Source organism: Haliotis rubra, unplaced genomic scaffold (genome assembly GCF_003918875.1).
Source record: "Haliotis rubra isolate DU_JTF1 unplaced genomic scaffold, ASM391887v1 Scf790, whole genome shotgun sequence".
Classification (NCBI taxonomy): domain Eukaryota; kingdom Metazoa; phylum Mollusca; class Gastropoda; order Lepetellida; family Haliotidae; genus Haliotis; species Haliotis rubra.
Genome location: NW_025767513.1, coordinates 224124 through 285071, shown reverse-complemented (window position 1 = coordinate 285071; position 60948 = coordinate 224124). Strand labels below are relative to the sequence as shown.

General features: G+C 41.1%; 1 protein-coding gene across 1 annotated transcript; it reads left to right on the top strand.

Moving 5' to 3' along the window:
* Positions 1-14954: 14954 nt before the first annotated feature.
* On the top strand, positions 14955-45636 carry LOC124261195. Its single transcript, XM_046695514.1, has 3 exons — positions 14955-15882; positions 42204-42459; positions 43108-45636. The coding sequence occupies exons 1-3, from the start codon at positions 15790-15792 to the stop codon at positions 43383-43385; spliced, it is 627 nt and encodes a 208-aa protein (XP_046551470.1). The 5' UTR covers positions 14955-15789; the 3' UTR covers positions 43386-45636.
* Positions 45637-60948: the final 15312 nt, after the last annotated feature.

Below are 60948 nucleotides of genomic sequence, written 5' to 3'. Positions count from 1 at the left end.
TGACATTGACGTGCACACCTGGTAATAGCTGTCATATCACCACAACTCTCTGGACAACAAGTGTCATTTATATATGATCGGTACTGTACTGGTTACATGGTCTACTAGTCTACTACTCAGCGAGTGGCTACGTGACATTGACGTGCACACCTGGTAATAGCTGTCATATCACCACAACTCTCTGGACAACAAGTGTCATTTATATATGATCGGTACTGTACTGGTTACATGGTCTACTACTCAGCGAGTGGCTACGTGATATTGACGTGCACACCTGGTAATAGCTGTCATATCACCACAACTCTCTGAACAACAAGTGTCATTTATATATGATCGGTACTGTACTGGTTACATGGTCTACTTCTCAGCGAGTGGCTACGTGACATTGACGTACACACCTGGTAATAGCTGTCATATCACCACAACTCTCTGAACAACGAGTGTCATTTATATATGATTGGTACTGTACAGGTTACATGGTCTACTTCTCAGCGAGTGGCTACGTGATTGACGTACACACCTGGTAATAGCTGTCATATCATCACAACTCTCTGGACAAGTGTCATTTATATATGATCGGTACTGTACTGGTTACATGGTCCACTACTCAGCGAGTGGCTACGTGACATTGACGTGCACACCTGGTAATAGCTGTCATATCACCACAACTCTCTGGACAACAAGTGTCATTTATATATGATCGGTACTGTACTGGTTACATGGTCTACTACTCAGCGAGTGGCTACGTGACATTGACGTGCACACCTGGTAATAGCTGTCATATCACCACAACTCTCTGGACAACAAGTGTCATTTATATATGATCGGTACTGTATTGGTTACATGGTCTACTACTCAGCGAGTGGCTACGTGACATTGACGTGCACACCTGGTAATAGCTGTCATATCACCACAACTCTCTGGACAACAAGTGTCATTTATATATGATCGGTACTGTACTGGTTACATGGTCTACTACTCAGCGAGTGGCTACGTGACATTGACGTGCACACCTGGTAATAGCTGTCATATCACCACAACTCTGGACAACAAGTGTCATTTATATATGATCGGTACTGTACTGGTTACATGGTCTACTACTCAGCGAGTGGCTACGTGACATTGACGTGCACACCTGGTAATAGCTGTCATATCACCACAACTCTCTGGACAACAAGTGTCATTTATATATGATCGGTACTGTACTGGTTACATGGTCTACTACTCAGCGAGCGGCTCGTGACATTGACGTGCACACCTGGTAATAGCTGTCATATCACCACAACTCTCTGGACAACAAGTGTCATTTTATATATGATCGGTACTGTACTGGTTACATGGTCTACTCTCAGCGACTACGTGACATTGACGTGCACAACACACCTGGTAATAGCTGTCATATCACCACAACTCTCTGGACAACAAGTGTCATTTATATATGATCGGTACTGTACTGGTTACATGGTCTGCGTGATATTGACTACTCAGCGTCATATGGCTACGTGACATTGACGTGCACACCTGGTAATAGCACACCTGGTCATATCATCCACAACTCTCTGGACAACAAGTGTCATTTATATATGATCGGTACGTGACTGTACTGGTTACATGGTCTACTACTCAGCAAGTGGCTACGTGACATTGACGTCAGCACCTGGTAATAGCTGTCATATCACCACAACTCTCTGGACAACAAGTGTCATTTATATATGGTCGGTACTGTACTGGTTACATGGTCTACTACTCAGCGAGTGGCTACGTGACATTGACGTGCACACCTGGTAATAGCTGTCATATCACCACAACTCTCTGGACAACAAGTGTCATTTATATATGATCGGTACTGTACTGGTTACATGGTCTACTACTCAGCAAGTGGCTACGTGACATTGACGTGCACACCTGGTAATAGCTGTCATATCACCACAACAGTCGATGACTGCTGGGTGTTTCCGTGTGCATCAATATGTCGCCCCGTCACACACTGGCTTGGTGACGCGCGAACCCTGCAAGCTGGGCGGGGCGCATTTAATACAATGTCTGCAATTCTAATCATTATATTTTTTACTTCTAGCGAAAATAGATGATTCAAATTGCTATGTGAAATAAGGCTCTTTCCACCAGTTACAATTTTATTATCACATACGTAAGAGATACGTAAATTTTGTGTTCATGCGGACACGTAGGAAGGTATGTGTATTAGTGCAAGATGTATGCTGTAGGGATGCATTATCACAGCGGATGTAATGTAGCATAAAGGAATATACATACAGAATACTGGTTCGTCCCATTTTTATTCTGGCTGGTTGGGAGAATCGTTCCAGGCGTTGGACATACAGCACTCTAAAGTATTTTATGGATGTCAACTTCTTTATTGTAATGACATCCATAAAATACTTGCCTTCGTATGTATCACTTCTAAATGCCATCCGAAGACTCTGTACTTCACCCTGACTATAAGTGGGTGAGTGAGTGAATCATAATCATAGTGAATAAGATGTTCGTACAGTGATATTAACTGATAATATGTTACGCCAAAGGGACGCTAATCTCCATAGACACCTTGGTTCTCGCACCTCCACGACTGCTAGAAAGGATCGCGTCGAATACTTTTAATAATCCGATAGTCTAGAGAGAGTCCAATGAAGTCTTGTAACAGAAGAAGCGATGATGCAGTTGAAGAAATTAATTTGGTAATCTTCATGGAATGAGTATCTAGAAACCGCAGCATAGCAATAATGACATCGACCTAACCCAATCACTACAAACAGTAATGCTGCTGAAACAAATATATGTTCATGATGTAGTTACAACTGTACAATCAACTCTGCTTTTATCATATTTCTTATGAATGTGGAAAGGGTTTGTCGCTTCTATTTACCAATATGATAGGGTACACTGAGTTTCCCTACGTTTTTAATGACGTTATAGACAGACAGAAAATTGTTTTGGCACAAGCCATAATAAATGGCCTCTGTCCATATACATAATATTTATACATGCTATCAAGATAGCGAGGACGTTTTATGGAAGGCAACCTAAGACAACAGACCTATGACTATGGGACTGACCGTTTCATTGCTTCTGGGACGTGGTAGTTAATGCATCATCACGTATCTACAGCCATGGGACTGTTAGATTTTGTTAGATTTATGATATGGAAGTTAACATACAACAAAACATGCAATATATTCGACATCAGTAGCCTATTGCAATGCAGGTGATATATGGGATAATAAAAACACAACTTTGATCATATTCTTTTTGTAAGTAAGTAAGTGAATTGTGCAACGTTGTTATTACGTTGTGACATAACGTTATAAAATGACGTAATACTAACGTTGTGACAACGTCGTGTCATGACGTTACCAATCTACAACCTTCCCACAGCGTTGTGTGTTAGCTGGACAATGGGCAACTAGGTTACTGGGTTACCACACTGGCGACCCACCCACACTGTATATAATGAACGTAATGAGCTAGATACGTATATAGGTATTTAACCTAGTTCATTTAGAACACACATACGTTAACCCAATATAATCCTTGGGGTCATATAAGTTCATTCCCCTTCAAAATATATCTATGTTCGCATTTCTTTCAAGGAATCCACTCAACCTTAAATCAATCGATTCTGTCTGTCATAGCAAAGTGATTCTTGATTGATCTGTAAGCTTAACTTGAGAACATAACCACACCTTAATATTCACCTGCCCTATACTGGTGTGAAGCTCACGATCTACTGGATTGTTCGTAGGGGGTAGCAGGTAGGAGGTGAAGTGGAGGGAAGGGGAGCAATTATAATAGGTCACATAAGTCACGAATAAACTGGCTAAGCAATCATATATGTAATATCCAGGCTATTCAGAACAAGGCATGTGGAAAAAAGATATAAAGAAACCGGTTTCACACTACCTTAAGAACGAGGCTTGCATTGAAGCTCGCACAATATTATCCATCGTATCCTCTGCTGAATGCTTTGTAAGAGGTGTAACGAATTGAGTTGAACGTATGTAATTTTGGGTGGAACGGATACAGAAGACGGTTGTAATGTTACAATATGAATCTTTGACGTATATGTGTAACTATGACAACCACTAAGGTAGAGCGGCGGAAAGAAAGGCCAGAATATGTATCACATCGTGATGCCTCTACAAATAAAGTCGTTTAATGGAGATGGGGCTGTTGCAGGTGATGGTTCTGTCAACGCTACAATCTAAACGATGGAAGACAGCAATAGAATAGGCTTCAATGAGCGACGTTTTGGTCTACAACTGATGTATTTATTTTCTTGAAAAAAACATGTCTTGAAAAAAAACATATGTTCGGTTTCGTTGTAGCTACGAAAAACTAGTAACGTACAGTGGCGAAAATAAAATTGAATTTCAGAGCGACGATGTCACATGACAACAAGTTACTGTTGGAGGGTAATTATTTTGATACAAATTATTTCTGACATCCGAACTTCCTATTTAGAAACTCGTCTTAGGAACTATTACATACTGTAATATAACATAGAGAACATCTGAAAAGTGATCTTTGGGAAATACGTACAGGAAATTATGCTTGTATTATAATACTATGTATTAGGTGATGGTCTTACGGTAACTGGGTCAGTGAGACACTTTTCGAATATACCACGACATGCTTCAGTCATAACTAACAGATAGACCGTTAGTCCTGAGTTGTCTACATGTACTCCCCGTTACCAGAGGATTGACATAATGACAAATGCAGACATTCGTCTTGTTTCAGAGCATCTATGAATTGATAAAACACTTCATAGTGTGTTTATATGAGGTGCTCTAATATAAAAATAGATTTACCAACATCAAACTATCTGCATGTGAACCTTTTGATGCACTCCTTTGAAAGAATGTACGGTATATGTTTTCAGACTTCCATTATGTAATAAATGTTTCTTAATGGGGTTTATGAGTACAGCTTTGTGACATTTAGTGTTATGCATTACACAAGGTAATGCAACCCCATTATAGGACTTAGCATTCCTTTGAACAATTTTATTTATGATTAGGAATTTTAAACGCTAACATTTGCCGTCTGATTCACACAAAGCACTATCTCTAGGAGTCTGTTATTAGGGATCACTATGCCTATAAGTAATAAATCAGGGGTTATCTCTCTTTCTTTTTCGATTGTGTTTTAACATGACTATTCTAAACAAGGCTATGGCAAAACATTTGATTGATGAAAACCGCCTGAACAAAAGCCATAGGATTCATACAAATAAATACAATTTTCTCATATTAAGACATACATTGATCAGAGTAAGACAAGTCACGGTTTCACATTATGATCCCAAATCTTACCTCTGGGCAGACTATTTACAATAACATCAAAGACAGAATTGTCGCCAAAGGTAATCAAAGCGTGCATCGCATGAAGAGTGGGATTACGGTTCTGATTTATGTCGGTGACAGACTAATTGTGATTTGTGAACACAGACATTCTGTGTCACCTGATTCTGAAATATCGGATTGATGAATGTTGGGTAATCTTAGCAATACAATTTGATAAATGATATATCGGGACACGAGGGGTTTAAAAAATCAATGAGTTTTTAGCCCCCTATAGAGTGAGATCGACATTCACGTTCTCCACGCCACTGTGCAAGGTCTCCCCCAACATGACCGGTATCCACCGTGACTGTTACAACTTGGCGTTCCCGACATTCCTAGCACTATTAAACGTTAATTTAAAATCATTTACAATATGCTTTAACAGACCTGGACGCTGTTGCCTTGTAACGATATCGTGTTTCTATTTTGTGTGGTATGTGACTAAATGTTCGATATTACTATATCGACATTTTGCTTTTACAAATTGTGTCTTATTCTTCATATTCGAACAAGTTTAAGATACTCTTCGAAAGAAATATGGGATACTCGTTAATAAATTATAATAGTGGCGTCATAACAACGACGAATAGGGAAGACATTACTTCCGATAGTGAAGCATGACTGTGCCTGATACTGTCATGATCATTAACGATCTTGAAGAATGATAGAGGTAAGATTGGAATTTTCAGAACTGACGTTTTTGGATAAGTAGTGAGTAATACAGTCACGATTAGTCAAACATGTATTCACTCGACGAGGCATACAGCCAATGGCGAATTGAGGGCGTCTAACCCACCCCTCTTACAGCGCCTGGCCAAGTTCACTCAACGTGGACGGCGGTCTATAACTTTGACGCACTGTATGTTTCCCTGTCGTGTCCCAGGCGTGTTCAGTTGCAAGAGAATGATCTGGGCTCATCTGATCTGGGCTTGTTTGGGTTTTGGGGTTTTTTTTGTTGTTGTTGGTTTTGTTTGTTTGTTGTTAGTTTTGTTTGTTGTTGTTGTTGTTGTTGTTGTTGTTGTTGTTGTTGTTGGTGGTGGTGGTGGTGGTGGTGGTGTGTGTGTGTGTGTGTGTGTGTGTGTGTGTGTGTGTGTGTGTGTGTGTTTATACATGTATAGGGTTTTCTTCCTTGTTTCTATTTTACTGCGGCTACTATTTTACAGACATTAACGTTCCTAAGATGTTTGTTGTCTGCGCGTGTATTTCTTCTTATACTTGGTATTAAAATATATGTTTCACGATCTCTGTATATTTCAGTAATACGGTTATACCTGGATGATTCAGGGTTAAGTTACAACAAAGCCCAATGTTTCGCAAGTCTAAAAAAGACAGAGTCCGAGACCGAGAACCACCACTATGTCCAGCAGCATAGTGGTACTGACATCGTTCCGCATGGGTGTAACTGGTGATGCGGGGCATAGTGAGTCTCCCGATGTTTCTTTTTTCAGTAACATTTGTGTTAACACGGAATAAACGTATGATAACAGACCTTCGACCATGGAACTGACTAATGGATTTGCATCATGAAAGTCGAAGCATCTCCACAACTCTATTTATAAAAATACATTGTACTTGTGATATTGAAGTTTATGAAATACCCATGCATTGTCTATATCGTTTAAACAGAGAAAACATACACAGATATAACATCAATTTGTGTAATTATTCAATGTTGCATGACAAAACTATTATAGCAAAAGACCACAACCATTTTTTCCATATTGCTCGTGCATCCCCTGATGGTACCATATCATGTAATGTGTTCACAATACCACGTGTGAGAGACCATTTTGTCAACCTACACGGTGTTCCTGTTTCCTCCCATTGTAGCCAAATCTAACCCCACTCCAGATTCTTGGAAATGAAGGAATCAGTTTCCTAAGATGACACTCAATCATTCTCTAAGGAAAAGTCAGACGGCAAAAAAATAGAACAAAACTTCTCACGCGAGAGACGCACACACCTGATCCGATGCTCATCCATCATTTCTGATTGTTATGATACATTATTACTTAAAAGCTTTCATTGTTTGTGTACAAATGTAGGCCAGTGGTTCAGTATATCAGGGACGTATCATGTATGCTAATGATTGACAAATGTGACCCCTATACTCGTAGGGCACCCAGGGCAAACTTTGCATTTCTTTCAGATGTTCCTCCTCTGTGTGGAAGTGTAGAAAACAATCGCCATTGCACGACTCCGGCTCAACACCGGAAATGACATCGCCTCCCGTCGTACGTTTCAGATGGAGAACAAATGTCGCAGACGACATTTGGAAAAGTTTCGTGACCTTATTCCCCTCGGCAGACGACAGTTAGCAGACGATTACTCCTCCAGAGTAGACATGATTAGAGGCGGAACTGACGTGATATTTTTGAAACATTGGCGAATTCCACTGTCGTCTGATAATATCCCTCAGGTACGATTTTCAGGCTCAGTTCTTCCGTTACACAAAATGTGCATATTTAACATACACCCAGAAGGTTTACAACTTCAGTTAATTTTCTGCTTATAAACGCATACACTGCCACACTGGATGGGTTAAAGACAATCTGAAGGCTATGCTAAACACTTTTCATATGCAAAGAATGCCATTTATTGTTACTGACATTTCAGTTCCATCAAATTGAAACCTCTGTTACCATAAATCTGCATCTATAATTGCCTCTATGTGTCGATCTGTCTACCCAAATTGTTTCTATGTACTGGGCTCTTTACCTGTGTGTAGATCTAGCTATTGCTCTCTCTACCCGTTACTGTCCTTCTGTGTCGGGCTTTGTATCTGTGTGTAGATCTATGTATCGATCTCTCTACACGTAATTGGTTCGATATATTGGGCTCTTTATCTGTGTGTAGATCTATGTATCGATATCTCTACCCGTAATTGGTTCGATATATTGGGCTCTTTATCTGTGTGTAGATCTATGTATCGATATCTCTACCCGTAATAGGTTCGATATATTGGGCCCTCTATCTGTGTTGATCTATGTATCGATCTCTCTACCCGTAATTGGTTCGATATATTGGGCTCTTTACCTGTGTGTTGATCTATGTATCGATTTCTTTACCCGTAATTGGTTCGATATATTGGGCTCTTTATCTGTGTGTAAATCTATGTATCGATATCTTTACCCGTAACTGGTTCGACATATTGGCCCCTTTGTGTGTTGATCTATGTATCGATCTCTCTACCCGTAATTGGTTCGATATATTGGTTCGATATATTGGGATCTTTATCTGAGTAAGCCAACATACCCAAACAAATCGATTTTAACTTAACTTACTGTCACCATGTTAGCCCTCCCCTTCTCTATCTGTATAATTTCTAGCCCCATGATGAATGTCCCCACTTTACACCACTATAACACACCGAACTACCTGCATATGTTTCTCCATATGTGTTTGTTTGCTAGCCTAATCATGTAGATACACTATACGCGGAGCAATATTTATGTGAGAAGACATCCAAACAGATTCAGGATCTACGTAAAAGCATGAAATGTATTATTATATTAGATAAAAATCCCACATATTTTTTTTTCGACCTCAACCAATGACCAACGAGTCAACGAAGGCGTGTTACGTAATGACATGATGTTATACGTTACAGGACCTAAGAGACACCATTACACTTTAAAATACACTGAACTCCAAAATCTATGTTAGGATTTCCCGAGAATATTTTAAGTGGCAACAGAAAAATCTATAGAAATATAAACAAACTGTTCTCCAGTGCATGTTCGGGCATATCTAATATGTGCATTGATGACGTTGAGCTCAACGTTGACGTAATATCGATGACAATGCAGGCTGGTATCTCGCACCTTATGTCGACGTGTTCGTCTGGTAATTGGTTTGTTATGAATCTCATAGTTATGCTGAGGTATCACGTACATATGACGTCACCAAGTCGCACTCGTGTCCATCTGACCTTACTTGCCGTGCGCCGCTTTGTGGACGATCACCTGCATTGCCTATGACACTCGCAAGCGTATAAAATGTATACTGATGGGCACCAACGTGTCGGACAACATGTGGCATATGTCCATCTATCTTCAGTACACTCGACTACCTCATCCGGTTGGACGGATCATGATGGGCACCAACGTGTCGGACAACATGTGGCATATGTCCATGTATCTTCAGTAAACTCGACTACCTCATCCGGTTGGACGGATCATGATGGGCACCAACGTGTCGGACAACATGTGGCACATGTCCATCTATCTTCAGTAAACTCGACTACCTCATCCGGTTGGACGGATCATGATGAGCACCAACGTGTCGGACAACATGTGGCATATGTCCATGTATCTTCAGTAAACTCGACTACTACCTCATCCGGTTGGACGGATCATGATGGGCACCAACGTGTCGGACAACATGTGGCACATGTCCATCTATCTTCAGTAAACTCGACTACCTCATCCGGTTGGACGGATCATGATGGGCACCAACGTATCGGACAACATGTGGCATATGTCCATCTATCTTCAGTAAACTCGACTACCTCATCCGGTTGGACGGATCATGATGGGCACCAACGTATCGGACAACATGTGGCACATGTCCATCTATCTTCAGTAAACTCGACTACCTCATCCGGTTGGACGGATCATGATGGGCACCAACGTTTCGGACAACACGTGGTACATCATTGAATCCATAAAACCAATAGGTAAACTGATATCATCAAAGCCTTTCATACACACCACAAACACTATTATCTCTACATCTGATCCTACACACACCACCATACAAATCTACATGTTTAGACAACCATGCACATATTCAAGCGGTCATGCATAAGCGAGAATACAAACACAGATACACACATCTATTTACACAAGTACAGCTGATATACGTTGTCAGCATATTTATACATGTCAACATTTTGGTCTACGCATTTGTGTGCCTAAAAGTCACGTCGGAAGGATAAAAAGTTAATACAACCAATTTTAAATATCTAAGATATTGTTTCCTAAAATGTGAAATAGCTAGGGGAAAAAACAAAACTGTGGCTGTGAGAGGGTTCGACATAATTCGCGTAGCTATTACGACATATTGACGTCCAAAATTTTATAAACAAAACACAAGTTCAAACTAATTCAAACCCAAACGTATCTCTCTTGTGTCTATGCAGAACTTTGCTTCTTGGGTAGAAGCAATTACACATGCAATTACGATGTATAACTTATACAGATCTCACAGAGATCAGAGATTGAGATGGGCGCGGAGGCTACGTCGTTGGCAGTGACATGACTGGCAGAGGGATGTGTTCACTGATGAACGCCGGTTCTGTCTGTTCATGGAAGAAGCCAGAAAACAGAACATGATTGCAGCGAACACCGTCAACTTGTTGCCGTGGCCTGCAGCCTCCCTAGTCATTTCCCTATAGAACACCTCTGGGATGTCATGAATCGTCAAAGCGACCACGTCCTTCTGCCAACCGACAAGAACTGATCAGACAACTGACTTTTTCTATAGGCGGAGAGTTTTTGCGTGTGAAAGGCCGTAATGACACGTCTCATTGAACTTGAATGATTGTATATGCGTCCACCCAAACCTTTTGGGGGGCCAATATCGGTGAAATGCTGATTTCGATGAGGTTTTTTTTATCTTTTCAATGCATATCACTTGATGCATCTGTCTTGTGGTTTTTAACTAGATTGATTTATGGGAAAGTTTCTTTTGGCCGTCAGTTTTCATTTCTACGGGTTTCAATTATATTGTAAGCGGAACAAAAGGCATGTTTTTTCATTTTACCTATTTTTGCTCAGATGCTTTTTAAATGTTTCTCTTTTTTCTTTGGTTTTTGTTTGTATTTGGGGTTTTACATTTCAAAATTCTAAGTTGGCACAGGGTTTTACTGAGTCGGTCACCGGATAACAAAATCAAAGTAACCATTCAACACAAACACATATGAGGACAAACAACTGAAACAAGTGTTGCCTTATTCTACTCACAGCGGAGTATCCATCACAATGAAAACCCGAGACCTGACTCCTGCTCCGACTCCCTCTTTCCCACCAACATAGTACGACACTTAAACCACTCGCTCACGTGTGTGATAAAGGAACAATATGAGGATATCGTTTGATATCGACGAGAAAGAAGACCTTTTAAAGTCCCCAGAGCAGAACTAAGTTCTTCGCAGATTGCCCTGATAACACAGAGGTAGACAGATTGATTGTAAGCAAAGGTGTCAAAGATTACCGCAGACACGGCTATTACACACCATCATACGATGATATAGGTCATAATACATCCCTTCAGAATTATTAAGTAAGACCTTTATATCTTTATCATCAGCTAATTTGAATTTAGTATCGAGGCAACAAATGCCCATTGATGGTATAGAAGATTGGGTACGGACGGAGAGGAGTGGCGAGGCATTTGGCGATGTTTGCAAAAGCGGCCAGCTGTGTTTTAATCCCTGTCACAGCGCGAACATAGAACAGGCAGGAAAGGTGCGTCATTGTTTACAGATGGTTGTAAGGTTCAAGATATACAGCTGTTTATACGAAACGTGAAACTTCTAGTGGCCGATATGAAATAGGAGATTTCAAATGTGGTCACTAAAACCGGTAACCGTTTCCTCCGTCCAAATGGCAAGAGAAACATAATAATATTCTGAATACTGGGATCCGTTGTAATTTTTCCCACTTAAAATTTAAAAAATGATATTATATATGACGGACACGAATGTGCGACTACAAAGGTTCCGTCGATGTCGAATATCGTCAGTTTATTGCGTGAATACCTACACTCATTAACAACAGGAATAGTTATATTAAAATTATGTTTCTAAGAGATACATCTGAGACAACTTGGAGGATTTGGTTAGGCGACGTCATTATGACGTGACGCGAGAGCATAGTAAACGACGTCATTATAACGTGACGCGAGAGCGTAGTAAACGACGTTATCCAGTGTTGATGACAAGAAATTTCAGGTGACTTTTGACTGATGGCGAATTTCTGTTTCCGTGTAAATAATCATAATTACATGATCATGATGAACTTATAATTATACTGTCCTTGTGTGGTCTTCTTGTTGTGCGTGTAACACATGTTGAAATTGACATCCATTACTTTAACTGATCATAAGGATAAGGAATAACATATAGGTGAAAAACAACAACAAATACAACAAAATCAATCTGTTCCCCAAATGACACTTGCAAGCAGATATACTCAAAAACATGACGCATTTTATGGATAACAACTTTTATTATTTGTCATGACGATTCAGAACTACTCCTTGCTCCGTCATTGGGTGAATTATGATAAAGAAGCAAGAATTAGCTCTGAAACATCGTGATAAGGAATATAAAGAAGTTGTTATCCATAAAACTTTTCTTGTATTCATGTTCTTCCAACTTTCTAAATGCCCACTAAAGACTTCATAAAATATTCGTGGGCGTACTGGGACAGCCTTCATTATATAATTATCATGTACGTTGACATCACAAACTTCCCTGTGACAAATACTGCAAGCTGACCTCAACTGATCCCAGTATAAGGTGTGGTTGCGACTCGGGTGAATGTATGTTTACTGCTTGCAGGTGAAAGGACAATGGGTACGAGGTCATAATGCATTGTCCTCTGTCCTCTGTCCTCTGTTTCCGGGTTATATGCAGGGACATGTTCCAGATAGATGGGTGCAGCCAAGAGATGTTTATCACAGATATGACCTGATGTCATACCGACATAGTACAGAAGTAGTTTATCACAGATTATACCCCTTGTAGTACAGTAGGGCACTGTGAACTTTCGAAGATTATACCTTGTGTTTCATACCTTCAATGAGAAGATCGGGAGACACTTTGTTAATGTTATTAATACCATTATGAATTTATAACATGTATAAATACATCCAAACACAGAGTAGAACCAATGTCAATGATTATTATAACACATGTATATGAACATGAGAAACACTGATATAGACAAATAAAACAAGACAATTAATTATATATAGATATATGTGAAGTATCGTAAACACAATAAACTCTGTTTATTGTTTAAGATGATGTAGTTCTTATCTGCGTTGTGGTATTTTTCCCACACTTGCCACTGACAATCAATAACCCGTGTGTTGTCCTCTAGGAAAGAACAGGTGGTATCGTCCCTGGTGTCCCCGTAAGGAGAACATCGGGGAGATACTGATGGCATTGACTCTTGATGTCGTCACTGGAGTTCCCGAACATTTGGTAGAACCGCTGATATACTGCTGGGACAGTCACTTGATGTCATCATTGGTCTATGTAGGAGAGAACATCAGATAGAATCTCAGATGTAATCGATAAGAAAGAACACCTGGTGTCGTCAATATCAAACCTAAAGAAAAATGTTGCACTACATGATAGGAAGGATCACCGAGTGTCGCTACACCGATGCTTGTTGTGAATAAATTCCCTGTGGGGTCACACGATATGCGGAGGGAAAGGACATTTGTGTACTGTTCTATCGATAAAGAATGATGTCGGGTATTTTATGGATATACAACTTCTTTATTCTTTATTCTGTATATATGTTCTAATATACACGTAGCTAGAGCAAGGTCTTCTATTTCCTCATTCCCTTACTGTTTACCATCACTATTTATGTATTGGAAATCATTGTAATACAGAATACTAGTACCTGGGGGACATAGATATTAGTTTAGTCTAACTTTTTACAATTAACAGGAATTTTATAAATTGAAACCAATATAGATTTATGAGGCGCGAAGGTAAATATTCTAAAAATCTCCAATGACCGGATCGACTGGTCGGCTATTCTATGTCGTGTAGAACAACAAACAAACAACAAATGTTGTCATTAGTACTTGTCAGGGCAGGTTGTAAGATTAATAGCTCGTCGTTTCTCTCAAATGTATTTCTGAAAACATTAAACATAATTTACTGCCAATAATAATCCGACCACTGACAAACTTGTTCAGATGTAGAAATATACTAATTGGTACACCCAGTGGTACACCCAGTGGTACACCCAGTGGTACAGGTATGAAACAATACGCCAGGTACTGTGAACTACAGATGGGGCGACATGGGTAAGCGGTTTCCTCGATGTCAATCAACGTCGCGTTAAGGCTATGAATGGGAAGTAATAAACGCTGTGATCATGTTGCTACATTTTCTCACGCTCTCGCAATGTTGTTTATTTACTGTTATGGTGATTGACGAAATACTTCATTATAGCGCTCTAATGGATTTTAATAATTCAGCATGTTGTGGTTTTAAATGTGGGCGTGTTTACAAGTCGTATTGATTAAATACTCTCTCAGGATTTGTGTAAGGTGTGAGACATGTTTTATTTATTAAGTTCTCCAATGATTCGACACACTTTTTTTCTTTAAACATTTATCTTTCTGTGACGGCTTTGAATAGTTCAGCAGTAACAAAAGATGAAAGAGAATGTAGCATTATTTCAAATTCTTATTCTCTGTCAAACCACTATGACGTCTCCCTTACATTTTCATTAATACTGAATTGTGTTACAAATGACTGACAGAAGCGCTAAGATGTATAAGTCGTCTGCTTGTTGCCGGGAAATTATACCAACAAATGAGTGCACTTATTGCGCATGCGCACACGCCGCCTGAAGCGGATTAACATCAGTGAGTGATAGAAGGCACAGCAGACGACAAATGAGAGAGCGCGACAGTTTTGACCAGTGGCAGACGACACAGTGTGAGAGGGAAGGCTGAGCGGAGCAGACGACTGGTGTTCAGTGGGTTAGAGGATCGTGTCAAGTGTTAGCCGTGTGTTTAGCGTAAACACAGACGATTAGAAAAGACTTAGTCGAACACTCGGAGTATTGGGCGCTCTGGTAGCTGTGATAGGAGACACGGGACATAAACCAACCAGAGGGATTACCACAAACTCTTATGAGTTGACTGTTGAGGAAATGCATGTTCTACTCAAAATGTTCCCTCGCAACCGACTGTCAAACTCCAGAAGTGTCAAACCTATTTGTACATAGCGGATCAAACAGGGTATACAGCATCCCGGGTTATTTGTGAGTCGTCTTATTTATAGCAGAGATTAACACCGAGGAGAGATATTTGCCATAGGTAAAGTTTTTTCAAGTTACTTTGCATCTTAGAGAGTGTCCGGAAGAAGAGATTTGTTTGCTTCCAGTGTGAAGAGAACAGGAATCTCCGCTATCACCAGTTTGTGCTGAACGCAATGCAGAGGGTTGGGATATAGATTGAAGCGGCCGCATAACACACGTGTTGCGTTCAGGATGACAACTGATGCCCTCTTATAAGCTGGTAGACCGACTAGTGGCATAAATCCCGTATCATCAAGGGTGAATATCGGAGGATCTGTAACTTATCAACTACGTTCATCTGTTACTGAATCAACTTTCCTAACGTCAAGGCATCTATAGAGTCGGGACTGTTAACTGACCTCAGCATGGAAACTTCACATATTATACAGGTCGGAACAGAGTATGTTGCTGCAACTGAGAGAATCAATACAGCGTTGGCAACACTGAGGAAAGAACTGGTAAGTACTGTTATACTTACTGCTCTCCGTCTTCTTAATGTCTATGTATACTTACTGTTATTGATTCATATTCCGACATTCTCGCTGGTTCATTATTCCGACATTGGCGTATGTATGTTAGTTATGTAGTAACACACATCCCATTACATTGGAGCTTTGTGATAATGCACCACTCATGATAGAGATGATTAACGTCAACATACACGTGAATGGGCATACCATTGATCTCACCCACGCTGTCTTCACATTAGTACATGTGTGTGTGTTTGTGTGATAAACCATAATGGGCCAATGTCGAGAGTTGAAAATCCTTGATAAAATGTGTTAGTAAATGTTACAGTTAAGACGTATTAATTGTTATTCAGTCAGGAAGTATGCATGATGCCCAGAGGTTAAGGTTATATTATATAGGAGTGAGTGAGTTAGTTTAGTTTTACGTCGCACTCAGCAGTATTCAAACTATATGTCGACGGTCTGTAAATAATCGAGTCTGGACCAGACAATCCAGTCTGGGCCTCGATCTACACAAGTTGGGAAACGATGACATGTGTGAACGAAGTCAGCGAGTCTGGCCACCCGATATCGTTAGTCAATTAGATTACATAGGCTTAATATTGTCTACGTTTCCAGCATTAAGAATACGGGGCACAAATAAGAAAATTAATGAAATAAAAGAAAAGTATCAGTTCGCAAATATTATCTTTGTAATGATCCAACTGAATATCAGTTTTTAGGGTGAATTTCTGGTGTCCACGCAAAATTGCGGGAATGTTTCTAAAAGCGGCGTAAAAGCGTACTCACTCCCAAATGACTACACTATATATATATTTGTCAAATGAAAGAGAAACATTCATAAGAAGGTAATGTAATGTCAAGTTACATACACTACACATATCTAGATGGGATCCATGTTGCTGATGCTATATATATGATGGGGAGGGGGTAGAGGAGGTCATAACCAGAGGTGAGTGACTGAGTGTGGTTTTACGCCGCTTTTAGCAATATTCCAACATCATCACCGCGGGGGACAGAAGAAATGGGCTTCACACATTGCACCCATGTGGGGAATCGAACCGGGTCTTCAGCGTGACGAACGGACGCTTGAACCATTAGGCTACCCCACTGACCCCATAGCCAGAAGTAATCGCATTAATTCTGTGAAGAAATGAGCCAGATTCTAACAACTGTGTTCATGTTCTATTGATCGCATCTACAGCCGTACAAGACTTTATCCTAGGGACATGAGTGTGCATTTTAGGGGGCAGTTTAGTGATTACTTGGTCGATTACATACAATATACTCCAGATTTATAGGTAGAGTGTAAGGCGACACAGATGTGTACCGGTTAATGAATGGAGGCACGTGCAGCACCGCCACATGTTGAGGAGGTTGGTCACACGTGGTTCACCAAATCTATACATAAGATCAAACTAAGGTGTTGGTTGGTTGGTTGTTTAACGCCGCACTCAGCAATATTCCAGCTATATTGCGGCGGTCTGTAAATAATCGAGTCTGGACCAAACAATCCAGAGATCAACAACATGAGCATCGATCTACGCAATAGGGAGACGAAGAAATGTGTCAACTAAGTCATCAAGCCTGACCACCCGATCCCGTTAGTCGCCTCTTACGACAAGCATGGGTTGCTGAAGATCAATTCTAACCCGGATCTTCACGAGTAAGATCAAGGTGTACTCTGGCGTTAGCTGTAACTGTTGTTCTTGCATATATTGGCTGAATATATCGATCAGCATCATTCTCACCATCAGATATATTAATGTATGAGTACTTTCTAAAATATGGATGTAAGCACAAAGATAAAGTTAAAGGAGAACACTTTTCATAGGGGTAAAGGCATTCTTAAAGTCACCTTTCTTAATTAAAATTGAACAAAAAGTTTGTTAAATCGCAATAAACACATAAAAAACCGTACTTGTATTTCTGCGTATTTACGGAAACACCCGAGAACTATGAACAGTTTCAATTCCTGTATTCAGATGAGGTTGATGAAATGTGATTACTGAAAAACTACATTATTGACATGTGCAAAACATTATTACACGTTTTTATCTGTACGTTTTAGATATGTCAAATCCGTGAATGTGCAAGTCTCACTTCATAGTGACAGGTTCACGCATTCTTTTGCATATTGAATATGGATATGTTTCAGTAAATTGCATCCTCAGTACCCCTGTTCATTGTTGACAGGCCCAAGTTCTTCAGACGACTAAGACTGACAAAAATAGGACCAAACATATTTATTTAAGTTGTGGACAGTTTTTTAAGTCAGTAATCATTACCAGTGTTGTTTTAACACTTCTGTTCTAGTCATGTATAGCGTTATGCAACAAACATTCGCCTTCGTTTGTAAACAAAAGTACACGTAAACATTCAACATATTTCCACAATGGGTAATTTATAACCATTTGTGTACCACATTCCAAGGCATTATAAATCACAGGAAATTGACACAGGGTCCTTGTGAAGTATATTCAATACGGCCTGGGCGTCATCCCGGGGTATATTTATGTCACGATAACATCACTTCAAGGACTGGGTTCACGATACATTAAACTGGTCGGTTGTTTACAGTAACAGTGACACCTATGTGGCATTATGTTGTTGTGTTCACCCTAACGTTGCCTTGCTCCAAGGCTGTACTGAATGCTGAGCCCATGGATGTATAGTAATTGTATCCTTCGAAGAGGCAAGTCTAGATGGGTGGACAGTACTAAGGACCCCAGTTATTATATTTATTTAGGGACCGTTCATAATCTATGACTCGGGGGTGATGATGATTGTTATGGAGAAGCATGCACAATGTTCACAAATGAACACCCCCACCCCCACCCACCCCCCCACACTAAAATTTACATACAAAGTGACACACACAAACACACACACACACACCCGCATGCCATGTACGAAATCAGTTACCCCGCCCTAATTTCTAAGCGTAATTTATTAATGTAAACATGTGCAAAATTGCTGACACCCCCGTTATGTGTTCAAAATTGATGATCCCCAACCTCCCTAGAACAATACGGGTGCCCCCGCCCCTTAAATTCATCATTACCCCCAGCCATAAATCATAAATTATGAACAGCCCCTTATTGTTTTTTTTAGAAATTATCATATGGACTATCAATTTTGACCTTAGAGACTTGTGCAAGTCTAACCCTAGCGTAGCTGTGTGATAACCCTGTACTGTTACTACAACTCGATACGTATATATGCTTGTAAACATTTGATATCAGCTTTTTGCTTGTTCATCAGATGAAATGCTAAAAATATCACATAACAATAATATGCCTTTCTATCTACATAATCATCGTATTTGTACTGCAGAGATCAAATAGTGGATATCAACATACATTGACATACTAGTGGCGGATCGGGGGGGGGGGGTGTTCGACCCCCCACCCCCTTTTGAAAATGACTTAAGATCACATTGAAGATCTTTTTGAGTTGGCGGAGCCTATGGGGGGTTCAGGGCCCTGAACCCCCTCCTTTCAAAATTCCTGGATCCGCCCATGACATACTGTTAGTATAACGGAATAAAACCAGTAAACTGTTGTAAAAACATGTTTCGGGTAAAGCCCAATATCCATCATACAGTGGATATATAATCAGTACATGATGGGGATATAATGCCGTGGCTGATCTGGGATTTGACTAACAGCTAGTCTCTGCAATGAACATATTTTACAGAAGAAAGGTTTTAAATTAAAATACAATAAAAAGGCGCCCAGAGACTTTCTCCATTTTTGAAACTGTGACAATCTAGACTTGCCACACATTCTAGACATGCATGGGCTACTTTGGGTATATTTGTTTCAAGATCTGTATGACAGACTAATCTGGGATGGACAAGCCTGAATATTAAGACTGTGGTGACATCGTGTTTGTTGTCCATATTGCTTATACAGTCACAATCAACACCAAAACACGCCACGCCTCAGTGGTGATTGGCTGTTACCAGTGCTGTAACAGTTAAAGATATACATGTTTTGTTTCCACGATAAGGAATACGATACATGCAGATATAATCTTAAGCCTTTTCGTATGTAATAACATCCGTTTATAGCTGTATTTTCAATAGGCGGCAGATCTGACATATACGTTGGCTTGTTGACAGGATATGAGGTTCCTGTCGAGAACATTTGATACCAGCTTCATATCGTATGTGATATGGTTTGTGTGATGTTACTTCCGCGTTTATGCTTATGGGTTAAATTATGTTACTTCTGGGGATATGTACGTGGGGTATATCATGTTACTTCTGGGGATATGTACGTGAGTTATATAATGTTACGTCTGGGGATGTGTGCGTGAGTTATATAATGTTACTTCTGGGGATGTGTGCGTGACTTATATGATGTTACTTCTGGGGATGTGTACGTGAGTTATATGATGTTACTTCTGAGGATATGTACGTGAGTTATATAATGTTACTTCTGGGGATGTGTACGTGAGTTATATAATGTTACTTCTGAGGATATCTACGTGGGTTATATAATGTTACTTCTGGGGATGTGTACGTGAGTTATATAATGTTACTTCTGGATATGGATGGTGTTACTTCTGGGGATGTGTACGTGAGTTATATAATGTTACTTCTGTGGATATGTACGTGGGTTATATGGTGTTACTTCTGGGATGTGTACGTGAGTTATATGATGTTACTTCTGTGGATGTGTACGTGAGTTATATAATGTTACTATGGTGATACTTACTGGGTTATATGGTGTTACTTCTGGGGATGTGTACGTGAGTTATATGATGTTACTTCTGGGGATATGTACGTCTGTTATATGGTGTTACTTCTGGGGATGTGTACGTGAGTTATATGATGTTACTTCTGGGGATGTGTACGTGAGTTATATAATGTTACTTCTGGGGATATCTACGTGGGTTATATGGTGTTACTTCTGGGGATGTGTACGTGAGTTATATGATGTTACGTCTAGGGATGTGTACGTGAGTTATATGATGTTACTTCTGGGGATGTGTACGTGAGTTATATAATGTTACTTCTGGGGATATGTACGTGGGTTATATGGTGTTACTTCTGGGGATGTGTACGTGAGTTATATGATGTTACTTCTGTGGATATGTACGTCTGTTATATGGTGTTACTTCTGGGGATGTGTACGTGAGTTATATGATGTTACTTCTGGGGATATGTACGTCTGTTATATGGTGTTACTTCTGGGGATGTGTACGTGAGTTATATGATGTTACTTCTGGGGATGTGTACGTGAGTTATATAATGTTACTTCTAGGGATATCTACGTGGGTTATATGGTGTTACTTCTGGGGATGTGTACGTGAGTTATATGATGTTACTTCTGTGGATATGTACGTCTGTTATATGGTGTTACTTCTGGGGATTCAACGTTCATGCATGTGGATCACGCCACTCCTGGGTAGATGCACGTGGATCATGCGATGTCTTCATTTGCATGTAGTGACACCAGTGTCCATATGAACCTCACGTATATGCCAACAGCTGCCGATGTTCTCTGTGACCCCCGAACCTAGCTGTATCAGGCCAGACAATATATGGTTTACCCAGTGTTTATTTCAAATGATATGTCACGACCTTGTACACAGTCAGTTCCTGGTGGTGAGAGATAACAATAGGAACTGGGCTGCTTCCGTCCTCACCCCACCCATGACTCATCCACGTTACACAGTTTCACTTTTACAACCGCAAAGTAGTGCACAGACAAGGTATTTTAGTACATGACTCTGTACAGGAGTTTTAACAAGTGGGATTTGTCAAACTTCGATCTGTGTCCATACATTTGACAGAACTGATGACGATCAATGTTACATCACTGATTATGGTAATAACAGTTATGGATTACTAGTATATTAATACTGCTAAATAATATATGGATATCCTTACAATCTATTACATAATTATATTTCAGTGTACCACGTACATAAACTGGTAACACAACAGTCAACTGTGACTCTCCCTGTCCAGTCTACCTGTAACTGTGTCTCTACCTGTCCAGTCTACCTGTAACTGTGACTCTCCCTGTCCAGTCTACCTGTAACTGTGTCTCTACCTGTCCAGTCTACCTGTAACTGTGTCTCTCCCTGTCCAGTCTCTAGTCTACCTGTAACTGTGTCTCTCCCTGTCCAGTCTACCTGTAACTGTGTCTCTACCTGTCCAGTCTACCTGTAACTGTGTCTCTCCCTGTACAGTTTACTCCTCCGCAACTGTGTATCTCCCTGTCCAGTCTACCTGTAACTGTGTCTCTCCCTGTCCAGTCTACCTACCTGTAACTGTGTCTACCTGTAACCTCTACCTGTCCAGTCTACCTGTAACTGTGTCTCTCCCTGTCCAGTCTACCTGTAACTGTGTCTCTACCTGTCCAGTCTACCTGTAACTGTGACTCTCCCTGTCCAGTCTACCTGTAACTGTGTCTCTACCTGTCCAGTCTACCTGTAACTGTGTCTCTCCCTGTACCAGTCTTCCCTGTCCAGTCTACCTGTAACTGTGTCTCTCCCTGTCCAGTCAACCTGTAACTGTCTCTCCCTGTCCAGTCTACCTGTAACTGTGTCTCTCCCTGTCCAGTCTACCTGTAACTGTGTCTCTCCCTGTCCAGTCTACCTGTAACTGTGTCTCTCCCTGTCCAGTCTACCTGTAACTGTGTCTCTCCCTGTACAGTCTACCTGTAACTGTGGCTTGTGAGTTAGTATATATCGGGTCTTCAGTTGGGTTGAGTTCAGACAAATGAGGTGTCGCTACATGTATATCCTAACACTCAACGACATAGGCCTAGAAGACGCTCACAGTCATAGCATGTATATTTATGTACAAACGTTTAATGGATATGGTAATACAAACGCAGATGTCGTGTAATGAACTGTAGTGCAAAAGAACGTGGACACTATACTCAGTTTGCTTATTACTGTATAGTGTGAAACTGTGACCCTCTTGTTCCTTGAGACGTCATATGCACGTCAACTTTTGGGAAAGAGTCATGGATGTGTTGCATGTCATATTGCTTAAGATACACGTGTCAAATATATAACTATTAGATAACCATTTCTTGTAATTTCTTGTATTTTTGTTTAGTCAAACCTGGATGTATACTTTCTTTTGTACAGCAATTTCTCACACATAATGTTAAAATATTCAAAAGTAATCGCAATGAGAAAACTGTGAAAATGTTGTATAAACGCTTCAATTTTATTCATTGATGGACGTTATATAAATATTAAAAGCCGTCGTGTTCAAACATAATAACGTACAGACCGACTGAATTAGTTCCAAACAAACAATACAATCTGTTACGTTCAGAAGAATTATGTCGGCTTCGACTGGTCGAATTCACGCAGTAGTTGCGCCTATTACGCAGCAGCTAATAAGAGAGGTAATTATCGAGACTTCCTCACTGTAAAGCTAACGGTCCATGTGTTTTGAAATATGAGAAGTGTGGAGAGACGATCTATAATTAGACCTAAATGAAGGGTTGTCATGCAATTACCGGGATCAGTGGGTGCATGCTGGTCATCTGACATTTCTAGATACATGTCGATAAACAACATTCATGTCAACCGGTATGGAATTATGAAAACACAAATCAGTGCATGTTTAATTAAGCCTGATAGCCAATTGATCACCGACAAGTTCTGTGTCTATCTACGAAGGATATATTTTGTACAGACTTAGACAGTTTGGCAAAATATCTGTGCTTACCCAGCTATCTCTACCCTATCTCCAGTGTATATCCGTCTACCTATGACTATCAGACTAGCACTATAATAATTCCGGATTACTACAAGCACAGACAGATCTCTCTCTCTATCACCACGCAGGACACAATTGCAATAGTTGCAAATTATTACTCTTCTAAACGAAAAGGCCGTTTAAAAATTCATATCGCGTAAATACTCGGCTTCTATTTATAAACAATTTAGATAAATTTGAGCTCCCATGTGAAACCACCATTGTTAAACCACGAAATGGATGGGTGTGGAAACCACCGGAGAAACTCAAAATATGCCCAGAAGCCCTAACGCAAATCCAGAGAGGGAATTGACATTTGAAGATTGTTATTTTTTGTTGAAAGTTTATTTCAGTGGCAGTTTTCAAGCTTATTTGTTGAATTTAAAACACCTACAGAATGCCTGCTGCGTAACACTGAAGTTAAGCCCTGTGTTCTGTGGAAAGGCTACAAAAAGAACAACATGTCCTTGTCCCGCTTGCATCACGGTCCCACCAGCCGGAGTATGATATTGTCAACATCCCCTTCCTTCATACAGGCGCACGGAAGTCTTTCATGTGTTCAGTTTGCCGTTTGATGTTCTGGAGCTGTCTTCGTGTATGCTTTACTTACATGTTGATCTCATAATAGCATTACTTTGTTGCTAAACACGTAATCGCTATATCGTGCAGCTGTCATTTCACATACGCATACAACTACGTAAACATATTTTTAAACGAACAATCAGCCCAAGAGAAAACGTGACACGAACAAGTTAGGAGATATTCTCAATGTTTGTAAACAACCTTAATTGATTATTATATAGAGATTTTTTAAAGGAATTCTCTATGACGAGCTTTGACTGTAAGTGTTGATCCATATGCTGGGACCGCTGTGTCAAGTTGTTGTCTACGGCTGCGTCTTCTCGGGGCAAAGGGACCCAGTCGTCCACCTTGCGCAATGATACAAATAGATTGGCTTTATTTCCTCCAGATATGGAGATTACAAGTCAAGTATTTAGACATCACATGATATTTACAGACAAGTGGATATATTATTGCTTAAAAAGTTAATGAAATAGGAAATTGCATTTACTGACAAAATCAGCCACAAATAGCATTATTTGGTACCAGGTATCAAATTGAAGCTCTTCTGTGCAGTCTGGAAATCCACCAAGGAAGAATGAGATAACGGAGTCGTCATCTTTTGAGCATAAGTCAGTAAAGCATTTGACATCCATCATGTCAAACGCTTGTTCATTCAGTTCGTCTATCTATCTACCCCTTGCGTCTTCTCGGGGCAAGGGAACCCAGTCGTCCACCTTGGGCAATGTATCTTGCTGTGTAGATTTGCATTCCTTAGTCGAATATGAAACTGATACGCCCTGATACAGGTGAGCTACAGATCAAAGCGTTGTTAAGTACAATACTCACGGTACGTCTTCTGTGATGATTATCACTTCAGGGGATCGATCAGCAAAAGCTCTCTCACCTGAAAGTTTGAATTGTATACTCTAAACTCTTAAGGGAGCTGAGAAAAGAGTGTGAATGTACGCTGACCCGCTGACCAGAGTAATATCACTACACCCTTTGAACACATAATGAGTTACTGTGTACACAAATTCGCGTTATAAAAATGTAAATATCACATTGGTACCCCCTTACACCACTTAATAACTTAAAAAGTATCGGTTACTGGAGCATCCACGGAATATATATGTGTCTGTATAAATGGGATTATATTATAAAAAAAGGTCCTGCAACTTCAGTTCCTTCACAACCTAAGCGGTTCTGTATCCGATATATACTGACGCTTCACAGAGAAACTATACCAACCCCAAATAGAATTCAAAAGGAGCCCAGAACAATTCTCATTGTCTTGTCAGACGTTGAGGCAAAATAGACTTGCCAGTTAGTCTAGACTTTAGTTGGACTTGTAACATATGTTACATTTGGGATTACACTTTCTCAGTAAATATAAGTAAAGATTCTGGTACTTTCGGGGGTTGAGTCTCATCTGGGTGTGTCCACTGTGTGCCACAATGAGGCACCTAATCGCCAGCACAACCAATCAAACCCACTCAGCCACCGCAGCTTCCTCACAAAAATGTTAGTCTGACATCTGGTAGTCTGGATCACGTACTTAAGTCCCAGGATTAAATTTGGACTCCTTTTCTAATTTATTCTCAAAGGACAGGGAGACTCAATCTGATATCGCAGACCAATATATTTGTCTAACACCCTTGGATCGTGGCCCGCGCTTCTTAACTACAACGAGAATCTTAAAGACTCCCTGTGTTTATAGACATATAATAGTGGTCTTGAGGGTAATTGATCGCATCTCATGAGCGACAGCAGTAAATCAGCGGAAGGCATTTGTTTTCACCCTACATTCTGACGTGTGTACATTTCTATCACGCCGGGAGACCCTAGGTCTGGTGAGAGTAGCGAGGCTGCACTCTATGTTATTCACTATAAACATTTTTCGTCTACTATAAGGAGCAATATGTATACTGATTACAACTCATTTCAGAATATTCTTATATATTTTTGACAGCTTGATATGGCTTATTTATAAAAAGGGAGTATGTAATATATATTGATAACAAACATGAGCTACGTATCTTCTAATTATACAAACCTTGGTCTGATGTATATTTGTGCAATTCCTTATATAAATAATGTTTTATCTGAAGGACAGCTTTGACTACGTGTTGCTGAATAACGTCTGTGCCTGCCATTATTTCTGGAGAAAGATCTCTTTGTTGCATTTCCAGACGCTTTTCTTCTGGTTGGGCTCTCGCTTGTAGACTGCAATTTGTCTGTCACCTTATAAGCGTCAACATTTACGCATCTTTAACATGTGTCAATACAGTACTACGTGTTATGCATGTGTATTGAAAGCCGTTCGTCATTAATATGTTTTACTGCAACATCCAGCGTGAGAAACAGATCTCAGATACAGATTTGTGTAGCTTTCTTGTATACCCATCTACATAATACATACACACACGTTTAATTTAACAGCAACCGTAAGGACGTGTGAACTTACCTATTTGGCGAACACCTGATGTGTTGGTGATTCGTGGTGACGAAATTCACAGTGGCCCTCTGCAAGACGTTAATGCACAAAGACCTGATTGACGTCTTGTATTATGGTTTTGTACTGATTTTATGAAAGTATGGGTGGTCTAAAGGGCCATAATTAACCATGCTGAATTGAATCCCTTACGTGTGCGAGAAAGTTATGATCTTTGGTTGGAACCCGAATCGCCCTCATCAACATCGCAGTGATCACCCCAAAGACCTTCCTTTCATCAGGGATCCCCCAACATCAAGTCAAAACGCCGTGATGATTTAATGTCAGCTAGCTAACTCACTTACTCGGAAACTCACGAACTTACTTTAACCTGATTATGTCATTACGACATCATATTATTGGGAGTTTTTGTTGCGATTTAGTGCAGGGCAGGGATTTGAAAGTTGTCATACTTTATAGACGCTTTGAAGTGAATGGTAATATAGTAACTTCTGGAACAGAGCAGACCAGTCCAGCATAGTTTGAAAATATAATTACATGTTTAGCGTTTCTTCGTTGTTTGAATGCTAAATTCTGAATTCTTTCACGTAATTTGGAAATCGACACGTAACAATATAACAAGGGGTTGTAACCATTACCCTATTAAACCTGTTGCAAACCCGAGTGTTCACATTCTGGACAGAGCCAGGTTATCACTGAAATGATGAAGTACATGGCCATCATTCCCACGGTATGGAGCCTAGTTGAGTCAAGAACTACACTGTGTCATCAATATCATTAATAAAAACACCAATTGGTCTGTTATGTGACCTCATCGCGGCTTTGTGGGTTTGACACTGTCTTCGTGTAGTTGAGACTTGTCTTTAATGATGGCGTCATGTACACCTTATGAATGGAGTTAGCAGTACAACAGTTTTGTCCAAGAAAACATTGGAGTGTTGTTCCTCTTCAGTAGAGTACTAACCATTGATGCAAACATTCATACCCCGAGCCGATGTCTTGATAAACATTGATGACAACGTATCGTTTCTTGCACAGCTGTTTATTCAGCGTACGGAGATCTTTACAACGCTATCATGTACTACAAGTGTGTATATGGTTGTATGTTCATATCAAAAAGATGAACTGCATGAGTACGTGTGCAATTTGCTATTGTCAAGAAGTGGTAATTTACAAATACATGGCTCATGTAAGATATTATCATGGGTACATATAAATTACGTATAATTACTACAGCAAACAGATGAATATTTACATTGCATGACTGTCGGTGATATTCATTTCAACAAATGTAAAGTTAAAGTTTTATTGCTATTGTCAACGTCATAAAGGTATATGAAGATAGGGTATTTCATGCAGTACTCTATCACTCCTGCAAACACACACACTCACACAGAGAGATACATACATACAGAAATACATACAGACATACATACACACACATACATACATACATACTCTGAGTCAGTTCACTTTAAATTAAAACATGCAAACATGCATTGTAAAACTCCTTTCATACGCGTGTTAGTGAACTAAGAATAATTGATGTAATAGTTGTTAAGACTTTGTTTATATGATGTACTTTCCCATCTCCTTAGATCAAGACGAGCCATGGTTGTCCCTATGTACATACCCTCACACCTTCATATAGCGGGAGTATATGTCAATATGTATGTGTAAGAGAGAACACATAGAGGACCACGTATTCACTTTAACAAAGCGTATACAAACATGGGTTCGTCAAGGATATGTAGTTATTGGAATCATCAATGCCTATATACGCGGGCTTCGTATAACTTAGCATTTAAATTCCCTTCATGTTGAAACCACCATAGATTAGATATGTAAAATTACTTGTCTGAAGCGAAGCGGACAGCATATGTAAACATTCCACATTAAGAACACATTAACAAGTCGTAATATATTTTTGCATGTATGCATATCTTTTTAATCATCACTGTGCATGTTTATATAATGATGTACAATACACAGGTAATGAGTTCACACATTGATGAATACATCAAATGTCAAAGTGAACAACATCGCCAGTGGGGATTTGTATACAGGACATATTGCTTATATATTGCATGCCTTTGTGATTAAAACACGCTACGTTTGATACTTGCATCACTGATTTGTCAGTGTGTTTGACTGACCCAACGTACACATGCCTGCACGTATCTCCAGGAATATCGGAATAAGATTGTTCACTGTTCTCAATGTTTATAGAAGGCGACACAACAACATAATGTGTCGACATATTAAAACTAGCTAACTTAATACATACATACCCTGTTAGTGAATGACTGCCTGGCATATAACTAATGTTTATATTGTTGTGTATCAAAGGAACATATTAGCATTTCACAAACCAAAAAATATTAGATCTTTCCATATTTATAAAATGTATTCTTGTAACAAGTTGGTATCAGCCGTAGGGTGTAGGTTGTACATGCCTGTGTTGTGATCGTGATGTAGGAAGAATGCATTTGACAGTTTATGAATAATATTATTCCAATATAGTGACCAAACATGTATGCCAACGCCTTTGTGTTGTCACTCCGTCACTATCAGATACTACCAACATTTATAACTATGAAACGACAACCAAAATGTAATATTGTTTATTGTTTACTTTTAGGGAACAAACATTTAATATGTAAAGGGTGTGGGTGGGGAGGGGCGATGTGATTTTGTATGAAGGCCGGATACTTATCAAGTACATCTCAATACGTTTTGATTAAAACTAGGAGGCTTAAAATTACTCCTGATGTAAGCACATTCTGGAATGGATCATGAATTTATCAGACCAGTTGCAAAGTAAGCCACAAGCTTCGTTCCCTTGTGTAAGCTTAATGGGGGAACATTTCCCACCAAAGCAACACATTCTCTGAGTTGACATTCTATTGAGCATCAGTGACCACAGTTAATGACCCATAACGATGTAGATGATGGATTTGATATACCTATTATACACTTAGAAGTCATTTGTTATCAGTCTCACTGGATTTCACAGATTCGTCTGTAACCCAGTTGAAGTATCAGTTGATAATTAGTGACATAGCTCATCTATTATCGCTTAAATTGATGGATGTACATACCACATGGCTGCTGCAATGTATTGTCTCTTAAATACAATAATACCATCAAGTTTCAAATACCTTGATTATCTTTCTAAGATATGAAACATGTGATGTTCATCTGTGTGACCATTACGTATAGCAGTGGAGACCAATAATAGATTAATCTTTATTTTTTGGGCGGGGATATTTAAAACATACTGTCTATTGCAATCCCTTTGAAACTAACGTTTTAACAAAAACGGAATTTTCCAAAATAGCTGTTGGCTTTCAAGTTCAACATCACACATGATAAATCCCAGACCTCGCGACATGAACCTTCAAAGGGCCACGGTCTGACAAAAATAGTTCAGATTACAAAAACGACACCTTGAAGAAAATTCAGATCATTACAAATGTGTGAACATCTCTTTTCGTCCATGGTTTATGGACACATGTTTGGAAAAACGTCTCAGAAAGCATGTCTTCGTGATAATGGGTCATATATCCATGGCAGTTGTTGATATGAACAGTTAACTTTCATGAACTTGATAAATGTGCTTACACAGCTAACAGAACCTGGAGCAGTGAGAGAAGTCCGAGGGAAGCGCCAGCATGGAGAATGATTAAGCCTGTTATTCAAATGTCTGGATGAGTCACACACCATGCACCTAGAGATTGAACAACTACTGTTTGACTGTAACACCCCTCATGCAGTGTTACTTGGGTGTAGCTGTGGGTTGGGCAAACACATGGGGAAGGCCTCAGACACGGCACACAGGGCTGTTCATGCCTCAGTGTTGTCTAAAGATTAGTGCATGTTAGTTTACAACAAAAGAATACCGATTTTCTGTATTCTTTTTCTGCCTGTATGAGGAATGTATACAGCGCTTTTAAGGTGGTGAAGAAAGTAAACACATGAATGACGTATTGTTATTGTCAAATCCGAATAAGACAATGGTAAAATCAGCTTTAAGTACCAATGGCTCGAAGATAATGAATACGTCATTTATTAATCAGCATTTTACCATCCAAATATAGCAAATTACAATTTGTTTTAAAGGTGGTTAATTGACAGGAAATGTGAAATGGATCAGGCGAAAAGTGTCCACCTTACACTGCCATTCCATTAACCTTCTTACAGACATATGACAATAACTTTAATACTGAACATTGAAATATTATTGCCAATGGTATGAAGAATGACACAAGACCACGATGAGCGGTTGTAAATTCTTAAACAACAAATACGAAATATACATGAATGTAAGTTGCAGTAGTTATGAATTAATATCAAATCTCTTCGTTCACAATATGTTATAATTAGAAAAGTAAGATTGTTTATGGATAACAACTTCTTTTATTATATATGATGCGACGTTTCGGTATGGATTTTTATACCGTTGTCAAGCAAGGTTCTTGCTTGACAACGGTATAAGAGTCCATACTTGCTTGACAACGGTATAAAAATCCATACCGAAACGTCGCATCATATATAATAAAAGAAGTTGTTATCCATAAACAATCTTACTTTCTTATTAGTCACCAACTTCTAAATGCCAATCAAACAGATCATGTTATAATTAGGAATGTAACGAAAGGGTTTTATGGATCTAACAGTGAAGTGTGATGGACTCAGGAAATGTGTTTGATGACATTACATTTCCATAGACGAGGAAACGCATCTAAACGTTGTGATGGAGATCCTGTGATCGGTAAGAGTAAAGTAATACTTGAAAACGTGATTACAGTTCACAGTTTTATCATATGCAGCAAACAATAATTAAAGGTAGGCATTCTAAAGGATCAAAGCCCCAATCCACACTGACAAGGATAGCTGATTGACAAACCAGGCAAATGTACAATCCGATCACCTTAGCAATGATTAGAACGCTATTACGAAATAAAGCTAATACCAGACGACTCTGAAAAGACAATCAGCATCTTGATAAAAACCCAGTTTTACAGAATATAGTTACGTGGACTGAACAAGGAATTTCCAGACTTCTAGAACATACGGGTACTTGATCTGAAGAGTAACATGACTCATAACAAAAATAAAGGTACTTCACCCAAACAGTCCCGAGAAAAATGGTTATACAAAGTTTACTAATAAGAGGGGGTGTAATATATAAAACCCTAGCCAATATGTTATGTCAACACTAACAGTAGGTCAGTACAAATCTGAATCGCCCGTTAGATACAAACAAGAGAAACTAAGTTTCGACCTGACCAATCAGTAACAGTACCTATACTATCTGAAACGACCCAGCAAGCCTGGCGTTGAAAACGCTCAGAAAGGCTATATTCTGGCTGGCCGGTTCGCCTGATTGCCCAGAGAATAACGAGACGAATAAGAAAAGCACGCGAAGCAGATTGCCACAAAACTAATAGGGTAACTGTTGGTACGATAGTAAAGGGTGAACAGCATAATGAGCGAGTGAGTTTAGGTTTATGCCGCTTTAGCAATATTCCAGCAATATCACGGCGGGGGACACCAGAAATGGGCTTCACATGTTGAACCCATGTGAGGAATCGAACCCGGATCTTCGGCGTGACGAACGAACGCTTTTACCACTAGGCTACCCCACCGCCCCTTGAACAACATAACCTACCCATAGGTAACAGCAAGCATTTACAACCACACGTGTTATATCAGTGCTCAGAACACCACACATCACGCCGAAGACCCGGGTTCGATTCCCCACATGTGTACAATGTGTGAAGCCCATTTCTGGTGTCCCCCGCCGTGATATTGCTGGAATATTGCTAAAAGCGGCGTAAAACAATACTCACTCACTCAGCACACCACAAATGGGCTGCACACATTGTACCTTCTGGGAAAACGAACAGGTTGTTCGATGTAAGGAATCAAAGCTTTTCATTCACTAGATTATCCCACTACCCCTTTAATAGACATTGCACGGGGTGGGGATATATTTGTTAATGTTGGTCCAACCGGTGGAGGCTGCCGTTGTTCAGTAAACGTCAGATAACCATACGCACCTTCATCTGTCAATGTGCCCTATTAAGGCATCATATTGTATGAGTTTAGATAAGGGGGTATATTGAGGTTATCACACTGAAACACCTCAGAAACCCTTCGGTCCCATCGTTGTTTCACGAACAATTGACAAGTGATAAAAAAAATCAAATCACACCTCTTCAGATAAACTTTTATCTTGTTCAGATAAGCTTGCTACATTAGTCCAACACTGAGGAATACAAGGGTGCAATTCAAATTTGTATGGAACAAAAAGAAATGGTTAATATCGAGGAACACCTGAGGAGATTGCACTTTTTAATCCATCTAAAAACGTTTATGAGTTGTTGTTTTTTATTGGTTACTTCTAGTTGAATGGCTGTACAGTCCTATTCACCTGTTTATGTAAAGGCGTCATAATTCGAAAACAAGGACGACAACGTGACCTTACACATTATAGTTGTCATTATGCATTGTCTTTTGATCAATGGGGGAGCTTAAGGTTTAAGTTTGGGGGATTATAGATAAGATAGGTGTACAGCAGGGATCATCCTGTGGGGTATATAGATTAGCGCTATGGCAGAAGTAAACTTAAAGGGACACTCCTTTGGAACAGTTAATTCTGACAGTCGTTTCAGAGTTACATCTGACCCGAGCCGTGCGGTTTTAGAGATGTATACTGTTCAAGAACATTTGTTTGACAAGTTCTGGATTTTCTTTAGGCAAGAAATTAACTTGATAAGTGTATTCATGGTAAATATGTAATTCAGAAATATAAATATAACTTGTGTTTATGAATTCCAGTTATAACTTAATTTTGGCATTGACAATTAATACCCATGTTCATTTTGAAGCATTTCTGCGTATAATAAATTATTAGTCTGGGAGAATGCTTAAAACAGAAGATGTCAAAAACACTAGGGAGCATATGGCCACATTCACGTTTCAAGAGGGAATCTTTACAATTTTCAAAACTGTTCATTCAGAGAGACTTACTCTTAACACGTTTCGAAGATTTAACCATGCATTAAGGCATGTCCAATAAGTAGGTCCATATTTTATGATAAGGTCTTTTCAAAGTAACGTTCCATGAAACATAAATAATACGTGACCTGTTTTACATGAGGAACCCCTCAACGAGCCTGAGGGGGTAGTTTTAAGATACCTGCCATTTTTTAAGAAATCCATACGCCAGCCACCCCTAAATATCTCCAGTGTCGTGAGTTTGTTCAGGCCAACAAAGTGTTTTATCGCGGGAATCCCTAATTGACTCTATGCCTCGCGTTGGTCTCATACAAGGAGATGTTCTTGATCCGCGTATATATGGTCGCACAGTACTATACATTACCAGGTACCAATAAGTATGTTTCTTTGGACTTTCGTAACCATAATTGTACTGAACTGCCTCAATTAAAAGCGAATACTGCGGATTTATGGAATGTTGACTTAACCTTTGGTCGCGTTGGCACAACTTAAAGGCGAAAGCCTTTGGCAGCAATAACTGTTTGAATATTTGATTTGAATCTAATTTAAGCTTCTTCAAGTTAACGGCGCAAATCTCGTACACACAATTTCGCATTTAGGATAGTGTTGCGACATACTTCTATACATGTAGTGCCACTGTGTCATAGATACTGAATACATGATATATGAATTTCAATTTGAAGTTCGAATTCCCACAGTGGAACACGTGAAATCGGTTCCTGGATCCCCTGGAAAATCGTTAGAGCGTCCTAAAATGTCATTTCCAATCACTGAAATGAGTAATACGCGGAGTACGGTGAGAAATACAAAGATCTAATTTTCATTCAATCCCTAGTAAACTAGTATCGGAAATGTTCAATCAAGTTAAAATGTGATGAAGGTTTGTTTCCACGATTATGTGAGTGCTCACTTGTGTTAAATCATGCATTACTTTTTGTCTGTACTTCATGTGTGAGATGCAGTTTTCATGAACCAACATTCACCTGGAAATATTAATGATACTGCATGTGTCGGTATGTACTGTATTAACCTTTTTCACGAACTGACACACGACCTTACGACATATTATACCTCTGTGCTAAAGGAGACGGTGGCTATCTTAGCGCTAAGATCGCTTTGTGCAAGTGAGCCAAGACTAATCTCCGAATGCCCTTGTATGAAAATCTCACTTTAAGGCGGGAGTGATTTAAGATTACGGAGAGATTATATGTATCGGTTTTAGAACGTAGCAGACGGGTTGCCAGTTATCTTATTTAATCATCCATAGTCTCAGAATGTACCTTCGATTATCTGTCAGTTACTGAAATGACATTTTGACTCCAAGGCAGAGGATTATAAGAGATCCTAGAATCTTTAGTATGCGAATTAAAGAATTAGTTTGACACCATCTATTGCCTCCTAGTTTATTATATTAATTAATATTCATCCTAAAGTTTGAAAGCGGACAAAAGTGTTACTTGTCGTAATATTCGTTTTGAATTAATGGATAATTAACTGCCTGGTAAAAGAAAGTACAGATGTATATACATTGATGTTTCTACTGATTTATAAAATGGGTATTCGATGGTGATGAATGTGATAAGGGTATCACAGGCCATAATACGTGCGTCATATCAATGACTATTGCAATAAAGATGACGTCTTGAGGAACATGAGGATTCCATTTTCGAAGTTTACACTCACAAATGGGCAGAGTGAATTGTGAATTTTCTGTTGCCCGGCAGGTCAGATTACTTCTATAACTACAGTTTATATGTGTATACGAATACGTATATGAATACATTACACATATATTCACGCCCAGAAGATATGCAGTGGCTTGGGGCAGCCTTAGTTGTACCTGTACAAAATGAATTCCTAAATGCGAGTTTATCTGCAATGCGTCAGAAATATTTGCAAAACCAATTTTTATCGCGTGATATTGCAATGCATGCAAAATTTGGTTGCAACGTCTTTGGTTATGGAGAAAACGTCGACTAAAGTTTTTTAAGTTTACGAAATGATTACAACTACGGCCATCGCGAATACGTCTTAATGGAACACAAACAGTTATTCTATTAATAACATCACAGATATTTGAACTGATTTGTGAAACTAAGTGGACACTATGAGTCATTTTATGGGAAATAGCAGAAGTCAGGTCGACATTCGATAGGTGACAGCATGGTGTTTGTACAAATGTCACGTGTTTATATTGGACACAAATACCTCTAACGTTACTCACCGGTGATTTGCAAGTTTAAAGCTTTACAAAACATCGAGTCATTTCCTTGCTTGGGATGCTATACAATATTCAGTAAAAGGATGGTATGCACTGGGTGCATGGGACACACAGACACAGGGAAACATTCGTAATACATTGTAGGATGAAAGCATTAGTCAAATTCCTTCTTTCAATCCGAAAGAAAGTACTTTAGGGTTACCAGGATCTTCTTTTCACTGTCATTATATACACTCAATGACGACAGCTCAAGCTGTGCGTTTCGAGTACCGGGTTTAACAAAAACACACAAAAAGGTCTATGAATTATGAAACAGGACATTTAAAAAACGCATTTCAAACATGGAATTTGGTGGCATGTCGCTAATTAATTCGTCGTCACGTAGTCTTGTTATCTACACTTTCTATTCAATTGCTCCAGGTTTAAAATATCAGCTTTATTTTAATGCCTGTTTCTGATCCAGCGTATAGTAAATCACCGAAGGGGCGATGTGGTAGCCTAATGGTTAAAGCGTCCGCTCGTCACGCTGAAGACCCGGGTTCGATTCCCCAATTGAGTACAATGTGTGAAGCCCATATCTGGTGTCCCCCGCCGTGATATTGCTGGAATATTTCTAAAAGCGGCGTAAAACCATACTCACTCACCATGTACTAAGCTCTGTTTCAATTTCTTGTCGTAATATCAGATTGGTGATAAGGTGGTTACAATGGTCGATTAGTCTGTGTGTTTTTAAACGATTATTCACTTTGAACTCTGAGCTGTGGTCGCCATCGTTGTTCACATTATCAACCACCTGTTTGTCTGTACAGTTCATACGTGCATAAAATACAGGTTGCCATGTCAGTCGCTGGAGATGTAATATAATTGTAACTTCAGTACTTTAAAGTTAAATCAAATCAAACATCGAATTTGATTGAAAAACAAACAATATATTCCCTGAAAATACAGTCACTTAGTTGATTTTATTCTCAATGAATACCATGATTTTGTAGTATGTAATAAGTAACGTCCAGTTATTTTCTTATGTAGATCTAACACTTGATATTCGGAATGATCACGATACAATAAACTTATATATTATGTGCTTGTTTACCAATACTTATCAATAATGAAAAATATGTAACAAAATTATGTTTTTGATTCACTGATGACCTTGGAATTTAGCAAGACAGCGATTACGTGAAGACTTTTCAACATGGCATTGCAAAATGGTCGAAGAAACGTTTGTTAATTTTGTTTCAAGTGCCTTGCCTCAAACGTTAACTATTATGTGATTATAAATAAATTCATGAACCGTATGCAAGTAATTCCCTTACTTTGTTGTGCTCAAGTATCTTCATGTCACTACCGGGAGAACTTGCTTCTTATTTTACAAACGGAAACATTTACTTGAAACTTTCTATTAAATCGTTACCACGGGCTATTAATGTGGTGCACGGTATTTGTTGAATGTCCGCTAATATCGCCGCGTCATGTGTGTAACGTCAAGATTATTCATGTCAGAATGACATAAACGATCTAATTTAATATACACATTATGACATTCACATTGAATAATATAATACTTCCGCAATTTTACGATGCGCCAAAACCTGGTGATCCTGTGTTCAATAATAGACTGCAACAGATATCTTTTCTCTGCAACACCAGCATATATAAGACCAGTCAAGGATTCTTACTTACGCGCACGGGGGAACAAGATGTACAAGGCGTTGTAATGTACTATGCAGAGTTGTGTCCCCTCGGCACGCCAGGAACCTATTGTTGTTGGTTCGAATCCCTGATTACGTATTTTGGTTTGTCAGCACATATGAGACCTTCAATCACTTCTGCTTTCCCTCTAGCATTAACCAGACAGGCCATGATATGGCTGAAATGCTGTAAAAAGTTCTTGGTTGTTTTGTTGTTTAACGGCGCACGCAGCAATATTCCTGCTATATGGCGGCGAGTCTGGACAAGACAATCCAGTGATCAACAGCATAAGCATCGATCTACGCAACTGGGATACAATGACACGTGTCAAACCAAGTCAGCGAGCCTGATCACCCGATCCCGTTAGTCGCCTCTTACGACAAGCGTGGGGTACCCGGATCTTCACGGGTAGTTAAAAGTGGCGTTAAACCAAATTCACTCACAATCTGTTTTAACGACTGGTCTAGACTAACAACTAGTCTCTGAAATGAACATATTTTACTGGAAAAAAAATACATAGTGAAAAAAAAAATATATAATGAAAAGGGGCCCTGAGACTTTCTTCGTTTTCAGTCGAAATCTAGACTTGCCACATTTTCTAGACTTGCGTGGGCTTTCTTGGATATATTTGCTTCAGGGTCTGTACGAGAGACTACGACTGGTCGTAATCGTTATATAGACTACGTCGTTATATCCCGAGCTGACTCAAAGACGTGTCGCTCGCTTCCATGTGATTTTTGAATTCGTTCCCTCATTTCAAAACTCAATGGTTCTTATATAACGATAATATATTTACAGGAGCATATCAGTTTTCGCACATTTAATAGTTAATTTTGTCATAATTTTTCGTATGTTTAGATCAGTACATCCACCCCAGCTTCATACATCTCATGTTTCCCACCAGTGATGTTAGGTGACCTTACCTATATTAAATAGTGTTTGCTTTGTATTCGAGATGTATTAATACGCTCATCAGCGTAACATCCGTGGAAGCTATTTATTCTGTTGCGACGTTTGTTTAAACGTTTCGTTTCATCCACACTGGATTCTTTTATCTCGAAACAGATAGGTAGGTAATTGTTAAATAACCACTGCATAATCTGGGGACCAGTAGATGCAGGAACGTGCTTAGTCAGTCCCCGGACACCTAGCAGACAGTGATGACCCGAGGGAGGGGGGACCTTTTGGAGGGCGGAGGTAACATATATAAATGTACGCATGACAAGATTATCCCGAGGTGTTTCACGCGTTTCCATCATTCGTGATTGACTGTAATATACTAGTATTATTCACATCCTTGTTCATTTGTTTGACATCATTTTTCATCAAAATGGTTTTTATATAACTCTTCAAACATGCGTCGCCCTTCGAAACAAGAAACATTTGTGCGCTAAATTGATAGGATTAATTATGTTCTTATGTCGCGAATTTTGCCCAGACTTTGCTCTGATTGTTTATATATTAAGTAAAACCTATTTCAACAGTCATAACAAATTCTGTTAAAGGCAGCGTCCATTGCATGTGTTTATGAATGTGAGTGATTATACCAGGTGTTCGCGAAAAGAAGGCACCCGTCACAATACATCGCAACCATTCGATAAACACATCTCAACCATACAATGTACATATCTCAAATATGAAATGAACATATTTCAAATGTGCAATAAACATATTTTTAACTAATCACATAATATACATATTTCAACCATACAATCTTCAACATCTCAACCGTGCATACTTCATCCGGACTTGTATCGTCTAATCTTTGAGCCTTAGGCGTAGATTGTGTTTCTGCATGTCAGTGATATTCTGCACTGGACTAAGATAGCAGTGTGAGGAATATAAAGTCAAGTTTAATGTAAGATGTCATGCAGTTCCTTGTCAACTTGAAACCTCTGGCCTGGATCAGGACCTGACATGTTGCTGTCATAATCGGGCACTGAAAGGCAGTGTGTGGTCCTGTGGATGGAGCTCAGGTTAAAAAATCAGTTGAAGTTAAGAAAAATTGGGCGACGCGGAGAGTTCTTGGATAGGTGACCGTGTTTGGCAGCTTGACTCCTGAGAGTTTCTATGACTTCAGTCTTGCCCCACAACGAAGCATATGTGATACATCTGATCTCACCTGAGGCAAGTAAGTTTGTTCATAATTGCCTCTGTTCACCCAACAGAAAATGGGTACCCGGTGGGATAAGCCATGTTCTAGAGCCTCACATACAGCTTGGGTTATCCGGGGTATTAATAATCAGTTTATATTTGTTAGCGCTATGAGCATTCACCTAGTGAATGGAGTTTAGCGCGTTATATAGCACGTATTATTTTTAAAATTTATGCGCAGGAAAATAGTTCTTGTGTCAAAGGTTTCATATTCTGAAACACTCAACAATGAATATTGAAGATCATGCCCGCTCAAGCAATGCACGAACACTTATATGTCCGACAATCTTTAATGTTCGTGAAATACGGATCACATCACATGTTCAATATGCATTTTAGCGCACCTATCTTTGATGATTTAAATCAGATATTTCCAACAACTGTCAACAGTATTAACCCATTCAGGATATTCAGTGCCCGCAAGTGCAAGTATTGACAATGTAGATGAGCGCGGCACGTTAGTATATAAATAATACTAAACAAGACCTGGTGCACGCCATGAACCTATGCGGTACAGTCATGAATATTTATAATAAATGTTTTATGCGCATGTACTATAACAGTGTGATGTAAACCTGATGCACGATACACACAGATATCAAATAGGGTCTGACCTTGTTAAGATATGAACTGCACTCTTTCATCTTGAAGTCTTTATGAGCGTTCAAGTTTATTTAAACTCTCAGAGCCTATGGTATCGTTTGACCACCTGTACGTTTTTGGCGTCTCTTAGTCAAACATCTCAGGGAAATTACGAAGAGCTTGACATGGTTTATTTGATCAGAATCCCCCTTTCAGATATTCTGTACCACGTTTGTTGACATTTAAAAAATATCCTACTATACAATGTTCATATTCTCCCCTTAAATGCACGTTCCCACTTTTTCTGTAGTCGTTTTTCATTATTTCAAATTTATTTTGTTAAGAAAACCAAATTTAATTCAGATTTAACAAATTAAAACTAAGATGACAAAGTTAAATTTACTGAGTGTACATTTGACACAATACATATTACACAGTACCAGCTGCAGCCAGGAGCACAGACCCCTGTATGACGCTACTCTGTTGATGTGACAGCATTGACTACAGTATTCGTGCAGCTGGAAGGATAATGCCTCTAGTAGATGATTTAGGGGATGTGCGACAATAACTCAGAGCACAGTGACCATCATAAAACGCGGAATGTTAGCTGGGCAATGTAAATACTGATGTCAGATGACCTTGAATCGTCACAGGTTATTGTGTCAATAGGTCGTTATTGACAGGGACAATGTTTGTTCTGATCTCCAAGTGTGAAAAGGAGTTAATGCTATAGATAAGAAAAGTGTCATGTACCTAGTCGTGATGGTAGAACATAGATAAAGTAAAATCAAGTGCTCTGATATTGTTTTGAACGCTATATGGGAGTCTGGATGGTCGGTTGGTCGGCAGTATTCCAGTTATATGTCGGCGGTTTGTAAATAATCGAGTCTGCACCAGTCACCCCAGTGATCAACAGCATGAGCATCTATCTATGCAGTTGGGATACGATGACATGTGTCAGCCAAGTCAACAAGCCTGACCACCCGTTAGTCGCCTCTTACGACAAGCATGGGTTATTGAAGACCAATTCTATCCCGGATCTTCACGAGTCCTATATGGAGGAGGCGGGGAGAGAGATGGGAGGGAGATGGGTCCATTTACAAAGTTTAATTAGTTCCATTAAGAAAGAGGAGATCTGATAAATGAATAACAATACCCATTTGGCACGCCTCATTATGATTTCAAGGTAAATGATTGCTACAGTACAGGGACACAGAATGATGTAGTGTACCACTGACGTCATTTAGATTTGCGGTGACTGGCGGCGGTTGTTCATTCGAAAGAAACAACGACATGATTTGAAAACAATGTTATTTTGACAGTTAAGGCTTTGTGTACTTTCTCCACCCCGCCCTGGGGGTGTCCGGCTGTCAGTCACCCAGGTGATTTATGACCACCGTAAACAGCTTTCTGTTGCGATGTAATTGAAATACACATACCTAGACAGGTAGCATAAACCTTTGAGCTGTTAAAAATAACAATCGCCGACAGTAATGCACGTAAAATAGATTTATGATTGAATAGGATATTTATTACTTTTTCCTTTAAAAAGGTCTGAAATGCATTTATGAATCCACGTCAGTGGAATTAAAATCTCTCACTGCACATCTTGTTATATATCATGCTTCAGGTGGCTGATATATGATATGATCATTGAACATTGAGAAAACAACTGGTAACTTCTTTTGAGACGTTTGATGACAATAAATGCCTTGGCAGGATAGTCAGAATTGTCAGTTGTCCCTTTTACATGATACACACTGTTCCATGCTGAATAATGTTACACGGGCACTACGAGCCCGTGTCGTCAGTTGCAGATTCAGTTAATATATTCCCATAATTTTCTTGTGTAGCCTGACGTATTTCTCTCATTGTTCCAGACCGCAATGCGAGAACAGGATCTGCAGCTGCTCAGGCAGCTCATCCACATCAACGAGACAATCCGGCGTCTCAGCTCGGGGCGTCGTGCCCTTCATGAACGTTCCTCTTCCTGCGCCATCAGGCTCAACAGTTCTCTCAACGGCTACTCTACCCTCCCTGTCAGGAAACCTCCGTTGCTGCGGCAGCAGAGTGAACCCAGGTTCTGTGTTGAGGAGAAGCATCTCTCAAGAGCCAGTTCCACCTCCAGTGAGCAGGGTATGTTTCGGATATGGATGTATCATCGACTTACCAATGCTTCTGTCTTGGCGATCTCTATTGTCACACGTTGGTTGTTAGAATATAAGATCTTGTGGAGAGTGTGTCATTGTGGCAAGGTTGTGTAGATCGTTTTAACCATCTCGATTGTGTATGAACTCTCTCGTTACAGATAAAATACTTGGAAAGTTCGAATTTACGTATATTTACACAATTTATTCTGGGGTACGTGTTTATTTTGGGTTGATGTTATGTATTCCTAATGGCACTGCTTCTTACTAGACAAAACATTCAAAGTACACTTAGGCGTACCAGGCATTTACTCGTAGGAACTGTAAGGGATGGTGGTGTAAATACAGCTAGGGTCCATGCAGGAAGCAAAAGCCTCATGGTCCTTAGTACGGTGACCTACCTTCAGTTGTTGGCGATCCAAAGCCTGTTTTTATATTGTATTGTCTTCAATGGTAAAATAGGTTTAGATTTTAGGCATGCTAGTTTTACATCTATATCTGTGTATAACTTGTTTTAGTCACAATATGGCTGAAAGACTGATGATGTGACTAAAAATCACTCACTCATTCATCCACCTAGCAGGCATGTATGTTAGTAGATATGGAGTTTGATCTAAATATTTCTAAAATATTTCAGACACCCTAGGCTCTCAAGAAGACATTGTGTACAGCTCTGGCAGTGAGCTCGAAGACAGTACGTCATCTCTACGTCTTCTCAAGCAAAGGTTCCGACCACGTTCCTTCTCCTTCGTGTCTGCAGTCAGCTTCCCCGTGGACGGTCTTACAGGGGGAGACTCCACCTATAACGAGATCTTGAAGAGAAACATCAGGTTGTGGAAGTGGAGTCAAGCTCAGGATGACCAAGTGTTTGAGGAGGAGGCTCCATCACAAGTTGATACAGAGGCTGAGAGATAGTAGAAGCCTGAGGACCTGCGTGCTCCGTTGTTATCTAGATTACATGTATTCTCTTCACAGAGTCAGCGAGCAAGTAATGAATCAGTGGATTCCTCTGATTGTTTGAAGTAGTATTTGGGTCGTGTGGGTTCCAGTCCTTGTATTGTCTGTGCGTGAATTCGGTCAGAAAATGGCACGACCGTCAAATGATTGTCCTCAAGGCTGTGACACTACTGTAGTGATTTGATACATTTGAGACTGATTGACAAAGGAGGCAGATGGGATGTGAAACAGTGATGAGAATGTCTCACCTGAGACAATCCCTAGAAGCACCCACGGCGTAATGACAGTGCCATCGGTGCATGGTTTCAGATCCATAATGAGCAAATTGACTGTTTCTGAGACCAGTGTTCGACAGGAATAGAGGTCCAAATGTCGGTGGATCAATAGCACATATATACGTAACAATGTAATGTTTGAGACGTTGAGAGTGCAAAGTACGCCTTTCAAAGTCCGTTGAGAAACGATAGATAGTTGTGAATACGGTTGTGACTGGCAGGTTAACTTGTCTTGAACATTCGGTAGGTAACCTGAAGTAGTTGATATTGAAAAGTGTCCATAATAGATGCGCCAAATCGTCTGGATATTAACCACACTCATTCCAGGACCACTGGACACTATCGAGCGTTTACCTTAACCTGAATTGTATACGTGTGACAGTGCCTTAATTAAATAGAAGTCATTTCAGTGTGCGTTTCCCACACTGTTCCCGAAATACAAAGGAAACCAGCAATCAGAGGTCCGGGTGATGGGGGGAACATGTTAAACACCACCAATATTTTCGATTCTAGAATGAAATGAAGGTTATCATATTCGACGTAGCTATCAAGAGATATTCAAAATCAACCAACAAGTATTTTCTTCATGAACGTAAGGATAAATGTTTTATAATTTAGTTTAGGTTTCTACCTGAGCGTAATTTTGGGTAATTCTTTGTACCTTTAAGGTAGCCAAAACGAAAACACCACCTGATGACATTTCAATGTTATTTATTTTAAACAGTGAAGGCTGTCTTCTTTGTTGACCTTGAGGTTTGGAATCCCTGCTGATAATATACACTAGACAGAGCATGCGCGTTCTCGACAACAGCCTTGATAAGGGGCACGGGTGACCAAACCGTCTCAGGCGCCGTCATCCGGATTGCAGATTTGCGTATGTAAGCATTCCAGAAAGCTACGAATCCCAGATTGGTCCTGCGTCAAGGTGTATCAGTTCTTTGGTTTCAGCTAAGTGGCAGTAGTCTAAGACCTGGATCAATCGGTATTTCCTCCCAACTCAAGCTGACATACCGTGAGATAAATGAAATCGTTTAGAGAGACGTGTGTAACATGATTAAATGTGAAATGTGATTATTATGTCTGTGATAAATCTAGTGGCGAAAAGATGCTGATTAGGAATGGATAAGTGTAATTAACGCAAGTGGACAATATCACGCCTACATCGAGGCTCAAAAACCAAAAATGACTTTACATATTATGGATTCGAACACAGGTCATCGACACGACTGAACCACATTCCTCGTTACAAACGAGAACAATATTGATATTATTACAAACAGGAACACTGTTTACGTGATGTGAACAAGATCCTGTAGTAATATATCATATCCTCTAGTGCCTATTTATGACTCGCGTTTAAACAATGTCATATAAGGTAATTGATAGCCCGGATTATTTGAAATAGAAAGCAGATGACATTATGTTTGATACGTTGGGTGATATCAATCTGAATTCCATTTTTTCAAAGCCTAAATCAACAAAACGCAAGTCAAGCATTTTAGCTGCGTGACATTTCCGACAGTGACCTCCATAACAGAAATTGCGACACTTCTGAAAGGGCATTGCAGTTATGTTATCAAACCTTACCTCTTGTTGCGCGTCCTACTGTGCATTGCAGTCACGTCGAGACTGTATATAAGCTCCTCCCATCATCCGAACCATGTGTGGAGCTTTTGTCATTTCCTAAGGTAAAGGTCAAAATGGCGGACACAATTTGTTGTACTTATTTGAAACACTCTCCCGGCAATATGACCAACAAAGACAATTTCTTGTATTGTCATCATTGCGTACATATTATCTTGTCGAAACAAAGTTGTATATTTTATCAAATATCTGAGAAAGTTATTTTACAACAAAATGTATATACGAAGCAGAGTTATATTGGTTGCCACAATGCTTTTTTATTTATATAAACAGTTTCACCCAGTTCTTTACGTTGGCTTCCCTGTATTTTTCAATAGGCGAATGAGCACCTATTCTACATGAATTGGCGGCGTTTCTGTTACTGCTAGACAAATGCCGATGTTGGCAGATTGTAGTTATGACACTGTGACCGTTTTACAACTGAATCACACACATACACTAGAGCTGTACAAGGACATACACTAGAGCTGTGCTCACCAAGAAGTGACATCACGGATTGTCCACTACAAGGACATACACTAGAGCTGTACAAGGACATACACTAGAGCTGTACAAGGACATACACTAGAGCTGTGCTCACCAAGAAGTGACATCACGGATTGTCCACTACAAGGACATACACTAGAGCTGTACAAGCACATACACTAGAGCTGTGCTCACCAAGAAGTGACATCACGGATTGTCCACTACAAGGACATACACTAGAGCTGTGCAAGGACATACACTAGAGCTGTGCAAGGACATACACTAGAGCTGTACAAGGACATACACTAGAGCTGTGCAAGGACATACACTAGAGCTGTACAAGGACATACACTAGAGCTGTGCTCACCACGAAGTGACATCATGCATTATCCACTACAAGGACATACACTAGAGCTGTACAAGGACATACACTAGAGCTGTGCTCACCAAGAAGTGACATCACGGATTGTCCACTACAAGGACATACACTAGAGCTGTACAAGGACATACACTAGAGCTGTACAAGAACATACACTAGAGCTGTGCTCACCAAGAAGTGACATCACGGATTGTCCACTACAAGGACATACACTACAGCTGTACAAGGACATATACTAGAGCTGTGCTCACCAAGAAGTGACATCACGGATTGTCCACTACAGGGACATACACTAGAGCTGTACAAGGACATACACTAGAGCTGTGCTCACCAAGAAGTGACATCACGGATTGTCCACTACAGGGACATACACTAGAGCTGTGCTCACCAAGAAGTGACATCACGGATTGTCCACTACAGGGACATACACTAGAGCTGTGCAAGGACATACACTAGAGCTGTGCAGGGACATACACTAGAGCTGTACAAGGACATACACTAGAGCTGTGCTCACCAAGAAGTGACATCACGGATTGTCCATTACAGGGACATACACTAGAGCTGTGCTCACCAAGAAGTGACACCACGGATTGTCCAATACAAGGACATACACTAGAGCTGTACTCACCAAGAAGTGACATCACGGATTGTCCACAACAGGGACATACACTAGAGCTGTGCAAGGACATACACTAGAGCTGTGCAAGGACATACACTAGAGCTGTACAAGGACACACTAGAGCTGTGCTCACCAAGAAGTGACATCTAGGATTGTCCATTACAGGGACATACACTAGAGCTGTGCTCACCAAGAAGTGACATCGCGGATTGTCCACTACAGGGACATACACTAGAGCTGTACTCAACCAAGAAGTGACATCACGGATTGTCCACTACAGGGACATACACTAGAGCTGTGCAAGGACATACACTAGAGCTGTGCAAGGACATACACTAGAGCTGTACAAGGACACACTAGAGCTGTGCTCACCAACAAGTGACATCACGGATTGTCCACTACAGGGCATACACTAGAGCTGTGCTCACCACGAAGTGACATCATGCATTATCCACTACAAGGACATACACTAGAGCTGTACAAGGACATACACTAGAGCTGTGCTCACCAAGAAGTGACATCACCGATTGTCCACTACAAGGACATACACTAGAGCTGTGCTCACCACGAAGTGACATCATGCATTATCCACTACAAGGACATACACTACAGCTGTACAAGGACATACACTAGAGCTGTGCTCACCAAGAAGTGACATCACGGATTGTCCACTACAAGGACATACACTAGAGCTGTACAAGGACATACACTAGAGCTGTACAAGGACATACACTAGAGCTGTACAAGGACATACACTAGAGCTGTGCAAGGACATACATTAGAGCTGTACAAGGACATACACTAGAGCTGTGCTCACCACGAAGTGACATCATGCATTATCCACTACAAGGACATACACTCCAGCTGTACAAGGACATACACTAGAGCTGTGCTCACCAAGAAGTGACATCACGGATTGTCCACTACAACGGACATACACTAGAGCTGTACAAGGACATACACTAGAGCTGTACAAGGACATACACTAGAGCTGTGATCACCAAGAAGTGACATCACGGATTGTCCACTACAAGGACATACACTAGAGCTGTACAAGGACATACACTAGAGCTGTGCTCACCAAGAAGTGACATCATGGATTGTCCACTACAAGGACATACACTAGAGCTGTGCAAGGACATACACTAGAGCTGTGCAAGGACATACACTAGAGCTGTACAAGGACATACACTAGAGCTGTGCTCACCACGAAGTGACATCATGCATTATCCACTACAAGGACATACACTAGAGCTGTACAAGGACATACACTAGAGCTGTGCTCACCTAGAAGTGACATCACGGATTGTCCACTACAAGGACATACACTAGAGCTGTACAAGGACATACACTAGAGCTGTGCTCACCAAGAAGTGACATCACGGATTGTCCACTACAGGGACATACACTAGAGCTGTGCTCACCACGAAGTGACATCATGCATTATCCACTACAAGGACATACACTAGAGCTGTACAAGGACATACACTAGAGCTGTGCTCACCACGAAGTGACATCACGGATTGTCCACTACAAGGACATACACTAGAGCTAGGCTGTGCTCACCACGAAGTGACATCATGCATTATCCACTACAAGGACATACACTACAGCTGTACAAGGACATACACTAGAGCTGTGCTCACCAAGAAGTGACATCACGGATTGTCCACTACAAGGACATACACTAGAGCTGTACAAGGACATACACTAGAGCTGTACAAGGACATACACTAGAGCTGTGCTCACCAAGAAGTGACATCACGGATTGTCCACTACAAGGACATACACTAGAGCTGTACAAGGACATACACTAGAGCTGTGCTCACCAAGAAGTGACATCACGGATTGTCCACTACAGGGACATACACTAGAGCTGTACAAGGACATACACTAGAGCTGTGCAAGGACATACACTAGAGCTGTACAAGGACATACACTAGAGCTGTGCTCCCCACGAAGTGACATCATGCATTATTCACTACAAGGACATACACTACAGGTGTACAAGGACATGCACTTGAGCTCTGCTCACCAAGAAGTGACATCACGGATTCTCCACTACAGGGACATACACTAGAGCTGTACAAGGACATACACTAGAGCTGTGCTCACCAAGAAGTGACATCACGGATTGTCCACTACAGGGACATACACTAGAGCTGTACTCACCAAGAAGTGACATCACGGATTGTCCACTACAGGGACATACACTAGAGATGTGCAAGGACATACACTAGAGCTGTGCAAGGACATACACTAGAGCTGTACAAAGACATACACTAGAGCTGTGCTCACCAAGAAGTGACATCACGGATTGTCCACTACAGGGACATACACTAGAGCTGTGCTCACCAAGAAGTGACACCACGGATTGTCCACTACAAGGACATACACTAGAGCTGTACTCACCAAGAAGGGACATCACGGATTGTCCACAACAGGGACATACACTAGAGCTGTGCAAGGGCATATACTAGAGCTGTGCAAGGACATACACTAGAGCTGTACAAGGACACACTAGAGCTGTGCTCACCAAAAAGTGACATCACGGATTGTCCATTACAGGGACATACACTAGAGCTGTGCTCACCAAGAAGTGACATCACGGATTGTCCACTACAGGGACATACACTAGAGCTGTACAAGGACATACACTAGAGCTGTGCTCACCAAGAAGTGACATCACGGATTGTCCACTACAGGGACATACACTAGAGCTGTACTCACCAAGAAGTGACATCACGGATTGTCCACTACAGGGACATACACTAGAGCTGTACAAGGACATACACTAGAGCTGTGCTCACCAAGAAGTGACACCACGGATTGTCCAATACAAGGACATACACTAGAGCTGTACTCACCAAGAAGTGACATCACGGATTGTCCACAACAGGGACATACACTAGAGCTGTGCAAGGACATACACTAGAGCTGTGCAAGGACATACACTAGAGCTGTACAAGGACACACTAGAGCTGTGCTCACCAAGAAGTGACATCTAGGATTCTCCATTACAGGGACATACACTAGAGCTGTGCTCACCAAGAAGTGACATCGCGGATTGTCCACTACAGGGGACATACACTAGAGCTGTACTCAACCAAGAAGTGACATCACGGATTGTCCACTACAGGGACATACACTAGAGCTGTGCAAGGACATACACTAGAGCTGTGCAAGGACATACACTAGAGCTGTACAAGGACACACTAGAGCTGTGCTCACCAACAAGTGACATCACGGATTGTCCACTACAGGGCATACACTAGAGCTGTGCTCACCACGAAGTGACATCATGCATTATCCACTACAAGGACATACACTAGAGCTGTACAAGGACATACACTAGAGCTGTGCTCACCAAGAAGTGACATCACCGATTGTCCACTACAAGGACATACACTAGAGCTGTGCTCACCACGAAGTGACATCATGCATTATCCACTACAAGGACATACACTACAGCTGTACAAGGACATACACTAGAGCTGTGCTCACCAAGAAGTGACATCACGGATTGTCCACTACAAGGACATACACTAGAGCTGTACAAGGACATACACTAGAGCTGTACAAGGACATACACTAGAGCTGTACAAGGACATACACTAGAGCTGTGCAAGGACATACATTAGAGCTGTACAAGGACATACACTAGAGCTGTGCTCACCACGAAGTGACATCATGCATTATCCACTACAAGGACATACACTCCAGCTGTACAAGGACATACACTAGAGCTGTGCTCACCAAGAAGTGACATCACGGATTGTCCACTACACGGACATACACTAGAGCTGTACAAGGACATACACTAGAGCTGTACAAGGACATACACTAGAGCTGTGATCACCAAGAAGTGACATCACGGATTGTCCACTACAAGGACATACACTAGAGCTGTACAAGGACATACACTAGAGCTGTGCTCACCAAGAAGTGACATCATGGATTGTCCACTACAAGGACATACACTAGAGCTGTGCAAGGACATACACTAGAGCTGTGCAAGGACATACACTAGAGCTGTACAAGGACATACACTAGAGCTGTGCTCACCACGAAGTGACATCATGCATTATCCACTACAAGGACATACACTAGAGCTGTACAAGGACATACACTAGAGCTGTGCTCACCTAGAAGTGACATCACGGATTGTCCACTACAAGGACATACACTAGAGCTGTACAAGGACATACACTAGAGCTGTGCTCACCAAGAAGTGACATCACGGATTGTCCACTACAGGGACATACACTAGAGCTGTGCTCACCACGAAGTGACATCATGCATTATCCACTACAAGGACATACACTAGAGCTGTACAAGGACATACACTAGAGCTGTGCTCACCACGAAGTGACATCACGGATTGTCCACTACAAGGACATACACTAGAGCTGTGCTCACCACGAAGTGACATCATGCATTATCCACTACAAGGACATACACTACAGCTGTACAAGGACATACACTAGAGCTGTGCTCACCAAGAAGTGACATCACGGATTGTCCACTACAAGGACATACACTAGAGCTGTACAAGGACATACACTAGAGCTGTACAAGGACATACACTAGAGCTGTGCTCACCAAGAAGTGACATCACGGATTGTCCACTACAAGGACATACACTAGAGCTGTACAAGGACATACACTAGAGCTGTGCTCACCAAGAAGTGACATCACGGATTGTCCACTACAGGGACATACACTAGAGCTGTACAAGGACATACACTAGAGCTGTGCAAGGACATACACTAGAGCTGTACAAGGACATACACTAGAGCTGTGCTCCCCACGAAGTGACATCATGCATTATTCACTACAAGGACATACACTACAGGTGTACAAGGACATGCACTTGAGCTCTGCTCACCAAGAAGTGACATCACGGATTCTCCACTACAGGGACATACACTAGAGCTGTACAAGGACATACACTAGAGCTGTGCTCACCAAGAAGTGACATCACGGATTGTCCACTACAGGGACATACACTAGAGCTGTACTCACCAAGAAGTGACATCACGGATTGTCCACTACAGGGACATACACTAGAGATGTGCAAGGACATACACTAGAGCTGTGCAAGGACATACACTAGAGCTGTACAAAGACATACACTAGAGCTGTGCTCACCAAGAAGTGACATCACGGATTGTCCACTACAGGGACATACACTAGAGCTGTGCTCACCAAGAAGTGACACCACGGATTGTCCACTACAAGGACATACACTAGAGCTGTACTCACCAAGAAGGACATCACGGATTGTCCACAACAGGGACATACACTAGAGCTGTGCAAGGGCATATACTAGAGCTGCCAAGGACATACACTAGAGCTGTACAAGGACACACTAGAGCTGTGCTCACCAAAAGTGACATCACGGATTGTCCATTACAGGGACATACACTAGAGCTGTGCTCACCAAGAAGTGACATCACGGATTGTCCACTACAGGACATACACTAGAGCTGTACAAGGACATACACTAGAGCTGTGCTCACCAAGAAGTGACATCACGGATTGTCCACTACAGGGACATACACTAGAGCTGTACTCACCAAGAAGTGACATCACGGATTGTCCACTACAGGGACATACACTAGAGCTGTACAAGGACATACACTAGAGCTGTGCTCACCAAGAAGTGACATCACGGATTGTCCACTACAGGGACATACACTAGAGCTGTACTCAACCAAGAAGTGACATCACGGATTGTCCACTACAGGGACATACACTAGAGCTGTGCAACGACATACACTAGAGCTGTGCAGGGACATACACTAGAGCTGTACAAAGACATACACTAGAGCTGTGCTCACCAAGAAGTGACATCACGGATTGTCCACTACATGACATACACTAGAGCTGTGCTCACCAAGAAGTGACACCACGGATTGTCCACTACAAGGACATACACTAGAGCTGTACTCACCAAGAAGGGACATCACGGATTGTCCACAACAGGGACATACACTAGAGCTGTGTAAGGACATACACTAGAGCTGTGCAAGGACATACACTAGAGCTGTACAAGGACACACTAGAGCTGTGCTCACCAAAAAGTGACATCACGGATTGTCCATTACAGGGACATACACTAGAGCTGTGCTCACCAAGAAGTGACACCACGGATTGTCCACTACAGGGACATACACTAGAGCTGTACTCACCAAGAAGTGACATCCCGGATTGTCCACTACAGGGACATACACTAGAGCTGTGCAAGGACATACACTAGAGCTGTGCAAGGACATACACTAGAGCTGTACAAGGACACACTAGAGCTGTGCTCACCAAGAAGTGACATCACGGATTGTCCACTACAGGGCATACACTAGAGCTGTGCTCACCACGAAGTGACATCATGCATTATCCACTACAAGGACATACACTAGAGCTGTACAAGGACATACACTAGAGCTGTGCTCACCAAGAAGTGACATCACGGATTGTCCACTACAAGGACATACACTAGAGCTGTGCTCACCACGAAGTGACATCATGCATTATCCACTACAAGGACATACACTACAGCTGTACAAGGACATACACTAGAGCTGTGCTCACCAAGAAGTGACATCACGGATTGTCCACTACAAGGACATACACTAGAGCTGTACAAGGACATACACTAGAGCTGTACAAGGACATACACTAGAGCTGTGATCACCAAGAAGTGACATCACGGATTGTCCACTACAAGGACATACACTAGAGCTGTACAAGGACATACACTAGAGCTGTGCAAGGACATACACTAGAGCTGTACAAGGACACACTAGAGCTGTGCTCACCAACAAGTGACATCACGGATTGTCCACTACAGGGCATACACTAGAGCTGTGCTCACCACGAAGTGACATCATGCATTATCCACTACAAGGACATACACTAGAGCTGTACAAGGACATACACTAGAGCTGTGCTCACCAAGAAGTGACATCACGGATTGTCCACTACAAGGACATACACTAGAGCTGTGCTCACCACGAAGTGACATCATGCATTATCCACTACAAGGACATACACTACAGCTGTACAAGGACATACACTAGAGCTGTGCTCACCAAGAAGTGACATCACGGATTGTCCACTACAAGGACATACACTTGAGCTGTACAAGGACATACACTAGAGTTGTACAAGGACATACACTAGAGCTGTGCTCACCAAGAAGTAACATCACGGATTGTCCACTACAAGGACATACACTAGAGCTGTACAAGGACATACACTAGAGCTGTGTTCACCAAGAAGTGACATCACGGATTGTCCACTACAAGGACATACACTAGAGCTGTACAAGGACATACACTAGAGCTGTGCAAGGACATACACTAGAGCTGTGCAAGGACATACACTAGAGCTGTACAAGGACATACACTAGAGCTGTGCTCACCACGAAGTGACATCATGCATTATCCACTACAAGGACATACACTAGAGCTGTACAAGGACATACACTAGAGCTGTGCAAGGACATACACTAGAGCTGTACAAGGACATACACTAGAGCTGTGCTCACCACGAAGTGACATCACGGATTGTCCACTACAAGGACATACACTAGAGCTGTACAAGGACATACACTAGAGCTGTGCAAGGACATACACTAGAGCTGTGCAAGGACATACACTAGAGCTGTACAAGGACATACACTAGAGCTGTGCTCACCACGAAGTGACACCACGGATTGTCCACTACAAGGACATACACTAGAGCTGTACTCACCAAGAAGGGACATCACGGATTGTCCACAACAGGGACATACACTAGAGCTGTGCAAGGGCATATACTAGAGCTGTGCAAGGACATACACTAGAGCTGTACAAGGACACACTAGAGCTGTGCTCACCAAAAAGTGACATCACGGATTGTCCATTACAGGGACATACACTAGAGCTGTGCTCACCAAGAAGTGACATCACGGATTGTCCACTACAGGGACATACACTAGAGCTGTACAAGGACATACACTAGAGCTGTGCTCACCAAGAAGTGACATCACGGATTGTCCACTACAGGGACATACACTAGAGCTGTACTCACCAAGAAGTGACATCACGGATTGTCCACTACAGGGACATACACTAGAGCTGTACAAGGACATACACTAGAGCTGTGCTCACCAAGAAGTGACATCACGGATTGTCCACTACAGGGACATACACTAGAGCTGTACTCAACCAAGAAGTGACATCACGGATTGTCCACTACAGGGACATACACTAGAGCTGTGCAAGGACATACACTAGAGCTGTGCAGGGACATACACTAGAGCTGTACAAAGACATACACTAGAGCTGTGCTCACCAAGAAGTGACATCACGGATTGTCCACTACATGACATACACTAGAGCTGTGCTCACCAAGAAGTGACACCACGGATTGTCCACTACAAGGACATACACTAGAGCTGTACTCACCAAGAAGGACATCACGGATTGTCCACAACAGGGACATACACTAGAGCTGTGTAAGGACATACACTAGAGCTGTGCAAGGACATACACTAGAGCTGTACAAGGGACACACTAGAGCTGTGCTCACCAAAAGTGACATCACGGATTGTCCATTACAGGGGACATACACTAGAGCTGTGCTCACCAAGAAGTGACACCACGGATTGTCCACTACAGGGACATACACTAGAGCTGTACTCACCAAGAAGTGACATCCCGGATTGTCCACTACAGGGACATACACTAGAGCTGTGCAAGGACATACACTAGAGCTGTGCAAGGACATACACTAGAGCTGTACAAGGACACACTAGAGCTGTGCTCACCAAGAAGTGACATCACGGATTGTCCACTACAGGGCATACACTAGAGCTGTGCTCACCACGAAGTGACATCATGCATTATCCACTACAAGGACATACACTAGAGCTGTACAAGGACATACACTAGAGCTGTGCTCACCAAGAAGTGACATCACGGATTGTCCACTACAAGGACATACACTAGAGCTGTGCTCACCACGAAGTGACATCATGCATTATCCACTACAAGGACATACACTACAGCTGTACAAGGACATACACTAGAGCTGTGCTCACCAAGAAGTGACATCACGGATTGTCCACTACAAGGACATACACTAGAGCTGTACAAGGACATACACTAGAGCTGTACAAGGACATACACTAGAGCTGTGATCACCAAGAAGTGACATCACGGATTGTCCACTACAAGGACATACACTAGAGCTGTACAAGGACATACACTAGAGCTGTGCAAGGACATACACTAGAGCTGTACAAGGACACACTAGAGCTGTGCTCACCAACAAGTGACATCACGGATTGTCCACTACAGGGCATACACTAGAGCTGTGCTCACCACGAAGTGACATCATGCATTATCCACTACAAGGACATACACTAGAGCTGTACAAGGACATACACTAGAGCTGTGCTCACCAAGAAGTGACATCACGGATTGTCCACTACAAGGACATACACTAGAGCTGTGCTCACCACGAAGTGACATCATGCATTATCCACTACAAGGACATACACTACAGCTGTACAAGGACATACACTAGAGCTGTGCTCACCAAGAAGTGACATCACCAGAGCTGTGACATCACGGATTGTCCACTACAAGGACATACACTAGAGCTGTAGAGCTGTACAAGGACATACACTACACTAGAGCTGTACAAGGACATACACTAGAGCTGTGCTCACCAAGAAGTGACATCACGGATTGTCCACTACAAGGACATACACTAGAGCTGTACAAGGACATACACTAGAGCTGTGCTCACCAAGAAGTGACATCACGGATTGTCCACTACAGGGACATACACTAGAGCTGTACAAGGACATACACTAGAGCTGTGTCACCACTGACATCATGCATTATCCACTACAAGGACATACACTAGAGCTGTACAAGGACATACACTAGAGCTGTGCTCACCACAAGAAGTGACATCAGTGACATCATGCATTATCCACTACAAGGACATACACTACAAGGACATACACTAGAGCTGTACAAGGACATACACTAGAGCTGTGCTCACCAAGAAGTGACATCACGGATTGTCCACTACAAGGACATACACTAGAGCTGTACAAGGACATACACTAGAGCTGTGCTCACCAAGAAGTGACATCACGGATTGTACAGGGACATACACTGTACAAGGACATACACTAGAGCTGTGCTCACCACGAAGTGACATCATGCATTATCCACTACAAGGACATACACTAGAGCTGTACAAGGACATACACTAGAGCTGTGCTCACCAAGAAGTGACATCACGGATTGTCCACTACAAGGACATACACATACACTAGAGCTGTGCTGTCCACCAAGAAGTGACATCACGGATTGTCCACTACAAGGACATACACTAGAGCTACAGGACATACACTACAAGTGGACATACACTAGAGCTGTGATCACCAAGAAGTGACATCACGGATTGTCCACTACAAGGACATACACTAGAGCTGTACAAGGACATACACTAGAGCTGTGCTCACCAAGAAGTGACATCACGGATTGTCCACTACAAGGACATACACTAGAGCTACACAGGACATACACTAGAGCTGTGCTCACCAAGAAGTGACATCACGGATTGTACACTACAAGGACATACACTAGAGCTGTGCTCACCAAGAAGTGACATCACGGATTGTCCACTACAAGGACATACACTAGAGCTGTACAAGGACATACACTAGAGCTGTGCTCACCAAGAAGTGACATCATCCACTACAAGGACATTATCCACTACAAGGACATACACTAGAGCTGTGCTCACCAAGAAGTGACATCACGGATTGTCCACTACAAGGACATACACTAGAGCTGTGCTCACCAAGAAGTGACATCATGCATTGTCCACTACAAGGACATACACTACAGCTGTACAAGGACATACACTAGAGCTGTGCTCACCAAGGACATCACGGATTGTCCACTACAAGGACATACACTAGAGCTGTACAAGGACATACACTAGAGCTGTACAAGGACATACACTAGAGCTGTGCTCACCAAGATTGACATCACCACTACAAGGACATACACTAGAGCTGTACAGAACATACACTAGAGCTGTGCTCACCAAGAAGTGACATCACGGATTGTCCACTACAAGGACATACACTAGAGCTGTACAAGGACATACACTAGAGCTGTGCTCACCAAGAAGTGACATCACGGATTATCTACTACAAGGACACACTAGAGCTGTGCTCACCAAGAAGTGACATCACGGATTGTCCACTACAGCGACATACACAACAGCTGTGCTCATCAGTATCCGAGCTTAGCATGAAAGAACATCACAAAATGACCGAGGGACTAGGATTGACACTACAGCTCAGCTCACTGTGAATGCACATTACAGAATGACCAACTCACAAGGACAGCTAAGTTCATCCCGTTATAAGACTAGAGCAGACATTTCAGCTGGGCTCACCAAGAAAGGACATCACACATTATCCAGAAGACTAGGGCAGACATTTCAGCTATGTTCACCAAGAAAGGACATCACACATTATCCAGAAGACTAGGGCAGACATTTCAGCTATGTTCACCAAGAAAGGATATCACACATTATCCAGAAGACTAGGGCAGACATTTCAGCTATGTTCACCAAGAAAGGACATCACACTTTATCCAGAAGACTAGGGCAGACATTTCCAGCTATGTTCACCAAGAAAGGACATCACACATTATCCAGAAGACTAGGGCAGACATTTCAGCTGTGTTCACCAAGAAAGTGACATCACACATTATCCAGAAGACTAGGGCAGACATTTCAGCTGTGTTCACCAAGAAAGGACATCACACATTATCCAGGGAAGACCTAGGGCAGACTCAGGCTGTTCACCAAGCGACATCACACATAATTCATTTCAGCTGTGCAAGAAATGAACATCACACATAACCGAGAACTACTGACAGAGCAGACAGCTCACAGCAAGCATGTTCAAAGGACATCACACATTATCCAGAAGACTAGAGCAGACATTTCAGCTGGGCTCACCAAGAAAGGACATCACACATTATCCAGAAGACTAGGGCAGACATTTCAGCTGTGTTCACCAAGAAAGGACATCACACATTATCCAGAAGACTAGGGCAGACATTTCAGCTATGTTCACCAAGAAAGGATATCACACATTATCCAGAAGACTAGGGCAGACATTTCAGCTATGTTCACCAAGAAAGGACATCACACATTATCCAGAAGACTAGGGCAGACATTTCAGCTGTGTTCACCAAGAAAGGACATCACACATTATCCAGAAGACTAGGGCAGACATTTCAGCTGTGTTCACCAAGAAAGGACATCACACATTATCCAGAAGATTAGGGCAGACATTTCAGCTGTGTTCACCAAGAAAGGACATCACACATTATCCAGAAGACTAGGGCAGACACCTCAGCTGTGTTCACCAAGAAAGGATATCACACATTATCCAGAAGATTAGGGCAGACACCTCAGCTGTGTTCACCAAGAAAGGACATCACACATTATCCAGAAGACTAGGGCAGACACCTCAGCTGTGTTCACCAAGAAAGGATATCACACATTATCCAGAAGATTAGGGCAGACACCTCAGCTGTGTTCACCAAGAAAGGACATCACACATTATCCAGAAGACTAGGGCAGACACCTCAGCTGTGTTCACCAAGAAAGGATATCACACATTATCCAGAAGATTAGGGCAGACACCTCAGCTGTGTTCACCAAGAAAGGACATCACACATTATCCAGAAGACTAGGGCAGACACCTCAGCTGTGTTCACCAAGAAAGGATATCACACATTATCCAGAAGATTAGGGCAGACATTTCAGCTGTGTTCACCAAGAAAGGACATCACACATTATCCAGAAGACTAGGGCAGACACTACAACTAAGCTCACCACGAAATGACATCACACAAAGTCCATAGGACGTGCACATCTGTCACAAATTAACAATCAAAATGCATTGCTCCCCCAATATGACTCTACAGGAGTTTAGAGAAGGATACAGCTACGAATCAGAAGTGCAGGCATGTGTAAAAGAATACCAGACTATCAAGTTATCTGTTTATTCAACAGGGGAGTAGCCAAATTGGAAGTGTGATATCTAACGATGATGTGTTATCGCGAGCTGCCTATGCCAGCAACCCGAAGCTTGTTCGGGTCACTCTGACTTGGAGACGACTGTAATACATGTTTAACCGTTACCATGGCAACTAAGAAATACATTCAACATCCATGCCTTTCTCACAAGTAGGCATTATGTTTGAGTAAAAGATGGAACTAACAACTTTTTGAAAATGCCCATGTTGAAGCAATACATCCGGAGTGGGTATTGGGACTAAGATATTTCAGGAACACCTGGTGTCACTACTGATTGCCATTTATATACTGTTCATCACTCTTTTGTCTTTCACGCCCAGAGGAATGCGTTTTGGCAGGTATTGAGGGCCTGAATATTCTCTGGCGATGACGTTTTTTTATAAAATCACGAGAACAGCATTTACGTTACGGTTAACGAGATCCGCGAATGCTCAGCTCTCAATTTTGAAACAGTTCAAATAGAAACAGTACAATGTCAAGTACGCCCATAGATGTTTTTCTAAAACATTACTTAGGGTTCAAATAGTGCACGCTCACGGTGTATGACTGAACGTCATTTATGTGATCCTCCAAACTATCACTTTAACTTTCCACGCTTTTATCGAGAGTTCTAAATCAATTCATATTATATCTTTAGATCCGTAACAATGTCACCGTAGCTTTTACTGGATTTTTTTTCAATGTTTGGTAAATCCAGCAACCAAACAATACAAGCGCACAAACAACCTAGTGACTTATTTATGGCACAACAATTACGTAGTTGATCACGACCTACGTCGGTGTACAGTATGTGAACTCAAGTCAATACTTCAATGAAACACAACCTTTGAAAATCAATAAACGTAAACTGGACGTGTTACACTTTATACTGGCTGAGACACTGCTAATGCAGGCTATGCACTATAGTATATAGGGTGGTGAACTGGTACATTGTCAGTGAGGGAAACTACAGGCTGAACGGCTCCACAGGCATAGTACAGCATATTCACAGAAGCGTATCGGACT

Coding starts and splice junctions, on each gene's coding strand:
- LOC124261195 (XM_046695514.1), top strand. CDS start 15,790: ATGGAAACTTCACATATTATACAGGTCGGAACAGAGTATGTTGCTGCA. Junction 15,883..42,203: donor CAACACTGAGGAAAGAACTG/GTAAGTACTGTT, acceptor TCATTGTTCCAG/ACCGCAATGCGAGAACAGGA. Junction 42,460..43,107: donor TTCCACCTCCAGTGAGCAGG/GTATGTTTCGGA, acceptor AAAATATTTCAG/ACACCCTAGGCTCTCAAGAA.